We start from the raw sequence: 72,089 nt of genomic DNA on the forward strand, positions 1-72,089 counted from the left end.
GGGGGAGCAGTAAGGGTGGGGGGGGTCTCTGGAGGGGGTGGTCAAGGGACAAGGAGCTGGGGGGTTGGATGAGTCAGGAGTTCGGGGGGGGCTGTCAGGAGGCAGGGGTGTGCAGAGGGGTTGAGACAGGCAGGGAGCAGTGGGGCGTTTATGGGTCCAGAGTTCTGGGGGTCCTGTCAGGGGGTGAGGATCGGTTAGATAGGCATGGGAGTCCAGGGGGTCTGTCTGGGTGTGGGGGTGTGGATAAGGGTTGGGGCAGTCAGGGGACAGGTAGGGGGTAGGATCCTAGGGGGGCAGTCAGGGGACAAGGGGCAGGGAATCTTAGATAGGGGGTGGGGTCCCAGGAGGGAGTAGTCGGGATAAGGAGCGGTGGGAGGTCCTGGGGGGGGGCAGTCACCCAGCCCTCTGCCCTGAGCCCTGACCCCCACCACACACACACACCCAGTCCTCTGCCCTGAGCCCTGCACCCCCACCGGCCCCTGTCCTGAGCCCTGTACCAGCCAGCCCTCTGTTGACTCCTTCAGCCCCCTCCCCATTAACCCAGCCTTGAGTCTGGCACCCCCACACATACCCAGCCCCCCTACCCTGACACCTGCACCGCCTCACATGCCCCCAGCCCTCTGCCCTGACTCTTGCACTCTCCACATCCCCAGCCTCCCCACATCCCATGAACCCCGCACATCCCCACCCCCACCCTGAGCACAAAACGGGAGTCACATTCCCACCTGCACCCCTCACACCAAATGGGAGCTGCCCAGGTAAGTGCCCCCACACCCAAACCTCCTGCCCCAACCCTGAGCCCCCTCCTTCATTCCAGCTCCTAATCAGACCCTTCACCCCTAGACCTGTGCTCAGTGCACTCCCACCTCAGCTCAGTGCAGAGAGAGGAAGAGAATGGGCCAGAACCAGGGGGAAGGTAGGTACCCACTGTATGTGGGCAGGGCCGGGACCCCAGACTGGCAGCAGGCTTAGTGGGTCCGGCAGCCAGGAGTCGGAGGATAGAAACCCTGAGCAGCAGTGGGCTGAGCCGCTCAGCCCACAGACAGTCTGGGGTCCCTGCTGCCAGCCCCGCACAGCCCACTGCCGGTCTGGGGTTCTCGCTGTCAGACCCTTCCCAGCTGGGGTCCCAGACGCAGGCCCCACTCAGACCACTGCCGGCCTAGGTGAACAGAACCCCAGACCAGCAGTAGGCTGAGCAGGCCGGTGGCGTAAGATTAACATTTTAATTTAATTTTAAATTAAGCTTCTTAAACATTTTGAAACCTTCGTTTATTTTACAATACAACAATAGTTTGTTATATTATATATAGACTTGTAGAGAGAGACCTTCTAAAAAACATTAAAATGTATTACCAGCAAGCGAAACCTTAAATTAGAGTGAATAAATGAAGACTCGGCACACGACTAAGGCTGTCGACCTCTGGTCTACGCTGAAGCACTATCGTGGCGCAGCTGTGCCATTGTAGCATCTTAAGTGTAGACAAGTCTCCAGTGTAGAAACTACCTATGCCAACAGGAGAGGTTATCCCATGAGTGTAGGTAATCCACCTCCTCAAAAGATGGTAGCTAGGCTGACAGAAGAATTCTCCAGCCAACCTAGCACTGTCTACACAGGGGGTTTGGTCAGCATAGCTAGGTCTCTTGGGGATATGGATATTTTTTTACATGTTGACCAATGTAGCTATGCCAATACAAATTCCCAATGTATACCCTCCCTCAATAACTTCAGATTTACTCTAATAACCCTGTTAATCAGGGAACAATATCATACTCAGAAGTGATAAAAGAGTGGGACTGAATGCTTGAGAAAGAAATCATGGTGAGGATAAAGGAGAAGCAGCCAAGAACATCCTCATAACTTGGAACAAGGCATCCCCATTCTCTTCCAACCTGGTTTTATCAAGGGCATACCATCTTGACATCGCACAGCCTGGTACCCCCAGAACTCTACTCCTCCAAAGACACCCACCCTGGTACACAAGGCACCCCTCCTCTAGCCTACTAAACCCAGAATGCCTCTCCTCTCAACAACACCCCATCCTGGTACACAAGGCAGCCCCTCCTCCAGCCCGGCACCCCCAGAACGCCCTTCCACCCTCGCCCCCGGACACACAGCCTGGCACACAAGGCAGCCCCTCCTCCAGCCCGGCACCCCCAGAACGCCCTCCCCCCCCCAGGGACACACAGCCCAGCACACAAGGCAGCCCCTCCTCCAGCCCGGCACCCCCAGAACACCCTTCCCCCCCTCAGGGACACACAGCCCGGAACACAAGGCAGCCCCTCCTCCAGCCCGGCACCCCCAGAACGCCCTCCCCCCCCGGGAGACACAGCCTGGCACACAAGGCAGCCCCTCCTCCAGCCCGGCACCCCCAGAACGCCCTTCCCCCCCAGGGACACACAGCCCGGCACACAAGGCAGCCCCCCCTCCAGCCCGGCACCCCCAGAACGCCCTTCCCCCCCCCTCGGACACACAGTCCGGCACACAAGGCAGCCCCCCCTCCAGCCCAGCACCCCCAGAACGCCCTCCCCCCAGGGACACACAGGCCAGCACACAAGGCAGCCCCTCCTCCAGCCCGGCACCCCCAGAACACCCTTCCCCCCCTCAGGGACACACAGCCCGGCACACAAGGCAGCCCCTCCTGCAACCCGGCACCCCCAGAACGCCCTCCCCCCCCAGGGACACACAGCCTGGCACACAAGGCAGCCCCTCCTCCAGCCCAGCACCCCCAGAACGCCCTTCCCCCCCAGGGACACACAGGCCAGCACACAAGGCAGCCCCTCCTCCAGCCCGGCACCCCCAGAACACGCTTCCCCCCGGGACACACAGCCCGGCACGCAAAGGAGCCCCTCCTCCAGCCCGGCACCCCCAGAACGCCCCCCCCCAGGGACACACAGCCTGGCACACCCCGATACCCCTCCACCCGCACAAGCGCCTGCTCCGCCTTAAACCCCTCCCCCCGGAACCTCGCCCGCCAGCGCTGGGGCCCCGGCCTAGCGCCCCCAGCCGCCGCCCCTCCAGCCCGACACGCCCCGCCGGCGAACCCCCGCTCACGGAGCCCGCTGGGCCGAAGCCGGGGAGCCCCGCGACCTCCGGTACAAGCTGCACCACCCCCCCTCCTGCGGCGGCGAGTCCCTCCGCCCCGGCCCGGCCGCCCGAGCCCCGCTTACCCGAGCCCGTGGTGGCCGCCATCTTGCGCCGCTGTCGCTCCGACTAGCCCGGCCCTGCCGTCCACGTCACCTTAACGCGGGAAGTGCGGCGGTAAGCGAGTCCGGGGGCTGCCGAGCGGGACGCGGTGCAGGCGGGCGCAGTAAGAAAGGGCCTGGGAGCGGGGCGGGGCTGACCAGGGGGACCTAGGCAGAGAGATTTCTAGATGCAGATATCTTGTGTGGGAAATTAGACTCGCGGGCGGGCGACCGGGCCGTATGTGGGTTTCTGAACAACGGGCGTTAGACGAGGAAGCGGAGATGAGAGCAATAACAGTAACTAGTACGGAAAAAAACCAAAGGCGGAGTCCTTGTGGCACCTTAGAGACCAACACATTTATCTGGGCATAAGCTTTCGTGGGCTAGAACTCACTTCGTTAGCTGTAGGAAGTAAAAGATCCAGGAGCAGCTGTAAATACATGAAAGGCGGTGGGTTGCTTTACCAAGTGTTGTCAGTTAACGAGATAAATCAATGAACAGCAGGATACCAAGGGAGGAGAAATAACTTCTGAAGTGGTAAGAGAGTGCATAGGGCTACGGTCAGTGCCTTGCATGGTGGCAGGTTTCAGTGGTAGCCACGGAGCCTGGAGGCTAGATAGGGGAGCAAGTATAGAATCTACAGGGGAGATGACAGTACCACAGCAGTATACCTGGGATGAAAATAGTACCCATAGTGGCATCTGTAGGCAGTGGTGCTGGAATTAGGGGTGCTGCTGCACCCCTGGCTTGAAGTAGTAACAAACACCAAATACACTGTTTCCATGGTTTCTGTCATTAGCACCCCCACTATAAAAATTATTATCGCACTCCTGTTTATAGGGTAGAGAAGCTGGCACATACAGAGGAACAAAGCCTGTATCTATAGGGCACACTAAGTTATCACAATGCCAGTATCTCTATCCAGAGAGTTAATGATGGTTATACTATTGTTATGTATTATTTTGCAGCCCACACAATGTGTCCTATATGCCTATACGAGGGATTAAAAACATAAGCTTCCTGTCTAAAAGTGCCTACAACCAAATTTCAGACACGACACAGCACAGGAGGAAGTAACAAAATAATAGGATAGAAAACAGGTGGCAGCGATAAAAGGATTTGGTAGTCAGGTAAGCCATGTGCACATATATGATGCACTTTATATGGGAACAGTGCTGGTATCTGGAAACCAAATATGAGAGATGTGAAGGCCACACATCTGTAGGGTAACAGTGACCATAGATGGCAAGAGAAGGAGAAGTTACAGCACCTCTGGAGGAGGAGCTAAAGCTGATCTATAGGAATAACACAGAGGAAACAATGTTAGTGTCTCTAATAACCATTCAGTATCTATCGGAGCATGTATTTTAGAGTTACACTATAGTCAACATTGCAAAACAATTTCCATTATAATGCCTGTTTCCTTACTTTCATAACTGCTGCAATATTGTGCCTTATGGGCAGATATTGTCCATGCTTGGTCTCTACCCCAAGGAAAATGGCTCTGAAAAATTTCAGCAAAATTGAACTTTAATGTCACACTCATCGACCCATGGCATCTTCAATACACATCTTTTCCAGCAGGGGCCACCACACATCTATGGAAATACACAGCTCCTTGCACATTTCATGATTCACATTCAGGACCAGTTTCCAGGGAAAGGGCAAAACACCTAGAGTGAATGCCAGGAAGATCCTATAAACGTGACAGAGAATTACTCTGCACTGGTGTGGTCCTGTTGCTGCTTTCTTCATGGTCATTCTTGCCTTGTTCAGAGCAGCTTGAAGGCTGCTCTAACATACACTGGGCTGCAAAGGGCACAAGAAACTGAAGACAGCTGAGGGTCAGCATAATGCAGGGCAGTCCAGGCAGTGACCCCTTTTCCCAGTTATGTTATGCTAGTAGCAGGGAAGATGTGTAGTGTTCTCAGATTCGCAGCAGGACAGGGTTTGGGTGGGTGCAGAAAACTCTGACTTTAATTTGTTTATTATTTACATTATAAAAAATGCCTCTGGCTGGCTGGAATTTCCACCAGTGCGTCCTCCAACAGCCTTTCTGAGAGCTTGCAGCCACTGAGCAAGGCCTCCCAGTGATCTTCCAGCCACCAGGGCTTCAGCACGCAGGCCAGGGACACTGCCTTCTCCTCTGCCCTTACTGCTGCCCCCCTTCTGCCTTATCCAGCTTGCCTGGAGCTGCCAGCACCTATCTACATACTCACCTAAATGCCTTGATGGCATGGAGGCGAGGATATGCTTGGACAGGGCACCATAGGGGTTGAGCTGAAGGCTGACCAGGGGCTCATAGTGGAACAGACTGAGGGGGACTGCAGACAGTAATGTGCTGGGCGGGGGTGGGGGGGAGGGAAACGGACAGGGAGCTCAAGGGGTAGAACACTGGGCTGGAAACTTAAGACTGCTCCAGATTGCCCCAAACAAATATTCTCCAAAGCTCCAGTATCCCATGCCCCAGCTGCCCCAAGCTCAGCCCTTTCACTGCCATGTGTCAGGGAAAGGTTACTTATACCCTCACTCTAGCATTTCACTAGTATACATGAATATCGTCTCCAGCACACAGGAAATTGGGACCTGAGCTCGTTTGCCTTGATTATAAAAGTAGAGCATGATGGTAAAATACTTGAGAACCTCTGGCTCTATTCCACTGGGCAGACAAGCTCTGGTCTAACAGCCTGGGGTCAGTTATGCTCTCTCTATAGCTAGATTACACTGCTGGTGTAGCACGGAGCAGCCAACAGCAGTGGATGAGCTTGCCATCACTTACCAAGGGGATTCAGGTGCAAACTGGACTCTGCTGTCTCTGGGGTTCACTAGCCAAAAGCCATCAATAGATTTTACATTAATCAGAAAACACTCTGATTTTAGAAGGGATGTGTGTGTTTTTCCATTCCAGAACATTCACATCTAGGTTTTCCCATCACCACATATCATACTTGTCCAGTCAGAAAAACAGAGTGAAAATGTTTAAAAGTATATATTAGAAACTTGAAGTCTTTAAATCATGATTTGAAGACTTCAGTAACTCAGTCAGAGGTTAGGGGTCTATTACTAAGGCAGGTGAGTGAGGTTCTGTGGCCTGCAATGTGCAAGAAGTCAGACTAGATGCAGGGCCAGCTCCAGGCCACAGCACGCCAAGCGCGTGCGTGGGGCGGCATAATTGCTAGAGCCGGCCCTGACTAGATGATCCCCGTGGTCCCTTCTGACTTTAAAGTCATGAGTCTAAACATACTTTCCCTCCAAGTGGTATACATGGCTGGATTATCTGAATTAATTTAATATCCAACCCACCCTTTCCTGAGGGCAATAATCACAGATGCTATAACAATTGATATTTCTGATTATAAAGTTATGATGCACAAATCCAGAATTTTCATTGAAATCTTAATTTCTAAGACCGTGCAAATACTGTTTAGGTAGATTACATTGATTTGCTTTGTTCTTTCACATTTTGTTGGGTCATTAGAACTCAGAAACAGTGTCCATAATTTTTTGTTTGTTTTAGGCTGAGGACTGTAAGATTTAAGGTAAAACAATACAAGCAAGAGTTAAATTGGGTTAAGTGGGTCTACATTATGGGCTTTCAACCATTTAACAAGGTAATTTTAAATCAATGTAGTTAAACCAGGGCATTTGTCTAAAAATAGGCAAGAGCCGAAGTCTGTATGCTGATATGTAGGCGTGAGTTACATCACTCTTGGGTTCTGGCCCTAGCCCTGCTACTGACACTTTGAGACCTTCTGTAAGCCATTTAACCTTAATACACCTCACAAACTATTTGTAAATGTATGTAACCCTCACGAAGGTATTGTGAGGCTCAGTTCATTGGCTGTAAACTGTTTTGAAATCATCAGATAGAAGTGCTATAGAAGACTGCAGTGTTGATGGAGCTGTAGCCTGTGTTGGTCCTAGGATACTAGAGAGAGTGGATGAGGTAATGTCTTTTATTAGACTAACTTCTGGTAGTGTAAAAGACAAACTTTTGAGCTACCCCAAGCTCTTCTTCAGGTCAGACCTTGTCTCACTGCTAGAGAAGTGAAAGGTACTAATAAATCCAGAGACACCTAGGATTTCATTGTTACCAGCACACTATACATCTTCACCACTTATAACCTCACAGTAACAACAGTAGACATGAAACTTGGATCCAAATTACTCCAGGAGCACAGGCCTATGACACACAGCTGTAATTCCATCCTGTAGAGGGCAGCAGTATACAGGCCTTAGCCAGTTCAGACTACATAACACAACGGCTTGGGATCAAAGTACTTGAAGCAACGTGGAATGGTTTTAGGTTTGTGGCAGTAATTATCATTGATTTTAAAGTCTTGCTCCTATATTGTATAATGCAATTGAGGTGAATAGATGAGGAATTCACTATTGGACATGTCAAGGATAGGGAAGGTAATTATCCATTCTTCTGACCGCTACCCTCTATGCTGCTCATCCACATGGGCACGAATGATACAGCCAGTATGACCCTGAGCAGATCAGCAGTGACTACAGGGCTCTAGGAGCAAGGGTGAAGGAGGCGATGGCACTGGTTGTGTTCCCATCCATCCTCCCAGTCAAGGGTAAAGGCCCAGACAGGGACACACATCCTGGAGATGAATTCAGGGCTACACAGATGATGTAAATGAGAGGCCTTCTGCTTCCTCACCTGAGATGCTGTTCCAGTAAGGACATCTGGGAAGAGGAGTATCTTTATTCACTGACTCCCCAGCCTCGTGAGAAAGGTTTTAAACTAGGCTCCAAGGGGGCAGGTGAAAAAAGCTCACAGGTAAGCATAAAATAAAAGGTGACAGATGACTAGATGTTGGGGGTGGTGAGAGGTACATGGAAAATTACAATAGGATCATAGAAGCAACAAGAGGAAAACCATTAGGCGAATCTGCTCAATATCTTAGATGTCTACACATAAATGCTAGGAATATAGAGAATAAATAGGAGGAATTAGAAGTAAACAATGAGCTAAATTATGATTTAACTGGCATTACAACTTGGAGGGATAAATCTCGTGACTGGAATATTGGTCCAGAGTGGCAAGGAGGAATATGCAAGGTGAAAAAAGGGAGGAGGTGTTGCATTATCTATCAATAGAATGTCTCTGAAAAGATAAAAGGGGGAAAAACAGGGGTGAACTCATTGTAAGGGCCTACTGTAAACAAACAAGAAGAGGAGGGGAATGAGACCTATCTAGAACAAACAGAAATAGCCGAAACACAAGGCCTGGTAGTAATAGGGGACTTCCAATACCCAGACAACTGTTGGAAAAGTAAATATGGCAAAACACAAGATTTCCACAAGTTCTTGGAATGTATTGGGGATAACTTTTTGTTTCAGAAAATGGAGGACATAACCAGGGGGACAACTATTTAGACTTGATTCTGACCAACAGAAGTCTTAAAGTGGAGGGCCATTTGGGTGAAAGATCATCAGATGACAGATTTCATTACTGTAAGGAAAGGAAGGAGTGAGAGCAGCAAAACAAGGACAGTGGAATTCAATAAAGCTGAGAACTGGTAGGTAAGGTCCCTTGGATAAAGGAAAGCTGGCAGTTGCTCAAGGTGAAGGCCCAACTGCAAACTATCCTGATGTGAAGGAAAAATAGGAAAAATTGTCAGAGGTCAATATGGCTCTATGTGGAGCTCTTCAATGACCTGAAAAATCAAGAAGGAATTCTATAGAAAAAGGAAATATGGACAACTTGTTAAGGAGGAGCATAAAAGAATAGCAAAAGCAAAATCAGAAAGGTTTGTCATTTTATGCCTTAGCCTATCAAGGGACATAAGGTAACAAGGTTCTTTATATACATCAGGAGCAAGAGAAGGATAAAAATGCAGGTCCGCTACTAAGCAGAGAAGGTGAGCAAATAATTGGTGCTATCACAAAGGTTGAGGTGTTCAATACCGGTTGTGCTTCAGTCTTCACTAAAAAGGTTAATGGTAACCAGACACTCACTGTAAATATTGACAACAAGGGGGAAAGAAACACAAGCCAAATGTAGAGAAAGAGCAGCTAAAGAATATTTAGATAAGTTAGGTGTATTTAAGTCAGCGGGGCCAGATAAAATTCATCCTAGGGTATTTAGGGGTGTATTAATAGGAGTGTCAAATGTAAGACGCCGGAGGTAACTCTGCCACCCTACTTGGCATTGGTGAGGCCTCAGCTGCAGAACTATGTCCAATTTGGGGCCCTACACTTTAGGATGTGGAAAATTGGAGAATGTCCAGAGGAGAGCAACAAAAATTATGTTTAGAAAACTTGACCTAGGAGGAAAGGTTAAAAACACTGGGCATGTTTAGTCTTGAGACTAAAGGGGACCTGATAACAGCCTTCAAATATGTTTAGTGCTGATCTAAAGAGGATGATCAGTTGTTCTCCACATCCACTGAAGGTAGAACAAGAAGTAATGGGCTGAATCTGCAGCAAGGGAGATTTGGTTAGATATTAAGAAAAGCTAACTAGAAAGGTAGTTAAGTTCTGGAATAGGCTTCCAAGGGATGTTGTGGAATCAGTGTCACTGGAGAGTTTTAAAAATAGGTGAGACAAACACCTGTCTGGGATGGTAGGTTGACTTGGTTCTGCCTCAGCACAAGGGACTGGACTTCTTGAGTCCTACATTTTTAATATGAGCATAAGATGGCACATTTGATTGTGCTTTTTGTGATCTAAAAGTACCAACTAATTTCACAGAGGCAAGCAATTGCTAGCTGATACAGACAGTCATGACTGCTCTGTAAAGGCAGAAAAAATAGTTAGCAAAGCCCTTTAGTAGTTTTAGGGGTAAGATCTCAGCTGGTGTAAACTGTCATAGCTCCACTGAAGTCATTTTTGTATTGGTTTCAATGGAGCTATGACAGTTTACACCAGCTGAGGAACTGCTCCCCGAGGTGCTGCTCCCTAGAAATTTTATCCTATTGTAACAGCAGAAGGATTTTGTTGTTGCCATCCCTATGAGCACATATATCCACAACAGCACATACCAAAATAAAATCCCACAACTGTCTATGGGTTGTTTAATTCCACTGGGACTTGTTCACTTCCATTATTTTATTAGAAAGAGATTGTGTGCGGTTCCCAAGAGAGGGAGGAAATGGTATATTCCAGTCACGTCTAGCCAACAAGCGAAGTTTGTGTCTAAATCTTGAAAGTTATCCGCAACTGTTAGTTTGAACTACTTGGCTTCAAAAAAGGACAACAGGTTTTGTTCGTGTTACCCAGCTACTCAAGCCTATGAACATAAATACACCCCCCACACACACACACTTATGTTAAATTGCCGCAGAACAGAACATTTCTAGTTGGTAAAGATGAGTGAAAAAAGAACCTCAGTCTCACCTTCGAACTGGGATTCGAATCCTTGCCTCATTCAAAGCCCCTTTTAGAAACTTGGTTCCATGTCAGATACAGAACTGGAAGAAGTCTGTTTTGCAGATTCTGTATGGATCCAGCCACTATATCATGAGAACAGATATCTACAGGCAAGATTTCTGCCCTAGGCGGCACACAACTGCCACCATCAGCAGCTGAAATAATGTGAGAAGAGCGAGAGATTTTGGTACCCAGGCCCAAGTTAGTCTGGAACTGTTTCCAGGTTGTTCCCTCTTCAGGACCTCTCTATTAATAGAAAGCTTACTACTAGGACATAGCATGAGACCAAGATAACACTGCTTCCTGTACCAAAATGTCAAAGCAACGCTCACATTCTTAGGGAAAATAATTGCGGAGATGAACCCAAGACATGTTCATACAAGTAATGCTTAGCATAGTGATTTTTATCTTCAAAAGTAGTGTTCAAACATTAACCACATCTGAAGCGGGAAAGCAATGGAGGTGCTCATTCTATTTGTTCTTTCAGATAGCCCATTTGTTCCTTCTATGAAGTGCCTACCACCCACAGCTCGTGATCTAGGGACTGATGATTAGAGTCCTCTTGAGTTTTACCTTTTCCAACTGAAACACTTGGTTTTACGTAACTTCACGTTTAGAGAGATGTTTTTAACTGGAGGAACCTGTAAAAAACTTGTTAGTGAATAAACAGCCAGTATCAACTGGCAATCTGCCTGGCTGCAAACCTTTCATAAACTGTAATGATAAATACCTAGATTTAAAGTATTTCTGCTATAAGGCTAAATAGGTAGCAGAGTAATTATAGAGCTTCAGTTCTAAAGCAGCTAATTAATCTTGCTCTCGCAAGTCTGTTTACAGAGGAACGTGACTACGTCAACCCATTTTTACGATATCCTAATGCGCTAGTGGACAGTACAATCCTACATTTTAACTCACTACACAGGAAAGAGAAGAGAAAAAAAGGCAGGAAAACTTGGAAAAGTTTTAGGGCTCATTTCTGCTCACATGGTCGTGTGTGGGAGCAGGACATGATTGAGATCCTGTCTGTACACACAAGTCTCTCTCAGGTTTAATTCAAATAGCTTTTTAAACTGATGTAATTAAACTGAAATAAGTGCATCTATACAAGGGGTTGTATTGATTTAAAGGGAGTGGCTTCTTCCAATTCAGCGTTATCCTGTCTCTAATCAATTTAAGATAAACGGCTAAGCTATTTATATCGATTTAGGAGCACCTACACAGCCGCATTTTGCACTGGTGAAACTAAATTGATTTTTAAACCCAAGTGTATTTAATCTGATGCAACCGTATGCAGACAGGCCAAAAGCAAAGACTTGAACAGAACCCATTTAGTAACTGACATGTAGGGAATGGCATACCACCAGACATCACTAGTTTACTCTGCACTTATTACTCCTGGGGGCATTCTGCACCAAACAATTAAAAATTCTGCACACATTTTAAAATTCTGCAAATTTTGTGGGTCAGTCATTCCAGTTTCAATTATTTTGGTAATTTCTTTCAAAATATCTATCAGCAAGTATGTCTGTAACAATACAGACACACAAATTTTCCCCCAGGAGTAGAGTTAAAGAAACCCCTATAACAATCCAATATATCCTGTCTGTGTGTTCCATTCTATGCATCCGAAGAAGTGAGCTGTAGCTCACGAAAGCTCATGCTGAAATAAATTTGTTAGTCTCTAAGTACTCCTGTTCTTTTTGCGGATACAGACTAACACGGCTGCTACTCTGAAACCCAATTCCTGTTTCTCTACCCCTTTCCTCTCCACCCCCTACCCAGAGCCAAACCGGGGGGGAGGGGTGGTAGCAGACACCCATAACCCCTCCCTCAGGGCCCATCTGTGGGATTCTCCCAGCCAATACACCCAACCCCCTTCCTCCCCAGACTCTAACCACACCCCTCCCAGCCCACATACCTGCATCCCTTCCCCTCTCAGTTCCTAGAGATCCAAAGGGAGAAACAGCCTGATCCTCGGTCTCAGGCTTGCAGAGAGTTTCCTGCACAATGTGCTCTCCTTCCCTCAGGGTATGCTGGGAACTGCAGCTGCCTGGACCCAGGGCCAGTGCAAGCATATTTTGCGCCCTAGGCAAAACTTCCATCTTGGGCCCCCCCCCAAAATCACATACATTATAGACAATACACAGTCACAGAGTAACATGTTATAATTTAGAATTTGTGTTTCTGCGCTTTAAGTTTAGCAAATTTAGAAACAAGTTCCTCCAAGTCAATGCTGTGAGCAATGTCATGTTTTAGTGACAAGGTAGATAGCCCAACAAGTCTTTGTTGCAACATTGATGTTCGCATGTAAGTTTTTATCAATTTGAGCTTTGAGAAGCTTTGCTCACCACTGGCCACAGAAACTGGGAGAGTCAAGAGGATGCGAAGAGCAATAACTGTGTTAGGGACACTACCTGTCAGCTGGGGGTCAGGGCTGTGGGGAGGATGGGGTCAGGGGGTCTCCAGCTCAGAGAGACTGGGCTAGGAGCTGGGGGTCAAGGCTGTGGGGGGGATGGGGTCAGGGGGCCTGGGGGCCTGGGGGCACTGGGGCAGCTCAGCTCTGCAGTCTGCTGTTCTCTCCAGCCATCCAAGCACAAGGGGAGCAGCAGCAGGGACCAGCTAAGGACCAAGGGGGCAGGAGCACAGGCACCTGAGGCCAAGCTGTGGGTAAGCACTTGCTTACCTTGCCCAACGCATGAGCATCGGGGTCCTCTTTCTTCCTCCACTCCACCAGACCACGGCTGAGGCTCTTTTCTTCTCCATGCCCCTCGCTGGGGCTGACGTGAAGGTTGAGCCAGGGGGCAGCCCTCGCTTTCCTCAAGAAGCCCTGGTGTCGCGCTGCCCTCACAGGGCTCCTGCCACGTGCCCTAAGCAGAGCTGCGCAGCTCTGGCCAGCCGCCGGCGCTCCCGCCGGCGAGAAAAATGGCACAGGCTGGAGCCCCTGCTCTGGGAGGGAGAGGGATTCTGAGCCTCTGCCTGCAGTCTAGGGATTCCCCTGGGTCAGCACGCCGCAGGCAGCCCGAACCTCTGGGCTGCCACGGCGGCACCCTGACCCAGGGGGGCCACTGGGCTGCCGGCTGCCGCAGCGGCGCCCTGACCCAGGGGGGGCGCCCTGGGCTGCCAGCTGCACCCTGACCCGGGGAGGGAATCCCTGGGCTGTCAGCTGCCGCGGCGGCGCCCTAACCCGGGGGGGAATCCCTGGGCTGCCGGCTGCTGCAGCGGCGCCCTGACTCAGGGGACGCCCTGGGCTGCCAGTGGCTGCTGCCGCCGGCAGCTCAGACTCCCTCTCTGTCCCAGCAGCAGCGGCTGCTCAACCATTTAAAAAAAATTTGGGGGCATCGCTTTTTGGCGCCCCCAAATCTTGGCGCCCTAGGCAACCACCTAAATGGTTGCACCAGCCCTGCCTGGACCCCAGTAGCTCAGCGGTTTTCAAACTGCATGTCGTGACGGAATGTAAGGCACTAGGTCGCGGTGGCTCTGGTCAGCACTGCTGACCGGGCTGTTAAAAGTCCCATCAGCGGTGCTACCTAGCTAAGGCAGGCTAGTCCCTACCTGTTCTGACGCTGCGACGGGGAAGCAGCCAGCAGCAGGTTCAGCTCCGGGGGGGGCGCCACAGGTTCCACACACTACCCCTACCCCCAGGGCCGGCTTTTTGACCCACGGGGCTTGATTAGAATACTCGGCAGCAGGGCATCCGCTCCGGGTTTTCCATGGCACTGAAGGACCCCCTGCTGCCGAAGACCCCTGGAGTGGGGCCCAATTCCGGGGAATCGGGTTAAAGCCGGTCCTGCCTGCCCCAAGCACCAGCCAACAGGAGCTGGGGTGGTGGTGGTGCTTACAGGCAAGAGGCGCCGCGTACCTTTGCCTAAGAACTGGACATGCTGCTGGCCGTTCCACGGCACAGCATGGTCTGAGGTGCCAGGACAAGCGGGAAGCCTGCCTCTGCACTCCAGCTGCACCGCTGTCCAGGAGCTGCCGGAGGTAAGACTGTGCCCCAATCCCCAGCACTGAGCCCTCCCTGCACTCCAACCCCTCATCCCCAGCCCCAAAGAACCTGCACCCCAGCCCAGAGCCCTGCCCCCCTCCTGCACCCCAACCCCCTGCCCCAGCCCAGAGCCCTGACCCCCTCCTGCACCCCAACCCCCTGCCCCAGCCCAGAGCCCCCTCCTACACCCTGGGCCCCTCATTCCTGGCCTCACCCCTACACCCCAGCCCTCTGCTCCAGCCTTGAGGGGTTTCAGGTGTGGGAGGGGCTCATCTCCAACTCCACTGGGTCATGGGCAGCAACAATTTTTTTCAACTGGGTCACCGGGGGGGGGGCGGGGGGGGGCGTTGAAAACCACTGCTCTAGCTCCCTCTTCCCAGCAAGATCTTCTATGTGCAAGCCGGACCCTGCTGAGTCCAGTGCCCCCTAATGGTGGCTAGCAGCACTGCAGCCCATTTTGGAGGGGGAAGGAAATTCTGCACACCCATTAATTTCTGCAAAATTCTGCATTGCGCAGTGGTGCAGAATTCCCCCAGGAGTAACTTATGTTGTACTTTTCACCCATTTATCCTGAGAGATTGGTAAGCATCCCCATTAACAAAGAGGCAAAGAGGTTAATAAACTTGTCCAAGATCACACATCAATCAGGGGAGGAACAAGCACTACAATAACAAAAAGCTCAGGGCTTGTTGGCCATGCCTCCCACTTTCCCACACTACCTCTTCCTCTGCAAGTTGAGTTATCATGGGCCTGCAAACATTCAGACATCAGTAACATTCCTCAAACATACTAGAGTGACACTTATCTGTGAGTTGCATCAACAATTGAACACAATTATAACCCAGGAATGTACGGTTTTGGAGTATGTCAAAAGGTGCTGCCTGGATGCTACAGCCAGAGCCTAACCTCGTCCTCTGTTTTTTTACATTCTAAGCAGAAGGAAAGTGGAGGGTAGGTAGTAACAGTAGTCCATGCTGCTCTTCTCTTAAAGACACACCAATTGTTTTTAAGTGGAATGTAAGTTGCTGAAATGTAAGTGGGAGCAGGTGACAAGAGATGTTGCTGCAGTCAATACCAGCAACTTCTGCTCATTTATATAAGTCGGCCCAAATGCTCTTTTCATCTATTTTCAAGGTCCATTCTCAATAAAAGGAGTTTTCTGTTAGAGGCATCTGCTTTAAGAGAGGTTTATTATTTCAGAGGCAAGGAGTGTTATGCAGTGGATAGAGCCTGGGAGTCAGGCTGCTGGGCTCTATAGCCAGCTCTGTCCCACAAGTTAGTGACCCTGGAAAAGTAAACTCATGAGCCACACAGTAGAAGGCAGCATGAGTCATGACGTTTGCAAAAGTTGAGAAATCCAGAAAAAAAGATGCTATCAACGTGCAAAGTATCACACAGTTACTGGCTTCTATTCAGGAAGCAACAGTTGTATTCACATACCCGAGGCGTACACATTTAAACTTCAGGAAACTTCAGAGTGTCCTTTACTTTAACACAAGGACAACTTCAATTCCACTCCAATGTAAGTGTTCCTGTTTCAGTAGCTATTCAGCAGAACAGATGGAAGGAACTGATTTCCTGAAGGGTATTGCCCCCGGTACTATTAGAGTCAATAAAGGTAGAACCAGCAATCTAAGAGTAACACACACTCTGCAGATTAATACTATTGTAGAGAAATCAGCCCTGTAGGCTCCTGGCATAACTTAAAACAGCACTGTGGGGCTGCTAAACTATGGCAGTCTCCCCTGGCTGCCCCGCATCTCTCAGTATTGTGCTTAAGCCATGACCCTCCCATCCCCTTCCCCATTCTTGTTCCCAGAACACCCTACACAGAGTGTGCTCATAATGCTGCCTTCTACAGTGCCTGTACTGGGGGAATCCCTCCCCTAGTCTGGATGCAGGGCCTTTTTACACTGCTCTGGCCCTTCTATTAGGAGTAAAGGCCCCAAAGTGAGGTGTGTTCCCACTCAAGTCTGTTTAAAAAGACCTAAACTTTTGCATGGTTACATTGACTGAAGAATTTGGAGCAAGCAGATAATCACATTATGCAGGGGGAAGAGACAAGTTTGCATTAGCTTGTTAAAATACAGGCCCTGAAATGCCTAAAAACAAGGCACCGACTGCAACATGAATTCCTAGGACCACATTTTCAAAATTCAGTCCTTCCATTCTCAGGGGGAGGTGAACTGCCACATCCTGAGCTATTCTGAAAAGTATAGCTCATTATATTCAAAAATTTAGACTCAAAATCAAAACATGGCCAGAATTCTCACACCAAGGCTATGCATGAGCCTCGATTTACACGTGACCTAATACTTGACTTTTAAAATGTACTTTCCTATTAACAAAGTGACAAACTTTAAAGCCAATGCAACTTATTTACCACCCCAAAATTAAGTGTACCCATATATTGAGTTAGAGAGTTTACCACTGGGAAAGAAGAGAATCAAAACACTCAATCTATTTCACAGTGCTTCATTTCTTGGAAGAAAGGGAAAGAAATAGCTACCCTGCTAATCCTCTTCAATTGAATGAGGGACTGCTAGCAACAGAAATGTAGAAATTTAAGGGCATTTCTCTCAGGCATTCAGCCCAGGGGTAGGGGTCCACCCTACATCAGGGTGAGCAAACTACAGCAGGGGCTGCATCCAGCCCTCGAACTCCTGCCGGAGAGTAGGGTCATGGGCTTGCCCCACTCCACACAGCTCCTGGAAATAGTGGCATGTTCCCACTCTGGCTTCTACGCATAGGGCTCTGCACGCTGCCCCCACCTCAAGTGCTGCCCCTGCAGCTGCCATTGGCCAGGAACCATGGCCACTGGGAGCTGCGGGGATGGCGCTTGCGGATGGGGCAGTGTGCAGAGCTGCCTGGCTGCACCTCCGAATAGGAGCCAGAGGGGGGACATGCTGCTGCTTCTGGGAGCTGCTTGAGGTAAGCACCTCCCGGAACCTGCACCCCTGACCTCCTCCCACGCCCCAACCCTCTGCCCCAGCCCTGATCCCCCTCCCACCCTCCAAACCCCTTGGTCCCAGCCTGGAACACCCTATTGCACCCCCAACCCCTCATCCCCAGCCCCACCCCAACCCCTCATCCCCAGCCCCACCCAAGAACCCACACCCCCTCCCACATCTCAACCCCCAATTACATGAGCATTCATGGTCCATCATACAATTTGCATAGCCAGATGTGGCCCTTAAGCCAAAAAGTTTGCCCACTCCTGCCCTACGCTGAGCTCGCTGTAGGATCTGTGTGTAAAGCTTTTCTGTAGGGTGATAGAAACTGGAATAGTCCTTTGTTATAATGTCAGATGCTTATATACTGAAAGAGTAAAATACACTGTTATAGTATAAGCAAAGGAAATGCAAGGTTTACACACACACACACCCCACCCTACCTGGGGGACTCATGCATTAATCCTGCGAATGCTAGATATTTCAGACTAAAGTGTTGAGGATGAAGTGTGATTTTATACCATCAAATAAATGAAGAACTGCAACAAGACTTAACAAACGTGATTAGTATTATCCAACTGCTGTTATAAATTATATACATTCAGAACATCATGTTAAAATATTATTCCACATTACACCAGAATAGATTAAGGCTTTATATTATTTACAGAAACCAACAAGCACCTTAAAAACACCAACCAGTAACATTTGTGCTAAAGATACAAATTTGATGTCTTTTGCTCTCAAAAGACAACAATTTGCAGATGTGCCCAATGCTACACATACTTTAAACATTGATTATTGGAACAGGAAACACATACTGGCAAGATCCCATCAGTGAGCACTCCGAATCAATTAATGCAAGCATGTGGGATACACATATACAATGTGCCCTCCAGATCCTCAGACATTTATTAATGTAAAGCTGAATGCTTATACAGAAATGGTTGGTTCAAATTCCTCAAAAATTTGAACAGATTTATTTTATTTTAAGAGAAACTGAAAACACGTAAGAATTCTTTGCCCATTGATAGAGTCAAGATTTCAAAGTCTGCTCCATACCACATTAACAAGACTTAATACAATAGCAAAGATGGAACTGACAGATTTATCAACCACTGAATGCACTGAAACGGTGACAATTTTACTGGCTTCGATTACTCTGACATGCTGTTTTCATGCGGCATATCTGGATAGGATTTCTTAAAATGCCGTGACAAGTTATCTTCACTATTCTCCATATTGGTCTTCGACAACAAGCTACTTTTAAAAGTTAAAGAATGTTGATACAACACATGTTTACTGTGCCACCAATGTATTAGAAGTGATGGTGCATCGTCTTCCTCTCTGGCTCACCAGATGGCTTTTATGAGACTCAGTGATGAAATATTTTCTAAGACATCAGCAGACATGGCTAAAGAAAGGTGCTCAATACAAATGGAAAAGTAACCATTCGCATTTCAAGTATCGTTTTAAGAAGAATGAGTTTTTAATTGCAGTCGATGTTAGCACTTTTTAGTTTGTGCTTTAGTCTGTTATTTCTTTGTAAGTCTTGCATTTGGCTGATGGCTTTTTTTTAAAAAAAAAGGTTGGCAACAAAGATAAGAACTGTAGAAGGCTGGTAAGAGTTTTATTTAACTTTCTGAGCCCACTTCATGTCATCTGCTCTAGGCTTTTGCCCAGTCACTCCTTGGATAATATTCTCCAAGCATCTCCAAAATCCAATCTTCTCTAATGGATAGTTCAGCCAACCTGAAAGACCAGAGGTGGGAAGGGGGGGGGGAATTAAGTATTGACATTAGCTTAAACCACAGCAGTAGAAACTCAAGTTTGCATTGCTTTTCTTCCCTCCTTAACAGTGTTATTCACTTTAGCTAGCAAACAAAAATGTGTTAGAGAAAAAGTTCAGTGGTAGTGCGCTATGGGCAAATAATGAAGAATGCTATGGGCAAATAATGAAGAATGGTCACTACTCAAAGTGAAAGGAGACTATTAGGGTAAAAGAAACAAACAAAAGTAATTTGTAAATACAGCACTTGAATTTAGATCTTTCTGTTTTAAAATTTCTAGCTAGTTATTTAGATTACAAATTGCCCTTCATTCAGACCAGTGAGTTTCACTTGTTCGGATGGTTTCCCTTTCTGGTTCCTGTGCACCAGCACACAGATGCAATGCCTCATTTGCAAGCAGTGCAAGAGAATATTCAAATCAAACAAGGTACACTGGTCACTGACATTTAGATAGATTTATTAACTCACCAGATTTTGTAAAATTTCAGACAAACCTAAACTTTGGGTCTACACTACTTATGTGAATTAGATCTACCAGCTATACAATATTTGAGAGAGGATCCTATTTAGAGTAGAGACTGTTTTCTGACAGATGACATGAACAAGTTATAAAGCTTTACATGGAGCACACAGTATTGCATGACTAATACAAATCTATAGATTTTTATTTATTTCATGGTCCATTTGTCAGAGCAGGAAATGGAGTCAAGTATCTACAATTTTATTTCCAGCTGTGCCTTCCCTCACTATGTGAGCAAGTTATTAGCACACTGGTTTAGCTTGCCCATCTGCAAAATGGACATAACCAGAATGACTTCAGTTGAGGTGAATATCATGATTTATAGATCCAAGGAGAATCAGAGGCCAAAAAAACCTTGATAAAGAAGTTACACATGTTCTGAAGGCCGTTGTAAGTAAGTATTTGGAAATCCTCTCATTATGGCCATGAATTTCAGAAGTCTAAGAACTTGTTTTGGAAACTAACATTCAAGGAGAGATGCCAATGTAGATTAAGAAAATGAAATAATTCCCTTTGTATGAGAACAGCAGCTTGCACAGAATTCACTGCACTGAATAAAGATGCACTAATTTGCATGCAAGATCGGACTGCTTGACCTTACTCAAGCCTCAGCATCACTGACCTGAAGTCAGCAATAGAAAGTTACTGATTTTCAGCCAATCACAAGCTTGATTTTTCTTTTTTTGGGATTGGGATTTTTCTTATTTATGTAACAATACCAAGTAAAGCGCCTCAACTGACTTACAGTAAAAGGACACATGTTGCATGCTACAACTTGCAGTATCTTCCACATTTTATAGATTGCATATATGATATTACTGTTTAGCAATCAGACTATATTCTTGCCAAATGTATGCTTTCTGGCTCAGTGAAAAAAGCTCAGTCCACGAACATGAGGTTTACTTTACCTGTGGTAATACAAAAATAAGTCTCATGGGGAGACACATGATGGATTCGATGGTGTTTCCGTGGCAGGATAACATGCCAGTCCTGCAGAAAGATGACCCAGCGAGGAAGACCAAAGTACGTATGAGACCATTTGTGAATCTGGTTTGTCAAGGTTATAAAGATAGCCAGGGCAAAGACATAACATTCCCAAGGACATGTCTGGTATAACGCTTCTGCAAAAGATAAAAAAAAAAAGCATTAAAAACTCAGACCTTTTCTTTCCTCTTTTATTGAAGAAAGAGATTCCTACCAGTTTCTAATAATGCCTGCCCCGTTTAGAAGTTGCCCCTCAATTCTGACACTATTCTAGCAGTTGCTGACACTTCAGATGTTAACAAGGCCCGTGACCAAATTGCTTCGGCAACAGACTGCGACAGCACAGCCGCTGAGTCATGAACTCCTCATCTCATATGAGATTCTGAAATGACATTCTGAAATGCCACAAAGTAATAGGGTTGCAAGACTAGTATGCACCACACCAAATTAGTCAAAATAAATTCAGTCTAATGGATAGTGGGAACCTGAGCTATGGATTTACTGGCTATTGTAATTAAATAGGAGAATGTAATGCTGCAACACTAGTCTTTACGTTTACTGAACTATTTCTGCAAAATAGCAAATTTCACTGGTTTTTAATCTTAAGCTTTCTTCCGTAATTGCCTGAGTTTAAAAGTCCTTTGTGAAAGAATGAGATGCTAGTTCTTCTGCAGAATTTATATTCTAAGGCTTCTTTACTGAACTCTTCAGTAGGACACTTTCCTGGAGATGGAAGATCCTTGGTACGGGAAAGGTTAATCGCCCATTATCAAAACAAACAGTGGAAATTTTTTCCCCCTCTCCTCCAAACATCTGCTTCCAACATAAATTAGACCCGCTGACATGGATTACAGATTCATTTTTTAATCCCTTCCCCACACAAGGACAAGCACTTATTCAATTTATCCAGTGATGAAGATTCTAAATACATATGTCACTGCTAATAGCTTACCTGGGGAAAGAGAAACAAACTTGTAGGCCATGTTTGCCAATGGCACTAGTGTCATCATGCAGTTATCTCCATTGGTCTCTATAAAATCATGTCTAGTAATTGCTGTGGGGTCAATGTGATGTTCTCTAAAAGGTCTGATGAAAGCCTGAAAGAACAAAGCCAAATGGCCATTACTTGTAAGAATGAATGGATCAGAAACAGAATGACAGCATCAAATCAAAGAGTGATAGAAGGGCTTCCATACTATCATGCATCTAGGAATTAAGGTTCAAGCTTTTAGAAATAATGTTTGAAATGATTTCCAAGTGTAAAGCATCAGATGGTTGAATTTTCATACAATGCTTATATTTCAGCCCAGTTTTTGCATTTTTAAGCAATGCATTAATGTTAACACATACGTAGCACTTTTCATCTCAAAGTGCTTTATAAAGGTGGATATGCATTATCACAATTTTGCAGATGGGAGAGAAGCACAGAAGTTAGGTGACTTGTTAAAGGTCACATAGCTAGGCAACAGCAGATCTGGGAACAGATATTTATTCTACTGTTACTTCTGCTTGTTAATACTCCCAGTCGGAACAGGGCATATTAAAAAGTCACCTCAAACCTCCTGGCTTTTATCAGTCTAGAAGAAGTTTAACACTGTATATCATAGCTCTACCGCCAATATACCAGCCCAATTAGCATGGGATAAAGAGAGGGTGAGGAGGCCAAGCAGGCCAAATCAGTAGGAGACACAAGACAAGACAGAAACAAGTTCCTACATAGTGCATAGCACATTTAAGATGGTGGCAGCTTCCCCCAAAGTGATTTTTATTTGAAATTTTAAAAATTAAAAGTCTCAAACCTTTCCAACTATGGGCAGCTCCACAGATCCCCAGGTGTCCGCTCCCCAGTGCGCTAATCCTGACAGAAAGTCAGCAGTAATAACTCCTGCAACTTTAAGAAAACAGAGTTAGGAATCCAGAAGTATTGTTTCAATGTCCACAATCTCTCCCCCTGCACCCAAGAAAAAAAAATGACTACTACTATTTTCTGGACAGATACATGCTCCTAAACACAAGAGCGATCTGGCCACTCTGAATGCACAAAAGTCAACTCTTCAGTGGAAGGTGGGTGATCATGACAGAGGCCATTAAAAGATTATGCCTTCTCTTAGCTAACAATAAGATCTTGGATCTGAACTACAATCCTATTGTTATCAAATAACTTTTATACCAGTAAATCTAGATTTGTCAGAAATTAATTTATACTGGATAGTGAATCAGTGAAACTAATTACTTCTAAAATAGATCGCTACTCTGAATAGGATCCTCTCTCAAATACCTAGATGTATAGCTGGTAGATCTAATTCATATATTTAACAGCCAACGTAAAGGGACAGTTTGGTTTTACCTAGTATGTACGTGGTTTAGACCACTCGTGTCCAGATCTGCACAGATATTCATAGCATTGGTGGGTAGTACTACTCACAATGTGGTGGTTATTCTTTTTGCACTCAGCAGAGACCTCCTACCAGCAGACGCCCCCACTACCACCACACACTCTGGGACCTCGCCAAAGCTTTCTAAGCATGAAACAGAGAACTCTCTCAGCTTACTACTAAATATCAGCTACAGATGCACACTTTAATACCTGGAAGGGGCTTCCCGACATGGTTCTTTACAGCAAGGCTATTTACAAAGTAAGGTTGAAAGCCTAGCAGGCAGCTAGGGGGTGGAGCTATCTACAATAATGCAATGAGGAGCAGAGTCCATATTGATGATTCCCTGCAGAAAGTGTTCTATGCTGAGGAGTTATTACAGTGGCATGGTAGATGTAGAAGAATGTGTCTAAATCTGTAGACAACCATGGACAGTTTGTAAAGAAGAATATATATATTTTTAAACTGCCAGCCAAGTGCACTACGTTTTAAATTTTAAATTTAAGCTGTGTTCTTCTGTTCCTGCAGATAAGTAGATTTATTTAAATTTTAGTTTTATACAAACTCTTCGCCAAAAGCACCTGTTCAAAAGCTCAGGGCAACTTTGGCACATTTAAAGAGAAATAAAAATTGATTGAAGCAACAGCACATCTTCCCGTCAGACATCTGATCAGTTGTGTGACCAATGCATCTTAAGATGACCCTATCATACTTCCTCACTACACTGAAATTCTACCATCAGCTGCCTCAGCTCTTCACCAGACAGGATTTACAGCATGCCCAGAATGTCAACCTATTGGAGAGAGATAATTAGCAGGAAAGTCCTTAGAGAGAAAGCTCTGCCAGCAGCCACTTTATAGGGGCAAGATGGGGAGAGGGGGCAGTCAAGCTCAAAGGCCTCCGCTGATCACAGCTGTGGCACCATGGCACAGAGAGACACAGTCTCTCAAGTAGGCAAGTCCGAAGGCATTTAAGCTCTTATAGGTCAAAACCCAACACCACCTTAATCACATGGCCAGCAATCGGTACTAAAAAAAATTAGTAATAGATTCTACAGATCCAACTTTGCCCTTATTGCTCTGAATGGAGTTTCAGAAGTGTCACCAAGGGCAGGATTTGGTTACAATTTTGTTGATACATAAGCAGGAATAGAATCCAACTCCCTCGTGGAGCTGTGTTTGCTCTGCAGGTATAATAGAATTACAGCCTCTGTGCATTTGAAGTCTTGTCTGCTGAATTCGGCCACGGAGAAGAACTCTACTGACTAAAAAGGTGCGTTAGTTTCTCAGTGTATAACTGCACTTAAACTGTCAAGAACAGCAGTATGCTCCTCCCCCACACCCACTACTTCTGCAGCTCTATTTAAAGCCATTCCGTAGACACTCACCTAAATTTCAACATCTGCGAAGTGTAATGTGCAAATAAAGTATACCTGGAAACTGATTAGGGGTTTTATCCTGGAGGGAGTCACATGGAAGCTATACACAACTCCTGCCAAGCTAAGCATCACACTGATCTTTCAATCCATTGTCAAAGGGCACCTTGGGATCAGAGAAGTAAATAAATGAGGGGTGTGTGTGTTTGTAACACATTTCAATAAAGGGATTGGCTAGCAACCAGTATAAAACCTAAATGAACCACACCATTCACATCTGACCCTTGGAATGCAATTCACAAGGCAGAAGCTCGTAGTCTAGCAATACGTGTACTAAAGGCAGGTGCATGCTTTATTTGAGGAGCTGGTTAACTGCTCATAGGAAGCCACATAATAGAACTAGCTGTATAGCCACGGTCAGAGTTTCTGGAAGTTTTTTTTAGTTCTCCATTTTTTACAGTCACATTAACATTTTAAAACTGGCTTGCTTACAAAAATCACAGATGTCAAACATATTCTGACTTTTTAACTCTAAAAACACCAGCTAGTTTTTAAAAACAAGGTAAGAACAGAGTTGCATTCTATTTTTGCTATATATAACTGGAGGATAATACCCAAACTGCCTCACTGATTCTTTCTGGTACCTTGGTCTGCCACTCCAAGAAAACGGGGCTCCTTGCTTTCTACTCAACAGGCAAGCATCTTCTCTTCCAGATGCCTTAGGGTATGTCTACACTGCAATTAGATACCCACGGCAGGCCCAAGTCAGCTGACTTGGGTTCATAGGCTCAGGCATGGTTAACTGTGGTAACGACATTCCGGCTTGGGCTGCAGCCTGAGCTCTGGGACCCTCCCAACTCGCAGGTCTTAGAGCCTGGGCTTCAGTCTGAGACCAGAAGTCTACACTGCAATCAAACAGTCCCACAGCCCAAGCCAGCTGGCATGTGCCAGTCACGGGTGTCTAGTTGCAGTGTAGACATACCTTTAGACCTCCCCTCCACCTCAGCTCCCCAGAGGAGATGGTGCTTTTGTCATGTGGGTCTGCTAGGGTTTAGGCAAAGACAAGCAGACCCATGTCACTACTTGTGACCCAAACCAGAAGTTAATGGTTATATCGTTAGCTTGCCTGGCTATGCTATCCTGGCATCTCATTGCTGCTCTAAAGAGAGCCTCAAACACCTCCTTCTAGGATGCACCATTTTAATAAATTACCTTTGCATTTTTATCTAGCAGTGAGACAGGCTGGGTTTCTCCTAGTCATGAGTAGATGTTGACATGCTTTTTACTTTGGGGTTATGGAGCCACACACCCTGTTGGAATCAGGATGCTTAGATCATCTGTCCTGGGACTGTTAGCAAGATTTTGTTTGACATTAGCAGGATTTCCAAAGTGCAGACACTTTATGAAACAAGGGAAGACTAGTCTTTCTTGTTAATACAATGAAGTACTGCAGGAATTCTCTTCGCCTGCGTGCAGTGCAGAGACAGTGCAGCTCACTTACTCCCCGCCTCACATAGTATATTCTGAAGGTCCCCCTCACCTCTTTGCCCTTCCCTTTGTCTTTGTTTAGCTAATCCCAGACACGTGTCTCTCTGCCCCCAACAACAATAATGGAACCAACAAGTTTTATTCTTTTTCTCTGTCCTTTGTCTTGCCTTGTCAATTTAGACTGTAAGCTCTTCAGAGAAGGAACTGTCCACTGCTGTTCTTGTATGGTGCCTGTCACAATGAAGCCTGGATTTGGTTAGTCCCTAGGTACTACCATAAAAAATATAAAACAAAAAAAAAATCCACAAACAAGCCATGATTAATGCATTTTTAGAACAAGACTGTCTTGTTCTAAGATAGATGGATATGCTAGACATACAGCTAGCCAGTGTGGGACAGCATTCAGTCTCTGGAATCACCCCACATCATGAATCTGAAAGAATGTGTGGCTTCTACTTAAAGGGGAAAAGGAATAGGTGGAGTTTATTTTAAAAACCTAGGCTACGGCTACACTAGAGAGCTTACAGCTGGCATCAATACAACTGCGGCACTATAAGCTCTCTGTGTAGCTGCTCTAAGCTGACAGGAGTGAGCTCTCTGGTTTGCTTAATTACTCCAGCCCGGCCATGAGTGGCGTAGCTATGTTGATGGGGAAAGCTCTCCCGCGACTTAGTGCTGTTCACACCAGCGCTTAAATCAGTATAAATTATGTTGCTCAAAGGGGTGGCTAATTCACATCCCTGAGTAACGTAACTTCGTCAACTTAATCTGTAGTTTACACATAGCCTCAAATACTACGAATACGGAGACTGTAGCAGCCGTGTACCCAATTCTCTCTCACCTGACTTCACACAAACTGAAGTATGATCTGTGAGGATCATGTGGCCTTGAAACTTTCAAGATAATTGAAAAAGGAAGAGAAGAAAAGCAGAAATAAGTCTCTGTGGAAGGGTCTGAGAGAATATTTTTTTACACAGCGTTTCAGGAGCAGTCACTATCAAACACCAAGATCAGGGGAAGAGTGAAGACTTTGGTAAGACATGTCTTATTCTAAGGCAGTTTGAAATCTCAGCAAGTGCTAGCAGCTTACTTTCTAGCAAACAGCATTGCTAGGTAGGTTTCACTTACAATCTAGCCAATGCGCAGGTGGGTAATTCTGGCAGAAAGGAGTATGGAAAAAGAGGATGTGGGATTATACCTGGCACTTGTGGTGGGGATAATACTTTGCACTTTACAACACTTGGATTCAAGGATCTCCAAGCATCTTACAAACATTAATGAAAGTAGCCTCGTTTTCCTCATGAGGCAGGCATTCTCCCATTTTAAATGAGGAAATGGAAGCATAGATGCTAAGTGACTTGTTTAAAGTCACACAGGAAGCCTATACCAACACATGGGATAGAACTAAGGTCTCTGGACTCCTATGTCTGTATGACTATCAAGAACTTCCTTCCTTTCTGAGTGAGATGTGGTGAGGTCCGGAGAGAAAAATATAGCCCAATTGTGAGTGATAACATTAGGGAGGGCCAGTCAAATATCCAGTAAAGATGAAAGCCCAAAGTTTGTAATTCAGGGATGCACGAGTTTCATGCTGATCAGAAGCAAGGCCACTGTAGAACAGCAGAGAAAGGGACTTTTGCTGAACTTGATCTTATTCAATCCAATCAACAGGAACTCTGAACGTTTATTTTATGATGGATTAGAAAGATCTCAGAAAATATCACAGCCAAGAACAATGGACATTGACTACCATCATTGAATGTAATTAGAAATATATAATTTTGTTCTTAATTTTTTTGATTTTTTTTAATCCCTTCTGAACTAGGTTTCTAATGAAAGCTTTCATTTGCTGTTATTTGATATATAGACCAATGTGGTGTTAAAACACTTCATTTCAACAAACAGAATCTGCTACTAGCCCAATAAAAATATTTGTCTAGTTTTGGGCTACTTTTTAAGCAATTTTAGACTATTAATGCAGAATGTCATTCTGCTGAAAAGAAGAAGTGGAAACAGAGACCTGGAACACACAGAAGGGCGTTTCTTTCAAAAGCAGCCTACTGATCATGAACTGAATAAAACTGACAGGCCTCAACAGGTGAAACCAGATTTCACAGGCAGAGAGTTTAATCAGGCATTTTAACTAGAGCAAAGAACAGCAACAGAGGTGGTTTCAATATCCAGAGGCATAACCCTCACATCATTGGCATGCAAGGGAGGAAGTTTTATTAAAGTAAGAGGCTAGGCCCTGGTTTTTGCCAGAAAGGCTGTGGCTGGTTTTGCCCTCAGATACAAACAGGGTCTTGAAGTACAGAAACAAGAGGCTGCAAGGGACCTTGGCAGAGGCAAAGGCATGATGGCTAGTGGAGCAAGATCTTGAGCTGGCGGTTATTGTCACAAAATGAGCATCATTGTGGAGAACTCAGTAAAGAGTTTCTAGGTATACTGGTGAGATACAGCCAGTGAATGTGACTGACTCTTTAAAGAACTGAGATGTGCTAAGAAGCTTGGAACTTTTATACCATGCATCAAGACAAGCAGAAGCCTAGGAAACAGCAGCTTCTGATGATTTTGGGCTGTTTAGCAACAGATGGCAGGCAGGAGAGGACAGGGAAAACCAAAAACTGCAACAGCCAGAGAACAGAATGTAACCAAGGACGTGGTATTAGAGCAAGTTACACAACACTGACAATTCTCTGGTGACCTGAGCTCCCAAACTCTATAGCGGGGTTAGCAACCTTTCAGCAGTGCTGTGCCGAGCCTTTATTTATTCACTCTAATTTAAGGTTTCGTATGCCAGTAATACATTTTAACGTTTTTAGAAGGTCTCTTTCTATAAGTCTATAATATAGAACTAAACTATTGTTGTATGTAAAGTAAATAAGGTTTTTAAAATGTTTAAGAAGCTTCCTTTAAAAAATTAAATTAAAATGGAGAGCCCTCCAGACTGGTGGCCAGGACTTGGGCAGTGTAAGTGCCGCTGAAAAATCTGCTTGCGTGCCACCTTCAGCATGCATGCCATAGGTTGCCTACCCTATAGAGCGGGGAAGGAGCTAGAGAGCAGTACACCACATATGCCTGGGAGTTCCACAGATAAAGTTCTTTTTGGATTTGTGACCAATCAGATACATTAATGGGGATAACGCCAATGTCATGCTAAATATAACTGTACCTTCCCTTGGTTGTGATTTGCAAGTGAATTCCACCAACAGAGCAGTCTTATACTGGACTGAGTGAAGTTTCACTCTTAGGGTACATCTACACTACCCGCCAGATTGGTGGGTACCAAATCGATCTATCAGGGATCGATTTATCACGTGTAGTATGGACATGATAAAAATCGATCCCCAATCACTCTCCTGTCGACTGCTGAACTCCAGCAGTGCGAGAGGCAGAAGCAAAGTCGATGGGGGAGCCGCTGCCATCAATCCAGCGCCGCAAGGACGTGAAGTAATTTTAATTCGATCTAAGATATCTCGACTTCAGCTATGCTATTCTCATAGCTGAAGTTGCATACCTTAGATAGATTTCCCCACCCCCCGTGAAGACTAGGGCCTACTCACAGAGTTCCTACTCAGGAGATTTTTGGGAATAGGTGTGTTGGACTGAGGAGAGTCACATGTATTGAAGTGTTTTATTTTTCCCTAGGTTGTGTACTTAACCACAACTGCTGTTTAAAGTGAATGAACGAACATTTGCAAGTGGAGGGGGTTAGGAGGCAAAAGTTGGAAGGGAAAACACTCAAGACAAATTCCCCAAACAGATAGAAATATACATATGTTTACTGGTAACACATCTTTACTCCTAGAAGCACTTGTTTTAGGTATTCCCATAACAGTAGCACCCATCTACATTCCATACAAATTTGTCGCCTCCTCACTTTTGTCAAAAATTATTTACATGACACATAAGGACTAATGACACTGATGTTTTAGAAAAAACAATTAACCATAAAAGGAAGGAATCCTGCAATATTAAGTTTCCTGCAATTAAAAAAAAATATTAAGAGCCACTCATTTTAGCTCTGCCACATATGAGCCCTGGCAGGCCATTACAGATAAATACCAAGTAAAGCAATCAAGATTGGAGCTGGATGCATAGCCTACACAAGCAGCTAACTGTATCAACAGGACAGCAGAGTCCCAATGGCTGGTAGGAAGGTGATCCCTAAAGGATTTAGCTAGAAGCTGAAGGTTTTTTCCTTTTGCCACTGCATGTGTCCCACAGGTTGGCAACACATGATCTAATCTGCAGGGAACATTAAAAAACAAACAAACAAACAAAGGTCAAGCAAGCACAAGACAATGAAACTTTGTAGCTACTGGTCACACGCCCAACAGGGTAGTTGGGGCAGCACAGAGGGTGTGGTGACAAGACAATTTGTGACTGTCTCAAGTAGCAACAGCCTGCTGAACACGTTAACCTGGGCTGCATTGCCCCCAAAACGAACAGTGCACAAAGTTTACTCAAAAGTGAATATAGTTTAATAATAAAATCTACTTATATATAGTATTGTCTGAAAATTTAAACAGAAATCCTGAAACAAACATTGGTCAATGCATTTGAATATTAGGGCACTGAATGACTATTCTGCCAAGTGTAATTATTACTAATATTTTGCCATTCCACAGCACCTTTCAGCCAAAGATCTCAAAGCACTTTATAAAATTAAGCCACAAGTATTCCTGAGAGGCAAGAGGAGGAGAGTGAGGAACAGCTGTTAATCACCTCACCCAAGGTCACACGGTGAGTCAATGGAAAGGCTGGATGGAACACAGGTCTCCTAACCACATGCCATCTAGTCACTATTACAATTCTTTCAGAAACGTTTTATTAGAATACAGCAGTATCTCTTGCCTGACCTCCCACTATTGTAGTTCACATCTGAACACAATGTAAGAGTCCACCAAAAAGACAGAAATAGTATGTGATCGAGAGGAGAAAGTGCAGGAGTCTCAGCCTTCTACTTTACATCTGAAGGTTAGATGCTTACTGGAGAAACACTAATAGGTTCTTTTGGTTAAACTACCAAAGTGTGAGGGGAAGAGAGTTAGATGCAAAACAGCAGCAGCAATTCAAAGTGAACATGATAGGCTGTCTGAGAAGAGCCTGACACATTCTCTGTTAAACTAAAGAAACAAATGACTCATCTGGCCTCTTGCAGTTCTGGGACACCTGTGCTGCGTAGCCTTACATATTGGGAGTCTCATTAAGTTCAGTCCAAAAGATTCAAAAAGCAAGTACTGGAAGGATGGAAACATCTCCTGAGATGCTCTCTATTCCCTTAGAGAGGAACTGACAGAAGTTGGCTGCATTAAAGTTTTGTCTCTTAAGGGGTTTCTAAATTCCCCAGTACATAAGAGAGTTACATCTAAGAAGGTACCAAAGGTAAGAAGTGCCCAGAAAGATGGAAAAAAGCCTGTCAGACACTGTAGCTTCAGTTACAGTCAGAAGCTGCCAGCAAAATCAGCCGGGGAGCCAGACACTAAACACAAGGATAGGCCACAGGAATTGGCTTTTAAGCAAACATCTATCAGATAGAAGACTTGAGCAAAACAACCCATCCCCCAATTCAGCAAACTAAGGAACCAAGGGGGGGGGGGGGATGGGAGGACAACAAAACAACCAACAACAAAACTAGCTTGCTTTGGATGCACACAGCTAGCTGGCGAGCCAGACGTTCTTCTATCACACTTACACATGCACTAGTGCAGAATTCTGTTTAGAACTGAAAACTGATGGTTATACAGAGGATACTGACATAGGAACTCTTCTGCTCTACTGTCTCTTCAGAAAAATGATGGCAGCATACAGACCCCAGAGCAGGCTGGTATAGTAGAGGATGCAGCAGAAGAACCAAAAGGGAGGCTTCCTCGTTTGCTAAAAAACCCCCTTCCCCCAGCAGTTCACCTCCTGAGGTGACTTAGGGCTTGTCTACATCAGAAAGTTGCAGCGCTGGTGAGGGAGTTACAGCGCTGCAACTTAGGAGGTGTACACATCTGCAGGGCACCACCAGCGCTGCAACTCCCTGTTTGCAGCGCTGGCCGTACTCCCGTTTTGTCTAGGGTGTAGAGGATCCAGCGCTGGTGATCCAGCGCTGGTAATCAAGTATAGTCACTTACCAGCGCTTTTCTTGACCTCCGTGGAATAAGCAGGTATCCCAGCATACCTGAGGAAGCTCGGTAATCAAGCTGGTCTCCTTCCCCGGCTTGCTCTCGCGTTCCCCGAACCCCGAGCAAGCAGGTCTCCTTCCCTGCGGTTTGCAGGGTGGTTCGCGGAACGCGAGAGCAAACCGGGGAAGGAGACCATCTTCGCCGCGGTTTGCTCTCGCGTTCCGCGAACCACCCTGCAAACCGCAGGGAAGGAGACCTGCTTGCTCGGCGGTTCGGGGAACGCGAGAGCAAACCGCGGCGAAGCTCGTCTCCTTCCCCGGTTTGCTCTCGCGTTCGCCGAACCCCCGAGCAAGCAGGTCTCCTTCCCTGCGGTTTGCAGGGTGGTTCGCGGAACGCGAGAGCAAACCGGGGAAGGAGACCATCTTCGCCGCGGTTTGCTCTCGCGTTCCGCGAACCACCCTGCAAACCGCAGGGAAGGAGACCTGCTTGCTCGGCGGTTCGGGGAACGCGAGAGCAAACCGCGGCGAAGCTCGTCTCCTTCCCCGGTTTGCTCTCGCGTTCGCCGAACCCCCGAGCAAGCAGGTCTCCTTCCCTGCGGTTTGCAGGGTGGTTCGCGGAACGCGAGAGCAAACCGGGGAAGGAGACCATCTTCGCCGCGGTTTGCTCTCGCGTTCCGCGAACCACCCTGCAAACCGCAGGGAAGGAGACCTGCTTGCTCGGCGGTTCGGGGAACGCGAGAGCAAACCGCGGCGAAGCTGGTCTCCTTTCCCGGTTTGCTCTCGCGTTCCCGGAACCACCCAGCAAACCGCAGGGAAGGAGACCTGCTTGCTCGGGGTTCGGGGAACGCGAGAGCAAACCGGGGAAGGAGACCAGCTTCGCCGCGGTTTGCTCTCGCGTTCCCCGAACAAGCAGGTCTCCTTCCCTGCGGTTTGCACGGTGGTTCGCGGAACGCGAGAGCAAACCGCGGCGAAGCTGGTCTCCTTTCCCGGTTTGCTCTCGCGTTCCCCGAAACCCCTTGAAGCCGCCCAACAGCGCTGCAGTGTGGCCACATCTAACACCACTTGCAGCGCTGGTTGCTGTAAGTGTGGCCACTCTGCAGCGCTGGCCCTATACAGCTGTACTAATACAGCTGTAACAACCAGCGCTGCAAAATTTTAGATGTAGACATGGCCTAAGTAAGCAAATCGTCTTGCCACACACTGACACTCTCTGAAGTCTCTGGTTCCAGTCAAGCAGGATCAATGCAGCCCTTTGCAGTACCACACAGTTTACTCTGGAGGTCCCTTTTGGAGGATAACGTAATACTCAAATATACCTCAAGGATCCTATGATGCACTTCGTACAAGGCCTGTGTCTGCCCCTAGTGTGGCTGTTGAACAGTTCCTCCGGCAGCACTAGCTAGCACCTCCACCCCAAAGGTGGCAGCATTTCAATAGTGCAGTATGTGTAGGGCTCAAGGTAAAGAGCCCAGTTTTATAAAATAACGTACATTTCACTTTGAGGGATCCCAAAGCATTCAGCTACATACTTGTAAGAATCATTGCACCCTTCTGCAATGCAGCTGCAGTAGTACTGCATGTGGGATTTTCTAACCAAGACATCTATTCTTTCAGAACAGGCTATGTACATATGTTTACACTGGTGCGATTCCCAGCTTGGGTTAGACACACTTGTGCTAGCTCTAACTGAGTTAGTGGGCTCCTCACATGGATATGTACTCAAGGCAGCGTGGAATTCAATGCATCTACCTCAAAAAGACAAAGGGATAAATTTCCTATCTACCAAGATTTATACTACGCTTGTCACTTGGCTATCCAATACACATCAAAGATAACACCAAATACCACAAGTCAGCCCTAAAGGTACAAAAGACTTTAAGTTTCATCTGCATTTGTTGTTTTTTGTGAGTTTTTTTGGCTGCTTTATGACATTTACTGAAGGCCTGAAAAACAAGGGAGAAAACCCATTTAAAATGTCAAGACCGGCAAGTCTCATCTTGTCTAGTTTTGCAGTAGGGGTTCTACATGGAGAATGGGTGGGGCGAGCAGGGGGTAGAGAGGGGAAGTACTGTCTCACAACGTAGCCCAAGGTCTCACTTTAACTGAGGGCTGGTCTACACTACACAGTTAGGTAGACCTAATGCATCTTACATCGACCTAATAATGTCAGTTTCTACGATCTTCCTCCTGCAGATGTAATTGCCCTGCTACACCAACATAATAACTCCACCTCCATGAGAGGCATAAGGCTTACAAGGACGTAGTTAAGGCAGGTCCCTTTCATTGGCAGTTGGCTGTCTTGTCAATTCCACTGTAGGCCCCGCAACTAGAACTCAGCCCTCTCCTCTCCCTGGTTGACTTACTTTTCTAGTGTAGACATACTTAATACTCTTCCTGCCTGCAGGTATATGGGATCTTGGGGAGCAATTACCACACAGGTGGGGTGCCAATTAATTTCTTTATTAAAGGAAAAAGGAAGTGGTGGGAACAATGAAATACGATGGGATGGGTTGTATAGGGTGTTTACAATAGACCATGATGGAGGGGTTCTTATTGAACAGTGTAGGGAGTTCTAACAGTGGGGTACAGTAAGTGGGGTTCAGCACAATGGGATACAGTACAGTCAATAAGCGTATCAAAAAGAAATGCAAACTAAAATGGTAGCTTCTATATAAAATGGTCAACAATCTTAGATAGAATGTATTAAGTGGTTAGTGGCCTTATACACAATGTAACACAATGGTATCAATGCAAATACAAAGTATATCAGAAAAGTGGAAGCAACCAATGGGGTGTTACAATTACAAGTAAAATGTGAATATCAGTGCAATAATACAATATGGGTGATAAGTGAAATTATGCAATGTAACGGTATAAAAGAAAATTAATGACTTAATTTGTGAGGCTAGAATAGCAGATAATCTGCAAGAGTGTACCTAAAGGCTGGGTCAAGGAACAGGAGGTGGGAGGGAAGTGAATGATTAGTGGCAACTGATGAGAAGAGAGTGCGGCTGGAAGCAGCGAGAGACTCTGAAGCCCTGCAAGGTAAGGACAATGGAGCAGTGTGATGGTGATCTTCGGTAGGGGAGGGGCAGCGGAGAAGTGTAAAGAAGGGCTAGAGAGAGGTTTAAGCAACAAGCGGACACCAAAAACAAAGGAAAAAAAGCGGCAAAGAGTTTGGGAAGTTCAGAGAGAGTGCAGATGCGGGGGAAAAAGCAGCAAAGGGTTATAACGGAGACACAGAAGTACACAGAGGGGGAGACTGGAGCAGGGGAAAAACAGACACGGGAAAGTTCAGGGAGAGATCGGGACAGCGGGAAGACGAATTTAAGCAGCAAAAATCTTATCTATCTTAACCAACGATTAGGCAAAACAACAAATATCACAATTTTAAGCAAAACTATAACAAGCAACTATACGGAGCAACACAACAGTAAACTATAACAAGGCAGGTGAACCTTACAAGCTCTACAATCGTAACAAACTATGACTTATTAAACTAAAAAAACAAAACCTATGGTGCACCTTAAGCTATGGGGAAGTTACAGAGGGCAGAGAGTGGTATGTGCCCAGGATCCAGCTCCCAAGGAAGCCAAGGGATAGTGGCTGCAGCAGTGGATACAGCTGAAAGCAGAGAGCCCCGAGGCAAAGCCCACAGGAGCAGAGCTTAGCAGCGGCACAAACTTACTTTTAGTGGCAAAGCACCGCGGAGTTTAAGAGAAGTTTTAAGACTCAGACCAAGGTTTAGCTTGAGTCTGTGTGCTAGGGAAACAGCCAGCAGCTAAAGTAATAAAATAAAAGTATGGAAAGTTTCACAGAGGGATTCTTACCAGTCCCCAAGGCAGCAGCAAAGGCAGAAGCAGCAGTAACATCAGAAGAAGCAAGGAGGGCTCGGTACAGTCTCAATAATCAGGAGATCTCTCAGGTAGCAATTCGTTCTTCGTGGGGGGGGGGGGGGGGGGGGTTCAAAAACCAGGGGTACGCTCAAAAATAAAACAAGCGCAGAGAAAGGACCCCCCAAAACCCCTGGCTGATCAGACCAGGCAGCAATGCAGGAACCTCTCTGATGTTTGTTTCAAAAAGATCTGTTTTTAAAGGCAAACTTAGGCAGTTTCCCGCCAGTAATCCTGATAGGCTCCCCCTGTCACAGGGGAGGAGGCACAGAGAAAAACTGCAGGTGAGCACAGAAACATGTCTGGGCAGAATCCTGTGGAATAGGTGACTCAAAAGCACATGAGGCCTATGACTCATGCCCAAGATCTTAAAAACACAATAGGTCTTGCAGCTCTGGACATTGCCTGCCCTACACCGAGCCCGGGTTCAACGAGGTGATAACAGGACTAACCCTTTGAACAGGGCAGTGGTCCCATTTAGCACGCAGCACAAGTGGCCATCCCTTTGAGAAGGGCAATGGCTCTTGTTAAACAACTTAAGGGGCCCTCCCTTTGAGCAGGGCAGTGGCCCTGGTAAACAACTTAACAGCCAGGGAAGGGCGGCCACAGGAGGAGAACAAAAACAAAATGGAGTATGGGGACAGCTGTAAGAAACAAAATGGAATAGGGGGATAGCTGTAACAGACAAATACACCTGCCCTCTCTGGGTATTTGGCAAAGACATCCATGCCAGTATGCAATGAAGTGTTAAAAACCACAGAGTTTTAAACAGTCTTACTCAATATCACTTCCCCTACAAACGGCTCAGCTTTGCCTCACAATGAGACTTTCCACAGCTTTCCAGTCACTAGAGAGATCCACAGCAAACAAGACCTGCTTGCTTTTATGTTAGAAGTTCAGAAGCCCACACACACAACCCCCACCCTTTAAAACAAAACAAAAATACAACCCTCTCAGGCCATCTGTGCACATCAGGAAAGGCCAGGATTAGGCACATTTTCAATTCTCCTTTCCTCTCCAGATCACCTTTGAGCAAACAAATACAGAATCTTTAATTCAGAAATCTGAAACCAAAACAAAGTTCTTGGCCAGCCTCTCTCCCTGCATGAGACTCACATAGCATATGATTTGGCACAGCACATTACAACATGCCAAGTCAGATGATATCTAATAAAAGAACCTTCTCACGTCACCCAGGCAAATGACTGCCTTCATGACAGCCTGCACACACAGGATCCAGGCCCCTAAAGTTGGAAGTGTTTCTGGAGTCAGTGAATGTCACTAAATATTTTTTGCTGTTGAATTTACTTAAAATGTAAAGGATTTTTTCCTATCCTATAAGGCACCGACAGAGAGGGAGTGTAATGTGACCATGTCTGCACTGCAGCTGGGAGCATGCCCCCCAGCCTGGGGAGCTAGACACTTTCTAGCTGCACATGAGCTAGAGCGCCAAAGCATGGATGCTGTGTCTCAGTCTCGTCCTGAGCTTGGACCCAGGAGCTGAACAGGCTTGGACTTGAGTAGTCAGCCTGAACCACTGAAAGTGCTGCAACATACGTACTGTGATTTTTAGCATACTTTAAGTGGAGTTAGCACATCTGTCTTATCTCCAGGCACTTTGAACCTCATGCTCAAAACGCACACTTTGCAAAGGAGCCTGAAGAAGGGGCACCAGAAAACTAATGACAAGAAAACCATTAGTTACTACTGCAGCAGCTGTTCTGGATCTTTAATATTTTACAGTTGAACAGATTTTTGGCAGTTCCCCATGTTTTCACCTTCACACGGAGTAACTCCTCCCACTTCTTTTGTTTCTACATTGAAAAATGTAGCACTAGTGAATGGAATCTGCAGCCAGAACTCCAGTTTACCCATAGAACAGATACAGCACAGGCAGCAGCACTACCTGCTTCCCCACAGAGCTAATCAATTCCTCTCACCCTTAAAAGACTCTTCCCCATCTCCAAAACCCATGCAATTTCACTAGCAAGAAAGGAGGCAAATAATTCAGTCAATGGATGTTGTAATGCAATGGCCATCCACTAGAAATGGACTGAAACCCCACAATTCATTTTACAGGCTAGATGGGTGGTAAGGAACAATTCTCTACAGATCAGTGCTGGATTCAAACAAATGACATGTAATATTGAATCTAGCTCAGGATTCTCAATTAAACATTCAAGACCTTCAGTGACACAGCAGTAATAATAATGGAGCTTTCCACTGTTACTAGTTGCTTGGTTACAAAAAAAATTAGAGCTTTAAATTAAAATTTTTAAACACAACAGCAGATTCATAACATTAACACACCAATCCATGCCACCTTTTGCAATAAGAGAATGAGAACTCCTGCTCTTGAGCTCAAAGCCCTTTGGGTTTTGCTAAAATGACCCCGGGGTAACCCTTTAGCAGGGACAGAGATCATCTAAAGCAGGGATTCAGGAACTCAGGGGGGTGTCAGACCAGTCATTTGTGCAGGGACGAATAATTCTCTACATTCCCATACTCAGAATGACATTTTTCAGAAATAGAACTACTATAAAAAAGTCAAAGAATCCTTGACTATGGAACAAAAGCAACCTCAGGATCAGCAGGTTCACTTATTTAAATCAATATAAGATACACCTGCTTACTGCAGGGCTGAATTTGGCCTTAAGTGTTTAATATTTTTTTTTTTTTTTTAAGGCAAGGTTAGGGAAAGCATATGAGGGAAAAGAAGTAACCCTGGATCAAATGAAACAATGGTATAATATTATTCCTCTGGAGAGGGAGATTAGAGCATAGCCTCTTGTTTGTTGCTGTGTGACTTATATTACTTTATTGCACTCATTTTTGAATAGTTTATCAGCTATTTCCACACTACTATATTTACACAGAAACCAAATTCTGCTACTTTAATCATTCACTGCTATTTAAACACTATTATCAGTGAATTGGCTACCTTATCAGTTAAGCTCGTAACTGGGACAACTGAGGGCTCAGTCTTTCATCACTGTTCTCTCTGAGAAGAAATCTGTTCCCAGCTGGCTACTACGGGTTAAACAGAGTGGATTTGATTTAAACCACTAGTCAAGAAGACTCGATTTAATCATGGATTTCTATATAAAAGTGTATTCTTGTTGGTTATTATAACCTTAATACATATTCTGCACAACTCAGAGATAGATATAGGTTTCATTTTTAGAAGGTACACACTATATATTTAAGTGATTTTGAAAAAACTTTTCCGATTAGTTTTACAGCTATATCAGAAAATGAACGATTGTTTGGTTATTTCATTTAGCAAAGGTAATTGAAGCAGATATTTATGAAGTCAGTTCACTCCCAATATCTCCAATTCAACAGGTTAATCATTAATATTTGGAGGATTTTCTTGCCATGCTGTATTAGGAGGACATCACCAGACAGACATTTAAATTGTTTTAGTTAACTAAAACAACAGCATTATGTATTCTGGATTTTTTTCCTTCAACAGCAAACATTTTAACAAAAGAATACAAATTTTTGAATTTAGCTAAATATTCAAGTTTTTTTTAAAGTCGGGTTTGTTTTTATTAAAATTGTTTAACTATTTTAGTTAATGAAATATTAAAAAAAAAATCAAATCAACATTAGCCCTGTCAATATGAGAAACTTAAAATATTGGCTTCTGCATCTAACTCAGTCATCTTCTCTTTCACTTCCTTGTTTGTTCATAATGTGGCAAAGAAAAAACAAGCTTTCCTGCTTTTACAGGTCCCAAAAGATTTCTCAATTTGGAATGAATTAGTCCAAAGACAGAAAATATTCTTTCTACACCAGCAGAATCATAGATTATTAGGGTTGGAAGGGACCTCAGGTGGTCATCTAGTCCAACCCCCTGCTCAAAGCAGGGTCAATCCCCGACTAGATCCCCAAATGGCCCCCTCAAGGATTGAATTCACAACCCTGGTTTTAGAAGCTACTGCTGTTAAAACTGAGATTAACACTTCAACAGTCTCTGAATCCAAGTGCTTAAGTGACTTCTACCAGTTCACTGATGTGACTTTCTTCAAAACATCATCAGCACACGTATTTCTTGAATGGTTCTTATTTCCAGACTGGGTGTCTTTTATGGCCTGCTGCCATTATAGGGTTTCCCTTCTAGTGAGAGAATGGTATGGTAGATCTCAAATCAATGAAAGGTACACTCAGAAAGACCTCAAGACTTCTGGAATATGCCGCTCAAACAGTTTCACTTTTGTTTCTAATGCCTGTCCCTCCCTTTTCACATTTATCTCCAGACTTCTCGTTGTCCAGACCTATTCCGCCCCCAACACTCTTCTATTCATGAAACTTTGCCCTTTTAGAGAGAGGTGAGGGATTGACTCTGTGTACACAAATTTGAGGTCTGTTGTTATTTCTCATCTATTATATACATAAACATTTTTGCTGTTAACAAGCATGTTATGTCTGGAGACACAAATCCACAGTTTGAGAACTGCAAAACTAAGCATCTCTGATGGTATCTTCTAGACTGAGCACTGAGTCCCATTGGGTAGATAGAAAGATTAACCTAAATAATCTACATAGAAGCCCCTGGAGCCCCATAAAATTGGGTCCCTAATCAATGAACTAGTGGAACTCATTTACAAAATGTTTCTTAAACATTACATGAATATATTGTCTCATACTTTAGAATTAGACTTTATAATCCCATTCCATGATGAGATCTCTGAGCTATAACGTATCTATCTTTAGATAGAATTTTTTTGATAAAATGCTTTTGAGGAAAAAACCTACTTAAATAAAAACGTGGTTTTTTTTTAAATCATTGATTTTTAATCCACCCTAATTAAAAATAAGCCGACTTCTTCCCCTATTGTCTCTTGATTATGGGATAATTCCCATGCAAGATGTCATTCTCTCTTCATCACCATCCCATACATGGGAAACAGAAGGGAAGAGGGGACAACATTCTAAAATTCAAGTAAATCAGGTGGAATAATTCATAGTGAAGGGGGGGGGGGGGAGAAAACCACACACACCACACCCCGAAATGAGCAAAACACAAGTTTAAGAGCCACTGAGAACTGGCCAAGCAGTTTTACTGCTCAGGTTCAAGGAGCAAGCTCAGGCAAGCGATATCCAATAGCCGTCACTGTCGTACTTGCTTGGTATCCTGTAATAAGTAAGGCCATGTCTACATCTAAAATTTTGCAGCGCTGGTTGTTACAGCTGTATTAGTACAGCTGTATAGGGCCAGCGCTGCAGAGTGGCCACACTTACAGCAACCAGCGCTGCAAGTGGTGTTAGATGTGGCCACACTGCAGCGCTGTTGGGCGGCTTCAAGGGAGGTTCGGGGAACGCGAGAGCAAACCACGGGGAAGCTGGTCTCCTTTCCCGGTTTGCTCTCTCGTTCCCCGAACCCCCGAGCAAGCAGGTCTCCTTCCCTGCGGTTTGCAGGGTGGTTCGGCGAACGCGAGAGCAAACCGGGAAAGGAGACCAGCTTCGCCGCGGTTTGCTCTCGCGTTCCCCGAACAAGCAGGTCTCCTTCCCTGCGGTTTGCAGGGTGGTTCGGGGAACGCGAGAGCAAACCGCGGCGAAGCTGGTCTCCTTTCCCGGTTTGCTCTCGCGTTCGCCGAACCACCCAGCAAACCGCAGGGAAGGAGACCTGCTTGCTCGGGGGTTCGGGGAACGCGAGAGCAAACCGGGAAAGGAGACCAGCTTCGCCGCGGTTTGCTCTCGCGTTCCCGGAACCCCCCTGCAAACCGCAGGGAAGGAGACCTGCTTGCTCGGGGGTTCGGGGAACGCGAGAGCAAACCGGGGAAGGAGACCAGCTTCGCCGCGGTTTGCTCTCGCGTTCCCGGAACCCCCCTGCAAACCGCAGGGAAGGAGACCTGCTTGCTCGGGGTTCGGGGAACGCGAGAGCAAACCGGGGAAGGAGACCAGCTTGATTACCAGAGGCTTCCTCAGGTATGCTGGGATACCTGCTTATTCCACGGAGGTCAAGAAAAGCGCTGGTAAGTGTCTATACTTGATTACCAGCGCTGGATCACCAGCGCTGGATCCTCTACACCCGAGACAAAACGGGAGTACGGCCAGCGCTGCAAACAGGGAGTTGCAGCGCTGGTGGTGCCCTGCAGATGTGTACACCTCCTAAGTTGCAGCGCTGTAACTCCCTCACCAGCGCTGCAACTTTCTGATGTAGACAAGCCCTAACACTGCTCACACTGAACAGGGATTTAGATTCCTGTCCGCCACCCACAGGAACAATGTGAAACATACAGCTCACATTACATTTATTCAAGGCTCCTTCTCAGAGAACAAGCATAATCAGAAAGCACAGCCGCTGAGAAGAGTTTAGGTCAATGGGTCTCAAACTTTTTTTTTTACTGGCAATCCCTTTCACATAGCAAGCCTCTGAGTGTGAACCCCCTAATAAATTAAACACACTTAATATATTTAACACCATTATAAATGCTGGAGGCAAGCAGGATTTGGCGTGGAGGTTGACAGCTCGTGACTCCTCAATGTAATGACCTCACGACCCCCGAGGGGTCCCAACCCCCAGTTTGAGAACCCCTGGTTTAGGGTATTCATCTGCAAATATACTTTTTACTATTAAATTAATAAAGCACTTACTGTAAAACCCATGTTTGTTTTTCCTTCCCATTCATCCTTACTACATGGTACAAAAGTCACATACACTAGAGGAGGCAGAAAGTTAGCATTTTAGGGACGTTCGTATGTTCCAACTATCTGACAAACTGTAGGTTAAATACTGGTTTCTCAACAAAGCATGATGCTAACAATCTAAGCCAAGCACTATGCCAAGCTAGCATGCTCTCTCTAATCCTCTCTCTGCCAATTCCCATTACAGTCTCCATGCAACACGGAATCACAGTGGCGTTCTTTTGAAGCAATGTCATTCCACTAAAATGCTGACTCTTCAAAGCAGATATATTTGGCACCTGGGGATGCTTTTTGCCCTCTGTACATTGGGAAGCATTTCAAGTTGTTAAGAGTGCAACCTGTTACATGGAACCCAATTCTATTAATATACCAGAACCACTTTCCACTCAGTTTTGTGTTCTATTAAATCCACACAACATACATTCTATCTATGGGGTTAATATGGTATAATTTGGGATTGACTTGGTCCCTATAAATTGAGGGTTGCCATAAACAAGATTATGAGATTGAAATACTTGATTTCTTTTTCTCATTCACAATAGGCAGAATTACTATAGCAGGAGTTCACTACCAACAGCTTCCAACACCTCAGATATTAAAAATAACTGCTATTCAGATTCATAAATCCTGTATGCTACAAACCCCGGAAAGAGATACTGAAGCAGCACAGCATATAACCTGTGTTGATAAGAACACAATTTTACAGCCTTCCATACTGTATTCGCTTTCCCTACCATTCTTAATAACTTATTTGATAGTTCTTTTTTTTCCAATTTGAGGACTCCCACTTAATAGTGGGTTTTTCCATAATTCCCTTTTCCCCTCTGAATCTTGCCACAATTTAATCAGTAAAATTGTATTGATGATTGTAATAGAAAATAAAACAAAGTGTACAAGTTTTGCAAGTAGATCTCAGAGCAGTTTAGTAAGGTGGATACGCATCACTGTCACTGGTGTAACATCATGTGATACAATGTGAATGAAGAAAGTCTAGGAAAAAAGGCAAGTAGTATTTCCAAACACAAATTTTCCCCAGAAATTCCCAAACTAGTCCACAATAGGTACAGAAAGTGATCAGGCCAGATTCTCTGCAGTGCTGCCTGTGGGAGGGGTGCCCCAAAGGAGGAACAAATTTGGCTCCCCGATTCTCAGGCTGGCTCTTCATCAGCTCTTGTACAATTCAGAGCAGCCAAAGAACCCTACATTCCTGCTAATATCAGGATGCAACAATGCTTTCAGCCACAAGCCTCCCCCTCCCAACACTTTCCCTCATTTCACTGCAGGGACAAGGCCACAGAGTAGGAGCCTACTATTCATTCCCTTAAGCAGAAGCACCTCTCTGCTCAAGCAATCCAGTCAGCTTTCAACCCCTTTGTACCACCAGAGTGAGGCAAAAGGACTAGACTGCCTCTGGCAATCTGGACACCCATAAATGCAAATTGGGAAGATAAAGTAAACAGACCAGATTTTGCCAGGCAATCTGATCTGTTTATTTATCTTTCCAATTTGCATTTATGGGTTTCCAGTTCAACAGACTAGTAACTGATCAAAAGTCACTTCTTTATAGATTACTCACAAGGAGATTGCAGGTCTTTTCTGCTACCTCAGTTAAATGATAGAGTTAACATTTTGATGGTGAAGGCCAGGTCTCAGATTCTGATACTCATGACATCTTTATTTCCACATGTGTAATATAATCAGAGACACTAAAGAAGAGCATATATTCTTCAAAAGCCCAAATTTTACAGGTGTCTGACAATTCAGAACCAAGATCTTTCTTTGTACTCACCGTTATGGTGCAATGCTAAAGACTTTCTATAGCAAGCATTTATTTAATGGATAAATATCCATAATAATTTTGTAACTCAGTTATTTATCTCTTGAACAATTATCATGTAATTGTTTCAAAGAAATTAAAAAACAGGGAAAAATATCAGAACAATTAGTGATCCTTCTGACCTTTATAAAATTCTTTGAGGTCCACTGATGAAAAGCAGATACAGAGGTGAGCATTATTCTACAAGGCAAAACCATTTTATCTGAGACAAGGGCACAGAAATGGTTGAAATAGCTAGAGTAGTGATGAACTTCAATTTGAAATGGCGCCCTACACTGAATATTTAGTTGCAGATACTCCATTACCTATCTCCTCAAATTAGGAGGCAAGCATCTGAACAAATGCTTATGATCATGCACATACTTCCAGCTTCACAAAATGCATTTCAGTGACCAGGGAAAGATGAACACTTATGTTATTACAATTCAATTACTATCTTGTGAATAGCTTCTACTTACATATCCCAACAATAACTGAGAGAGTATGGTCCAGGCTCAAGTAGGAAAGAAGACTGTAGAAGTTGAAAGAGATCAGACAGAAGCATAAGATGACACTGATCCATTCTTGCAGTCTTTTCCCTGTTGAACAAAAGAGGGCACATTAATAGTGATATTTGAAACACTTCGTATTAAAAGCCAGGGTACTATAGTAATCTATTGCCTGTATGATTTGCTTAGTTTCTCCTCTTTCACGTTGTTTAGAAAAGATGAGGCAGAAACTTACTTAGTGGTGGGAACAGCATACTTTGTCTCATGTCAGAGACACTCCTCCGCTATGCACCATTATTTAATTAAATAGTATTAGAAAACCCACCAAGGACAGAAAAAAACATCTTTCCTCATAGTATCAGAGGGGCAGCCGTGTTAGTCTGGATCTGTAAAAGCAGCAGAGAGTCCTGTGGCATCTTATAGACTAACAGACGTTTTGGAGTATGAGCTTTCATGAGTGAATACCCACTTCATCAGATGCATGTAGTGGAAATTTCCAGGGGCAGGTATATATATATGCAGGCAAGCTAGAGATAATGAGGTAGTTCAGTCAGGGAGGATGAGGCCCTGTTCTAGCAGTTGAGGTGTGAAAACCAAGGGAGGAAAAACTGGTTCTGTAATTGGCAAGCCATTCACAGTCTTTGTTTAATCCTGAGCTGATGGTGTCAAATTTGCAGATGAACTGAAGCTCAGCAGTTTCTCTTTGAAGTCTGGTCCTGAAGTTGTTTTGCTGCAGGATGGCCACCTTAAGGTCTGCTATAGTGTGGCCAGGGAGGTTGAAGTGTTCTCCTACAGGTTTTTGTATATTGCCATTCCTAATATCTGATTTGTGTCCGTTTATCCTTTTCCGTAGCGACTGTCCAGTTTGGCCGATGTACATAGCAGAGGGGCATTGCTGGCATACGATGGCGTATATTACATTGGTGGACGAGCAGGTGAATGAACCGGTGATGGCGTGGCTGATCTGGTTAGGTCCTGTGATGGTGTCGCTGGTGTAGATATGTGGGCAGAGTTGGCATCGAGGTTTGTTGCATGGATTGGTTCCTGAGCTAGAGTTACTATGGTGCGGTGTGCAGTTACTGGTGAGAATATGTTTCAGGTTGGCAGGTTGCCTGTGGGCGAGGACTGGCCTGCCACCCAAGACCTATGAAAGTGTGGGATCATTGTCCAGGATGGGTTGTAGGTCCCTGATGATGCGTTGGAGAGGTTTTAGCTGGGGACTGTATGTGATGGCCAGTGGAGTCCTGTTGGTTTCTTTCTTGGGTTTGTCTTGCAGTAGGAGGCTTCTGGGTACACGTCTGGCTCTGTTGATCTGTTTCCTTATTTCCTCGTATGGGTATTGTAGTTTTGAGAATGCTTGGTGAAGATTTTGTAGGTGTTGGTCTCTGTCTGAGGGGTTAGAGCAGATGCGGTTGTACCTCAGTGCTTGGCTGTAGACAATGGATCGTGTGATGTGCCCGGGATGGAAGCTGGAGGCATGAAGGTAGGCATAGCGATCGGTAGGTTTTCGGTATAGGGTGGTGGTGATGTGACCATCACTTATTTGCACCGTGGTGTCTAGGAAGTGGACCTCCCGTGTAGATTGGTCCAGGCTGAGGCTGATGGTGGGGTGGAAGCTGTTGAAATCATGGTGGAATTTTTCCAGAGACTCCTTCCCATGGGTCCAGATGATGAAGACGTCATCAATGTAGCGTAGGTAGAGAAGGGGCGTGAGTGGACGAGAGCTGAGGAAGCGTTGTTCCAGGTTGGCCATAAAAATATTGGCATATTGTGGGGCCATGCAGGTGCCCATAGCTGTGCCACTGATCTGGAGGTATATATTGTCATCAAATTTGAAATAGTTGTGTGTGAGGATAAAGGCACAGAGCTCAGCAGCCAGTTGTGCTGTAGCATCATCAGGGATACTGTTCCTGACAGCTTGTATTCCATCTGTGTGTGGGATGTTCGTGCAGAGAGCCTCTACATCCATGGTGGCTAGGATTGTGTTTTCTGGAAGGTCGCCAATGCACTGTAGTTTCCTCAGGAAATCAGTGGGGTCACGGAGATAGCTGGGAGTGCTAGTGGCATAGGGTCTGAGTAGAGAGTCCACATATCCAGACAGCCCTTCAGTGAGAGTGCCAATGCCCGAGATGATGGAGCATCCAGGATTTCCGGGTTTGTGGATCTTGGGTAGTAGATAGAATAACCCTGGTCGGGGCTCTAAGGGTATGTTGATTTGTTCCGGTGTTAGTGTAGGGAGTGTCCTGAGTAGATGTTGCAGTTTCTTAGTGTATTCCTCAGTGGGATCTGAGGGAAGTGGCCTGTAGAATTTGGTATTAGAGAGTTGACTGGCAGCCTCCTTTTGGTAGTCAGACCTGTTCATGATGACAACAGCACCTCCTTTATCAGCCTCTTTGATGATAATGTCTGGGTGGTTTCTGAGGCTGTGGATGGCATTGCGTTCTGCATGACTTAGGTCATGAGGCAAGCGATGTTGTTTTTCCACAATTTCTGCCTGTGCACGTCGGCGGAAGCATTCAATGTAGAGGTGCAGACTGTCATTTCGACCCTCAGGAGGAGTCCATGTGGAGTTCTTCTTCTTGTGCTGTTGGTGGGAGGGTACCTGTGTATCAGTGCGCAGTTCAGTGTTGTCCTGAAAGTATTCTTTGAGTCGGAGACGGCGGAAGTAGGCTTCCAGATCGCCGCAGAACTGTATCATGTTGGTGGGAGTGGCAGGGCAGAAAGAGAGTCCCCGAGATAGGACAGACTTTTCTTCTGGGCTGAGTGTGTAGTTGGATAGATTGACGATATTGCTGGGTGGGTTGGGGGTACCATGGTTGTGGCCCCATGAGGCAGGTAGGAGTTTAGACAGCTTGCAGTCCTTTTTCCTTTGTAGAGAGGTGAAGTGAGTAATGTAGATCTCCTGTCTTATTTTAGTGAAGTCCGTTTGTATGGAAGTTTGGTTATTAATGAGTCTCCAGGTTGGAGCGCTCTTTTTTGATGTTTTGCTGTTTGCTGTATAGGATGCTGATCAGATGGTTCCTCAGTTTCTTTGATAGAGTATGGCATAATCTCTCACTGTGGTCTGTGTAGTATGTAGATAGCAGTGGATTTTTTACCTTTAGTCTATTTGGTATGATGTCCATCCATTTGCATTTGGAAAGGAAGATGATATCTGTCTGTATTTGTGCAAGTTTCTTCATGAGGTTGATGGATGAGGTGGTCAAAAAAGAGGTTGTCAAAAAAAAGAGCTCCCCAACCTGGAGACTCATTAATAACCAAACTTCCATACAAACGGACTTCACTAAAATAAGACAGGAGATCTACATTACTCACTTCACCTCTCTACAAAGGAAAAAGGACTGCAAGCTGTCTAAACTCCTGCCTGCCTCATGGGGCCACAACCATGGTACCCCCAACCCACCCAGCAATATCGTCAATCTATCCAACTACACACTCAGCCCAGAAGAAAAGTCTGTCCTATCTCGGGGACTCTCTTTCTGCCCTGCCACTCCCACCAACATGATACAGTTCTGCGGCGATCTGGAAGCCTACTTCCGCCGTCTCCGACTCAAAGAATACTTTCAGGACAACACTGAACTGCGCACTGATACACAGGTACCCTCCCACCAACAGCACAAGAAGAAGAACTCCACATGGACTCCTCCTGAGGGTCGAAATGACAGTCTGCACCTCTACATTGAATGCTTCCGCCGACGTGCACAGGCAGAAATTGTGGAAAAACAACATCGCTTGCCTCATGACCTAAGTCATGCAGAACGCAATGCCATCCACAGCCTCAGAAACCACCCAGACATTATCATCAAAGAGGCTGATAAAGGAGGTGCTGTTGTCATCATGAACAGGTCTGACTACCAAAAGGAGGCTGCCAGTCAACTCTCTAATACCAAATTCTACAGGCCACTTCCCTCAGATCCCACTGAGGAATACACTAAGAAACTGCAACATCTACTCAGGACACTCCCTACACTAACACCGGAACAAATCAACATACCCTTAGAGCCCCGACCAGGGTTATTCTATCTACTACCCAAGATCCACAAACCCGGAAATCCTGGATGCTCCATCATCTCGGGCATTGGCACTCTCACTGAAGGGCTGTCTGGATATGTGGACTCTCTACTCAGACCCTATGCCACTAGCACTCCCAGCTATCTCCGTGACCCCACTGATTTCCTGAGGAAACTACAGTGCATTGGCGACCTTCCAGAAAACACAATCCTAGCCACCATGGATGTAGAGGCTCTCTGCACGAACATCCCACACACAGATGGAATACAAGCTGTCAGGAACAGTATCCCTGATGATGCTACAGCACAACTGGCTGCTGAGCTCTGTGCCTTTATCCTCACACACAACTATTTCAAATTTGATGACAATATATACCTCCAGATCAGTGGCACAGCTATGGGCACCTGCATGGCCCCACAATATGCCAATATTTTTATGGCCAACCTGGAACAACGCTTCCTCAGCTCTCGTCCACTCACGCCCCTTCTCTACCTACGCTACATTGATGACGTCTTCATCATCTGGACCCATGGGAAGGAGTCTCTGGAAAAATTCCACCATGATTTCAACAGCTTCCACCCCACCATCAGCCTCAGCCTGGACCAATCTACACGGGAGGTCCACTTCCTAGACACCACGGTGCAAATAAGTGATGGTCACATCACCACCACCCTATACCGAAAACCTACCGATCGCTATGCCTACCTTCATGCCTCCAGCTTCCATCCCGGGCACATCACACGATCCATTGTCTACAGCCAAGCACTGAGGTACAACCGCATCTGCTCTAACCCCTCAGACAGAGACCAACACCTACAAAATCTTCACCAAGCATTCTCAAAACTACAATACCCATACGAGGAAATAAGGAAACAGATCAACAGAGCCAGACGTGTACCCAGAAGCCTCCTACTGCAAGACAAACCCAAGAAAGAAACCAACAGGACTCCACTGGCCATCACATACAGTCCCCAGCTAAAACCTCTCCAACGCATCATCAGGGACCTACAACCCATCCTGGACAATGATCCCACACTTTCATAGGTCTTGGGTGGCAGGCCAGTCCTCGCCCACAGGCAACCTGCCAACCTGAAACATATTCTCACCAGTAACTGCACACCGCACCATAGTAACTCTAGCTCAGGAACCAATCCATGCAACAAAACCTCGATGCCAACTCTGCCCACATATCTACACCAGTGACACCATCACAGGACCTAACCAGATCAGCCACGCCATCACCGGTTCATTCACCTGCTCGTCCACCAATGTAATATACGCCATCGTATGCCAGCAATGCCCCTCTGCTATGTACATCGGCCAAACTGGACAGTCGCTACGGAAAAGGATAAACGGACACAAATCAGATATTAGGAATGGCAATATACAAAAACCTGTAGGAGAACACTTCAACCTCTCTGGCCACACTATAGCAGACCTTAAGGTGGCCATCCTGCAGCAAAACAACTTCAGGACCAGACTTCAAAGAGAAACTGCTGAGCTTCAGTTCATCTGCAAATTTGACACCATCAGCTCAGGATTAAACAAAGACTGTGAATGGCTTGCCAATTACAGAACCAGTTTTTCCTCCCTTGGTTTTCACACCTCAACTGCTAGAACAGGGCCTCATCCTCCCTGACTGAACTACCTCATTATCTCTAGCTTGCCTGCATATATATACCTGCCCCTGGAAATTTCCACTACATGCATCTGATGAAGTGGGTATTCACTCATGAAAGCTCATGCTCCAAAACGTCTGTTAGTCTATAAGGTGCCACAGGACTCTGCTGCTTTTCCTCATAGTTTTCAGTTTCCTTCTTGCAGTGTTCACTGTCAAGCCCTTCAGCAGCTTTGATCTTGCTTTTGTAGCTGCCAAACCTTTTCTATGCAGCAACAGGAAGCAGCACACCACTTCATTGCAAATGGCATATTTTCACTATTGTAAGCAGGAGCGAAGTTCAGCCACAAAGTGCTGATTTTCCTTCAGCAGGCTTCTTACCTTTCAGTCTTATGAGTCTCAGACATAGTGACTGAAGTACCCTTTGTCCCCCATATCCATGTACAGAGGCTATTTTAGAACTGGTCATGAAAAGCTTCCATCATATTAGGGAACTTAACAGAAACTGTTTTTTATGTTTCGTTTTCAAACAAGTACCTGAATGAACAGGAAAATGTGTTCTCTGGTATTCCTGTGCCTCATCAGAGCTGCTTTCACAGCATCTTTATATGTGGCTCTCAAAGCTCTTGAGGCATTAACACCCCCACCCCGAAAACCTTCATAGCCTTATCTTTACTAGGAAAAAAACTCTTAACTTGAGTTAGTTAAAACAAGGGTGTTTATTGTTTGCACACAAGTTAGCAAGTAATATTAAAGACTAGCCTCCCTGACAGCCTATAATTGAGCCTGCTAACTTGTGCGAAAATGATAAAATCCTAGGTAAGATTAGGCAGTTTACCTCAAATTAGCCATCTCAAATTAAGAACACCTTTCCCCCTCCACAGGGAATGCCTGTGAGGCATGATAATTCTCAGGGTACATCTATACTACGGGATTATTCCAATTTTACATTAACCGGTTTTATAAATCAGATTCTATAAAGTCAAGTGCACGCGGCCACACTAAGCACATTAATTCGGCGGTGTACGTCCATGGTCTGAGGCTAGCGTCGATTTCCAGAGCGTTGCACTGTGGGTAGCTATTCCCTAGCTATCCCATAGTCCCTGCAGTCTCCCCCGCCCCTTAGAATTCTGGGTTGAGAGCCCAGTGGCTGATGGGCCAAAAATCATTGTAGCAGGTGGTTCTGGGTAAATGTTGTCTGTTATTCCTTTCTCCAGGAAAGCAACAGCAGACAATCATTTCGCGCCCTTTTTCCCTGGATTGCCCTGGCAGACGCCACAGCACAGCAACCATGGAGCCCGTTCAGCTTTTTTTTGTTTGTTTGTTTTGTTTACAGTCAGTCACCATATGTGTACTGGATGCCGCGGACAGAGGCGATACTCCAGAGCTACACAGCAGCATTCATTTGCTTTTGCACGATAGCAGAGATGGTTACTGGTCGTTCTGTACCGTCTGCTGCCAGGGTAATTTGGCAATGAGATGACGGTTATCTGTCCTTCTGTGCTGTCTGCTGCTATCATGGGTGCCCCTGGCTGAGATTGGCCGGGGGCACAAAAGCAAAACTGGGAACGACTCTCCAAGTCAATCCCTCCTTTATGGTTTCTAAAAATACAGTCAGTCCTGCCTAGAATACGGGGCAAATGTACTAGAGAATCAGTGTATCAGAGAGCACAGCTGCTCTGTGTCAGATCCCGCAGAAATGATGAGCTACATGCCATTCACGGGGGGTGCCCCTGCAACAACCCCAGCCGTTGCTTCCCTCCTCCCCCAACCTTCCTGGGCTACCGTGGCAGTGTCCCCCCCATTTGTGTCATAAAGTTATAAAGAAAGCAGGAATAAGGAACAGTGACTTGTTAGTGAGATAAAATGAGGGGGAGGCAGCCTCCCGGTGCTATGACAGTCCAGGCAGGACATTAAGCGGTGCGAAGGAGAGGAGCCCAGCATCCCACTGCTATGATAGTCCAGGCAGTGCACAATCTTTTCTTTTCACATGAAAGGGAGGGGGCTGATTGAAGCTCAGCCCCCAGTTGCTATGATGAAGACGGTTACCAGCCGTTCTGTACCATCTACTGGGAGTCTTTCCTATTTTCACCCAGGCGCCCCCAGCCAGCCTCACCTGAAGCCAGCCAGGAGCACTCACGGGTTCATACGAAGGACGGTTACCAGTCCTACTGCACCGTCTGCCACCACGGAGGGGAGAGGAGCAGATACTGCTCTGCACTGCTGCAGCATCACATCTACCAGCAGCATTCAGTAGACACAGGGTGACATTGAAAGAAGTCAAGAAACGATTTCTTTCCCTTTTCTTTCATGTGGGGGGGCGGGGGGGAGTAAATTGACAATCTATTCCCTGAACCACGCCGGACAATGTGTTTGAACATACAGGCATTGGGAGCTCAGCCAAGAATGCAAATACTTTTTGGAGACTGCTGTGGACTGTGGGATAGCTGGAGTCCTCAGTACCCCCTCCCTCCCTCCATGAGCATCCATTTGAGTCTCTGGCTTCCCATTACGCTTGTCACACAGCACTGTGTAGCCTGTAGATTTTTTTTTTTCAAAGGCTTTGGCATTTTGTTTTCTGTAACGGAGCTCTGATAGAACAGATTTGTCTCCCCATATGGTGGTCAGATCCAGTATCTCCTGTACGGTCCATGCTGGAGCTCTTTTTGGATTTGGGACTGCATCGCCACCCGTGCTGATCAGAGCTCCACACTGGGCAAACAGGAAATGAAAATCAAAATTTCACGAGGCTTTTCCTGTTTACCTGGCCACTGCATCCGAGCTGAGATTGCTGTCCAGAGTGGTCACAGCGGTGCACTGTGGGATACCGCCCGGAGGCCAATACCGTCGATTTGCGGCCACACTAACCCTAATCCGATATGGTAATACCAATTTTAGCGCTACTCCTCTCGTTGGGGAGGAGTACAGAAACCGATTTAAAGAGCCCTTTATATCGATATAAAGGGCCTCGTAGTGTGGACAGGTACAGCGTTAAATCGGTTTAACGCTGCTAAAATTGGTTTAAACGCGTAGTGTAGACCAGGCCTCAGAGTGTTAACCAGAGGCACAGACAGGTTAAATTGCTTAACCAGGGCAGGTTTGTGACAGACCTGGGAATAGAGCCCAGGAGTCTTGACTCCCAGTCACATGCAGAACTTCATATACAGTAGAACCTCAGAGTTACAAACACTCGTCAACAACACACCTCATTTGGAGCTGGAAGTACGCAATCAAGCAGCAGCAGAGACAGAAAAAACAGTACAAACTACTAAAAAAAATAAAGGGAAAGCAATATTTTTCTTATACATAGTAAAGTTTCAAAGTTGTATTAAGTCAATGTTCAGTTGTAAACTTTTGACAGAACAACCATATTATTTTGTTCAGAGTACAAACATGTCAGTTATGAACAACCTCCATTCAAGTTTTTCATAACTCTGAGGTTCTACTGTACTGTGAAATAACAGAGCATATAGCTATGACAAGATACTCTGAGATACTTGAGAAGACACAAGAAGGTACAGTGTTAAGAATCGGTCATTTCAGCTGAATCTTGCTACAGTTCTTCACATTTCAACTAATGCGCTCACTCCTTACTTTTACATAGAGGAAGCATGTGTTTCAGGATAGAATTACACTCTAGGAAGGTTCTGATTTGCAGGCAGAGATGGATAGCATCCACTACTGTCTAATCAAGAGATAGGACAGTGAGACACTATCTGACATGCCTTTGCTTCCTTAGACAAAATTAAAAAATGAATTTACAATCTTTTAAAGTGGCCAGTAGAGTAACAGTTGATGTAGTTACTGGTCATGAATATTCTATCAGATGTGAGAAGTCCCAATCACTCCCCCTTCTTAGATCTCATCTGTTCTAGCAACTCTCATTGCTGACAACAGATAGCAGCAGCAACAGAGCTGATCTGGTGCTGAACACAGTTTAACTGTAAGCATTGTCAAGTACAAGTTATCAGAAGTTAACTCTTTCCTGAAAAGGTGCTGAACATAGTTAGCCACTACTTTTACAGGTAAATCATGTTCGACACCAGTTCAAATGTTCCTGTTGCAGAAATCAACCATCAGTATGGGATACTTTTTGTAGTGTAGAAAACAATCATTGGCAACTTATGTTGAATACCTATTTCCAAGCGTTAGTGAAAAACTTGCTGAGCTGTATAGGGAGGAACAAAAGAAAATCATGGTGATCAAGAGTCTGGTGTGATGAGCAGGGCATTCTGTTATTCTCCAGTATGCTGAGTAATATGGCATGCCCAGAAAGCATTGCTTTAATAAGTCAGAAATAGAATTGGACAGGAATAAGAATCTTAAAAGGTAAACATGTCCTAATCTCTCCACTGCAGAATTTTGTTCTCAGAAGGATGGACGTATCTAAATTTTATAGATAGATCCTGGGATAGCAGATGACTTTGTAAGAAGAGCAAAAGTGATTAAAGGAACACCAAAAAGAACAGGTTTTCAAAGAGGCAGAGAGTAACAATATGAAAGACTGCTCTAAAAAGGCCTCCAAGGTACCCAAAATTAAAGTTAATTAACACCCACATTCCGCAAGGAGAAGCAGCACCCTGATTAGAAGAGTTAACTTGAGAGGTCCACAAGGAGCAATTAGTTGACAATGTGGGAAAGACCAAGGCACTTCTTCACATGTCCCAAGGTGTGTGACTAGAGCCCTGGAACTCTGCGTATTAGGGATACTAAGACCACTTTCTTCATACTGACATCTGAAACCAGGAATATGGCCCCCAATCTTGGCCAGAATTGCAACTGATTGACCAGAGAGCAAGTCAGCACTAATTATCTGATATTTATGGAACATTTGAACTTTAACAGTTGCCAAACAGAGAGGATCAACAAAATACAAAATATCATTTTAAAAAAGGATAATGGAAATAAGCCAAAGTGGCATGAGCTGAAATGGAAAAAGGCACGCTTATTCCACAATGAAAATGTCTACTTGTGAAGTTATAGCAGTATAGTTACGCCAGTACGTTTCTCCATGTAGACATTCTCGATGTACCTAGGAACTATCTGTCATTTCCCCACAAATTCATTACTCTAGCTTCATTTTTGGACCTCCAAAGTATCAGAATATGTTTACTTACGGAACTTGCAGTGTGTTCCCATCAGTGCATAAAGGGTTTGCACATTTAATTCCTACTAGCATTAGTGAGTTACTGGTATAAAACTCCCTACAAAATCCACAATATGCACTGCTCCCTAATTTTTATCTGTAGCTGAAGGTAAAGGTAGTAGTCTAATACTTCAGAGAGTAAACAGACCACTAGAGAGAGCAAGGAAGAAGTTCTTCTGCTATAAACCATGACAAAGTCAGCAAGGCAAATTATTGGCCACCTTCCTTTGAAGTCTAGGCAGTCACTGCTGGGGTTAGGTTAGCATACTTGGATTAATGGTCTGACAAATATTACATACCTGATATTTCAGCACAGCTGTGGTGTGACCAACATAGAGAAACAAGTTCAAGTGGGTATGTCACTTGAAATAAACAATCCAGAAAACTGAAAAGCTAAGAAACTTAAATGCATTCACTGATATTCATGTTCTGCCCGTATGCTGTTTATTTTTCCTAATCACCTCAAATCTATGAGCTAAGCTGTTTTAGCTGAACTGCTGTTTATGGCTGTTTTGCTGGAAACAGCAATAGTAGACACAGTTTCACTGAGTGCTGAAATATGTATTTTTCCTCTTTCTGAAGATTTAAGCTCTCAGCTTAGGAGGAATCTGTTGGAAATGACAAAGGCATCAAAAATTACTCTCTACCCTTCATTCCAAAGAAAGAATACATTTTTCCACTCATAGAAAGGGATATTAGGATGAGTTTCTGCAGCTATTTCCACTGCATGATTGCACATTAACGGTTAGAGCTAAAAAAATGACACGCAGCAGTTTGATAATGCGTATGAAAAAAATTAACGACCCTGCCCCAATCTCAGAGCACGGTATCACTAGTACATGCCAATGCCATGAATATTTCTGTTAATATTGCCTTGCCTGGACACAAAACTTGAACTGCAAGACTGGGGTGCGGGAAGGGAAACAGTTTATCGTACTAAGCAACAGGGAAGGCTGCATGCTCTAGGGGCTGGAACACTGGGTTGGAGTCAGGGGACCTGGATTCCAGTCTGTCTGACTCAACTACTTGGCCTAGAGAGCAAGTCATTTAGCTTCTCCACACCTCACTTTCCCCATCTGTAAAATAGGGATACAGCCAAGTATCTTTTCTAAGCGCTTTGCAATCTCTTTTTGAAAACTGATATGCAAGTGCTGGGTATTACTGATAAAAATAATAAATTCAAACAATTAAAATTCATCCAAAGAGTACAGAAAAACCATGGAGTGCTTCGTATTAAGTGTATATTATTGCAGTCCTGCTTCAGATGGAGTTCATTCCAGATATCTTCACAAGATACACATCACACTGTACACAGACACCAAGTGTGGGACATTGCTGTTTGTGTTCCCAAGAAGGATGACACTGATATGGGAAGTTCACAGTAACTTCCATGTCCAGATCTCGAAGGGTAGAGGTGGGGGTTGTGTTTGTAGTCTGAAGAATAAAAAGCTCTCTCCTGTCAGCCTTTTCCCTCTGCAGGCCTGAGAGAGACAACTAAGCTAGGTAGCTGATTTGCCGCATGCTGCAGCCTTATGCCTCTCTTGGCATGCACAGGCCTTGCTGTCTAGAGGCAAGGAAGGCGGCATTTTGCCTTTCCAGGCAGTCAGGAAATTGCTTAAAGCTCACTTAGCTTTGAAAGGTGGATCTCTCAGGTTCCCAGCTTCACCCTGACTCTGCAGTCTTCTGTTGCCTCCCTTCCACTCGCTTTTTCTTCCCAAACCCTGTTCATTACTGAGCTTCCTAATAACTTCCCTTCTTGCCCATCTCCCTCTTGGTCTCCTCCAAGGGCCTTGTTGCTGTCACTGCACCTTTCTCAGACCGCCTCTCTACCCAAGCATCTGTTCTTCTCCCATCATGGGTCCCAGGCTACTGCACTTACTGCCCCACACACCCAACTGTCCATTCCACAACCATTACAGACCTCCATCACTGGACTTTTCCTGGTCCAAATGCCCTAGCCTATGGTTTGACTTGACCAGTTGTGCCCCACATGGCCATGCCCCCTATGGAGCATACTTCCCTGCCTGTGGTGTGAATTACAAGAAAACTGACAGGTAGCAGCTTGGTTTCAGCACCACCATCCACTCAGACACACTCCTCAGCCCTGACATGTTAAGTTCAGCTCAAATCATCAACTGCTTCACAAGAGACCATGAGGGTCCAGGCCAGGCCCAGCACTCCTCCCACAGCCCATCCCCATGGGATTCACTTCAAGCAAAATTCCCTCTCTGGCTACACAGGCATCAAGGCCATGGGGCTCTCTCTTCAGGTCTCAAATTGAGAAGTTAGACCCGTTGGACAAGTCCCTTCAAACGAAAGCTACCAGCCTGAGAGCTTATGCCCTAGCCCAAGGAAGGAAGGGTTCATACCTAGTTACCTGCTTGATCCAAGGGGGAAAAGAAACCCCACTCAACTCTGGGGGTGCAGGAACAACTCAGGCTGCTCCCTCCAACATCTGCCTGGCCTAGGGGAGGGGGCTTGAAGTTGTATCTTAGTCACGGGGGGAGGGGAGAAAAGAGGAGGAGAGGAAAGAGCGTGTTTCCCTGCCTGGGCATCACTTAGAGAAAAACAGGACTGTCTCCCCCCCCATGTAGAGCCCCCCCCTCCACTTCTATAACCCCCAGAGCAGAGCCCCCCCATTCTCCACTTCCCGCACCCCCCCAGTTCCCCTTATGCCCCCAGAGCAGAGCCCCCCATTCTCCACTCCCCGCACCCCCAGTTCCCCTTATGCCCCCAGAGCAGAGCCCCCCCATTCTCCACTTCCCGCACCCCCCCAGTTCCCCTTATGCCCCCAGAGCAGAGCCCCCCCATTCTCCACTCCCCGCACCCCCAGTTCCCCTTTGCCCCCAGAGCAGAGCCCCCCATTCTCCACTCCCCGCACCCCCAGTTCCCCTTATGCCCCCGGAGCAGAGCCCCCCATTCCCCCACCCACTCCCGGAGCAGAGCCCCCCGCTCCCCCACCCCACCGCGCCCCCCGCTCAGCGGGGCAGAGCCCCCGCCCGGTCCCCCGGCGCACCTGGGGAGTAGAGCTCCGCCAGCTCCCGGGCCCCGACGTGCTGGGCTCCCCAGCGCCGGCTGCTGCACTCGGACTCCTCCTGCGCGTAGACGGCCTCGGCCTCCAGCTCCGTGCCGGCCCCGTTCGCCTGGAGCCGGGCGCACTCGGCCCCGCCGCTCGCCATGGCCCGGTCTGTCCCCTCCGCCGCCGCCTGCTCCCGGGGCCCGGCCTGAGGCAGCGTGTCGGCTTCGGGCTGCGGCCTGGGCAGCGGGGCTCCAAGGCCGCGGGAACCGCCCAGTGCGAGCGCTCGCGCCCCGGGCATCCACACTAGCTAGGGCCAGGCGCACGCACTCGCCTGCTTCAAGGCGCCGGCCAGACAGGCGGGGGGAGCGGGCGGGTACGCCCGGCACGGCTTGTCCAATCACCTCCGCTCCCGCACCGGCTTTCGGCCAATGGAAACCAGCGGTTGCTATGTCTCAGCCAATGGCAAGACAGCAGAGGCCTTCGCACCTGGAGCACATCCTCTGCTCGCTGCGTTTAACAGGGGGCGGGGTATCACATCTGGAAAAGCGCCATTGCACGGATGGCCTTAATGGGGAGGCGTTCCAACATCTGCAGCAGCAGTAGCTCTGCCAGCTGTATTAACGCTGTGAAAGAAGCACATCTGGAAAAGAACCATTGCATAGATGCATTAATGGGGAGCGGTTTCATATATGGAGCAGCATCTCTGCCACCTATATTAATGGGGGAGGAGCACCACAGCTGGAGCAGAACTTCTGCCAGCTGTATTAGCAGGAGAGGGGCAGCACAGGGCCATAACTGGGGCCAGAGGGGCAGCTGCCCACGGTGCAGAGTGGGCGAGGATGCAAAAATGGGGCAGCACAGGATAGGGCCCAATGGCATCACCGCACCCTCCCACCCTCCCACAGGATTGGGCCCAGCAGCATAAGCTGGAGTCCATGGATGGGCATAGTTTGGGGCAGGGGATGGCATTGTCCCCGCCCATAAAAAGGCCGGTGCTGGGAGTGGAGGGGGTAGTATAGAGTTACTTGTTCTCCTGCCAATACCTTTGCAGCTGGACACTGTCTCCTGGTGCCGAATGTCTTCCCCTTCTCTGTTTGCTGGGTACCCTATATGGCAGGGCTGGCCAAACTTACTGATCCTGCAAGCCACGTATGACAATCTTCAGAAGTTCGAGACCCAGGGCGCACCTGACAGGGCTTGGGCCTTCAACCCTGCTCTTGCTGAAACCCTGAGCCGGGGCAGGTGCACCCCGCAGGGCTGAATTCCCGAGACCTCCCCTCCCCGCTGGGCAGAAGCCCTTACCCTGCTGCAAGGCAGAGGTCCCAAGCTCCCCCCACCCCAGTCTGGTAGGTGGGGAGGACGTGGGGGGCTCTGCAAGGCACACTTTAATGGTAAAGGAGCCGCATGTGGCTCACGAGCCACAGTTTAGCAACCCCTGCTATATGGCCAGCATCCTGTTTCCTATACCAATGTGAGTGCCCACGGGGGTAGGAGCTATAGGGGAAGGGGAGTGAGGTGGGGGAAAGAAGAAGTGGGGCTCCCCTGGTAAGCCAGCCCATCCTCCCCAGCACTGGCATCCCACCTCCAGTCAGTTCCCCTGCCGCAGGTATCCCCTCCAGTACCCTCCAAATATCCTCTCCAGCACTCCCTAAGTAACCCCCACAGTACACAGACACTCCTCTGACACCGCCAAAGTGCTCCCCTGGCTCCTCCTCCCCCTCTTCCCAGCAGTCCTCCTCTGTCTGGGAACTTGAAATATGACAACCCTAGGGGTTGCTCCGTTCTCACAACCTTTGTTTCCAGAGCTGACAGGAGCAAGTCCACCCTGCCAGCAGCCACCTGTCCCCAATGCCTGGTCTGGGCACTGGGCTAGCATGGTCAAGCTCAGAGCTCAGGGCTGTGTGACCACGAGCCCAGAAACCATGGAGCTGGGGAAGGGCAGCCAAGGGGAGCAAGGGATGGTTCCGCTCTGTGCACAGGGAGTGTGGGGAGAGCGACCCAGCTGCAATGGCAGGTCCCTGGGCAGTGACCAGGTGACCAGGCAGCTGAAAGGCAGGTGCCCAAGGGGAATGAGTACTGCAGGGCACACCTTGGGAAGCATCTCATGCCAGCCAGGCTCCATGATCAGGGGCTGGCTCCAGGGGGGTGTCACTGGCTGGCACCAGGCACCTCCTGGGCAGAGGCAAGAACATGTCAGGGGCTCAGCTCAAAGCTGTACTGCCCACCCTGCCTCAGGAGCACCCGGCTGTGCAAAAGCAGCCAGCTTGGGGAGCAGGGCAGGGAGGGCTGCCAGGCAGCCAGCCTGTGCCCTGGCTCCCATAGCACAGAGAACCACAGGGCCGAGCAGCTCCCACCAGCTTCCAATCTGCCAGTTCCTGGCAGGTGGCGTGCCCCACAGTTTGAAAACCTCTTGTGATAAATAGGCAGAAATCTGGAGGTGGGCACATGACACCTCACATCACGTCTAAGGGGCGCAGATACGATTGCTTGCCCCAGGTGCTAAAATGCTTACGTACGGCTCTGGGGCCAGATCTTCTAAGGAAGACAACCTCACAGCTAAAGACAAAAATCTCTTAAACTCAAAACCAGAGCTTCTTGCACACCTGTACCACCCTCATATTGCCAGGGACACTATCCACCACAGCTCCATCTTGTGGCGCATTTGGTCTATGACAGTCCAAAGAGTGATTCACACGTATTTCGTGGTTGCCTAGCACATGAATATGAGTTCTCAGTGGACCTATCTGATGCTCTGTAAAGCTCATTCTAACCAGGAAAAGTGTCATATGTGTTAAAAATAAAACCAGATTCTCAAGTGTGTTTTGTTTCGGCTCAGTATCAGAGGGGTAGCTGTGTTAGTCTGGATCTGTAAAAGCAGCAAAAAGTCCTGTGGCACCTTATAGACTAACGGACGTTTTGGAGCACGAGCTCACATACATCTGACGAAGTGGGTATTCACCCGTGAAAGCTCATGCTCCAAAACATCTGTTATTCTATAAGGTGCCACAGGACTCTTTGCTGCTTTTGTTTAGGTTGCATCTTATACAGAGTCTCACACAGGTTGTGGTGGCTGTAATAATTTTAAGGCCCAATCCTGCAACATAGTGAATCAGCAGCAGCTAAGGACACTCAGCATTTCCCCATGGGTATTTAGCACCTTGCACGATTGGGCCCCACTACAAGACTTACTTCAGTTTTTCATTGCTAGATCCCAGATCCCAGTGTTGAGAATTACATTATTTTAAGTTGAAGACACTTTTAACTTCTTAATGATACAAGGCCCCCTGCCTAAAAGACTTCTTTGTTTGTTTGTATGTTTCAGGATGGTATCTGATGAATTGATGCTTAGGGACAGAGTTCTGACTTGTTTTTTGTTTGAGACTGATCCCAGAGGTTCCAACTAGAGCCAAGGAGTGTGTTGCTATTAACTTAAATGATAGCAGGATTAGGCCTTTGTTTGGTTTATAACAGAAAAACCTCCATTTCAGTGCTGGAGAAAGGTGGTGATTGACAGCCTGGAGATTAAAGTCCTCTATTTAGCCACAAGATGGGTACAGAACAGGGGCTAACAGTGCCCACTTCCTACACACACTGCCCAGCAAGTCAGCTCAAACCTGACCCAAGGAACAGCCCAGTGGGTCTCAAACTGGGGGTCATGACCCCTCAGGGGGTCACAGGGTTATAACGTGAGGGCTCACCATCTGTCAGCCTTCACCCCAAGCCCCGCTTTGCCTCCAGCAGTTATAATAGAGTTAAATATTTTAAAAGTGTTTTTAACTTATAAGGAGGGGGTCACATTCAGGGGCTTGCTCTGTGAAAGGTGTCACCAGTACAAAAGTTTGAGAACCACTGGAATAGCCTTTAGTGATGAAAAGGGAGTTTAGTCTCCATGGCCTTTTCAGTACCTGGCCCGATGGCGTCTCTGCTGAGACTGATGACAAGTACCAGTTGTAATGTTGGGTTTTGTGATGTGATTTGCACTGGGAAATGGACAAAGAGCCACCAAATACAATTAATAGATAGATATTTTGGTAATCATTATCTCTGGTTTTGGAATTAATTAGGGCTCTTGAAGTCTCTATGTTTACTATATCAAACCTTGTGACAAATGGGGAATTTTGGTAAAGGTTTTACAATGCGTATACATGCCTCAGTTTCCCTCTGTGTATTGCATTGCTATGCACAGAGTGTAAAGGGTTAAAAAGCTGCTCTTGGGGCAGATCAGTTGACATGAGGTGTTTATGTCACAAAACTGTCTGTTATGGTATGAATGAGTCGTTAAAGCAGCAAATAATCCTGTGGCACCTTATAGACTAACAGATGTTTTGGAGCATGAGCTTTCATGGGTGAATACCCACTTCGTCAGATGCATGTCATTAAAGATTTGTCTGAAACCAGCCCAGATCAATGGAGGTTCCAGAACTGACTGAACAATTGACACTTACCATGAGAAATTCGAGTGAGAAGAACATGTGAACTCAGCATGGGTCTGCAGAACAATGGACCAAGAGGTGACAGGAGGCTGGGATAAGATCTGGCCCTTGGGCAGACATGTGGGCTCACCTGGGACTGGAAGACAAAAGGACAGGGACTCAGAGAGGAAACCAAGATGTTTTCTTGATGGCACCATGGCTCAAGGAAGTTCTGGCTTGTCCAAAATGGACTATGTTTTAACCTTTGCTTCTTGATGCAAGGACTTTCTGATGCTGCATTCCAGTTGACTAATTAAACCTACTGTGTTTAAAAACAGCTGCCAGGTGTCACTGCAAAAACTTGCTGAGGTGCACTGATCCCTGAAAAGCGTAAATGTCTCTGACCAGGCATCCATCTGAGTTGGACTTGCCAGGAAGAGCTCATGGTGTGGGAAACAGGAGTGCTAGAGCCCAGAGACTCAGTTTCAGAGGCATTGTAGGACTCGAGGCAGAAGCCTGACTCTTTTGGTCAGGGGATACTTTGACAGGAAGTACACAGACTTCAGCCACAATTGCAAGGGCCTCAGAAGAAGACTGGCAAGCAACATCATGCATGTGCCTGCTGACAAGTGGCTCAGCAGCCGCAGACATGTGCACTCCATCACTGTCAGGTTTGAACTTTGGTGCTTTGCCAGCAACTGAATCCTACAATGAGAGCTGACAGTCCTTTCAGTGATGTTTATCCAAATCTCAGAGGGCAGGTGTCTGAGTGTAAATTACCTACCAGCACTCCCCACACTCTTGTGGCTGGTGCCACATAGCAGGCTCTCCTCCTTTTGCACCCCTTGGTGATAGATGCGCCAGCCCTATGGTGGCTTGCTTCTTTTGCAACCTGGCCCTCCGTCTGGGTCATATATAGTCCCCACACCTTTCAAAGTAAACCACAAGTCTCATAAACAGTACTCTGTCAACCTCACATAGTCCTTATCCCTGGTATCAGGGAATTTTAATAGTCTGTACCCCTTGTTAGGGAGTTTCCATTCCACCTTCCTTGGTGGGTCAGCACTTCAGAATCACTTGCCTGCTAGATGGCATACTGCAGAGGTTCTCAAACTGGGGGTCGGGACCCCTCAGGGGATCACGAGGTTATTACATGGCGGTTAGCAAGCTGTCAGCCTCCACCCCAAACCCCACTTTGCCTCCAGTAGTTATAATAGTGTTAAATATATTTTAAAGTGTTTTTAATTTATAAGAGGGGGTCGCACTCAGGGGCTTGCTATGTGAAAGGGGTCATCAGTAAGTTTGAGAACCACTGGCGTACTGGGTGAAGCTGGATTGTCTGCTGTCTGGACCTTGGAGTTCATTGCCTCAGGGATCTGAGGAGCCTTTCAAAGATTGCTCCAGGAGATAAAGCTTCAGCTGCATATCCCACAACATACGCATTCTTGTGGAGAATGAAAGGCACCCAGAGCATCTGCTCAGTACGTGGGACTTTCCTAAACAGAAGAGGGTCCTGCTGCGTCCATCTTTCAATGCAACCAGCTCATCACAGGATCACTTGCAGGTTTCAAATCCACACATGTTGAGAAGCCCTGTACAGGGATGTCTGTACAGGGGGCCTGGCTATAAATAGTCCTGATGGGTTGACAGAGATCGTATGTCAGAGAATCAGAAAAGTTCTTGTGATTTTATGAAGAGTCTGAAGAAAATTAGTTAAATCTAAGGACTAGTAAGTTAAGCCAGGCAGTCTCCAGGTTCCATCTTCCTGCCATGAGCAGTAAGAGGGACCTGAGGAAACGCTGCAGCCGCTCTGCAATTTATGTCCTTGAGGAGGCACAGAATGCATGTGTGGCCCCAACGGACACTGGTCTTCCAAGGAATCCAATATTGCGTGCATGAGGTGCATGCAAACCTGCAACAGGATCCACATTGATACATACATGAAGAAGAACTCTTAGAATTTCGGGCACAAATACTCATGATGATAAGTTTGAAATCCATTTCCCAAAAATATTCTATAATGGTCACTTCAAATTCACTCTTCCCGCAAACATTTCCACCAGTGAGCGGATTTGCTAGAGCAGTCATGTAAAACAAATACCAACAGGGAGTCAAACTGAGAAAATATTTGTTATGGATATCCCTTTGAGATATTCTCCTCGCTTTGGTTATATATATCCTCCTGTAATCATTGCCTCATCCTAGCTGCTAAGTTTGCAATAGCTTCCCACTACCCAGGCCCCAAATGACCTCTCACTCTGCCTTCACATCCCTCTTTAAAACTCGCTTCTTTTGTGAAGCCCTTCCATGTAGATTTCCCTCTACGGACACAGGCCTGATTCTCCGTTGTCCTGCACTGTGTGTCATTTACCACTGGGCAAAATGCTTGAAACTTCTGCTGTTCTGATCTGGCAGATTTAACACCACTTTGCATTCACGTGACACAAATATATATGATGATCTCAGGGGCCACACTGTGGAGAGTCAGGCCTCATGCCTCCAAAGGCTTGAATCGGAATGGACGTTCTCCAGGGCAATGATTTTGGGTGAAGTTCTGATTCTATTGACAATAATGGCAAAAATGATTTCAATGGGGCCAGGATTTCACTCTTTGGCTTTTTCATAAGTTTGCCAAGAGGCATGCTCACTTTATGAATGTGGTAGACTGTGCAGCTGGTGGTCAGGGCAGTGCCTTGCATCCATCTTCCACCTGCATAATCTCAGCCTTCCATTTGGTTCAAGGCGAAGAACCAAATGCTGGTATCTGTAGTCTATGTAGGACACACATCCATTTTAAAGAGGAGACATGGCCCTTGGACTCCTGACAAGCTGCTATCATTTGGACAAAATTTGGGTACCCTTGCTCAAAACATGAATGTTGCTCTGAAGAGTAATGGCACACAGGCTAAAATATAGAAGGTCCTTCAACTCATGCCTGTGGAGTTTCTTCTTTTGAACAGATTCCTCTCCTCAAAATGTCCCGTTTTAATAAAGCAACCCACACAGCATGTGATATTCGGATTTAATTTGCCTTAAGGTGCATGTCAGGCAAAGTAGCTGTTGGGTTTATTTACCATCCACAAGATTTCTAGGAAAACTAGCTATATAAAGTCAATGAGTTAATGTGTGTACTGCACTTTGACGTGCTAAATAAGGACTGCATTTTCAGAAAATCCAGCCGCCCTTTTTTGAAAGCACATTTTGTGTCTGAATCCGTGATTCATTTTGCTAGCACAAATTCACACACCTATTTCATGAGTCCAAATGGGGGCCGGGCCTTAGCCCTTTAGAAAAATTTAGTCATAAATGTTCTTTCTGCAGCTAGTCACTAGGTGTCAGTATGAGCTCATCCACTGCACTTTGAAAGCACATGCACTCAGTGAGAAAAAAAAACAACAGTCGCTGAACCCTGCAGTTCACTAAGGGCTTGTTTACACAGGGACAGTGAGGAATGTTAAGGCGAATCAGCTAAAGGTGTGGAGTCAATTCAGTGACTTTGCTTGTGCTTAATGTGATTCTACTCCAAGAAGATTGTTCAGATTCCACCCAATCACAGCAGGAATATTAACTGGAAACCAATTTCTTCATTATAGGTATGCAAAGGTATAAAGTGTATATATTTCAGTAAAAAGGACATACCTTGCTAGACCTATGGGGACCAAAATCAGTCTTGGACTAAGTAAGAGGCAACTTCTCTGGGCTTCCACTGAAGTTGCACCCACTTACACGAGGGAATGAATTTCAGCAGCAAATTATAATTTTTTAGCCCAAATCTTACTTTTTCTTTCAGTTGTCAAACTCTGTATAATTCTTTATATGTATTTCAGATCTATACATGGCTCTTTGAAAATGACAGCTCCATTCTGTCAGTCCTGATCAATGCCAAACCAGTTTGCACATAAAGTGGAGAGTAAAAAATTCAGTTAAAAAAAACCAGATTTCAGCTTCTAGCCTCTCTGTGGGTGTGAATTATTTATTATAAACATTGCCAAAATAACAGGATTTTAAACACTTTGTAGAATGCCTTGACAGAATCCTTTTAAAATACTTTATCTAGCCCTCTGCAGCTGTCTATTAACAACTGTGAAAGCACCGACAATGTGCTCACCTCTGCGTAAGGAACACCACCAAGAATGTTCCTACCCCAAAGACAATTTAAAAAGGATTATCTGATCTACCTATCTTCATAAAGCACCCAGTCATTATGGTATCATATCATTCAGCAGAGTGGCACCAGCTATAATACTGTCACTTTTCTCGTCCTTATGCGCCTGTGCTGAGAGGTGAGCACTGGAAGGGTAAGAGAATTTCATCAGACTCCAGTCAGAATGAGCTTCATTGCTGACTTTTCATGATTATTGTGATGCGAAGGTGAACATGATGGCAGACATAGCTGTTTGCTGGTCAAGATGTGGAAGTGCTAGAGCTTGGAGGCCACTTTCTCTGGCTCATTCCACTCATTTGTACCATCTCTGTGGGCCTCTCAATCTGTGTGGCACAAAGAGAGCCAAGACAGCCCCCAACTCCCTAGCTGGGGATATCCCAAGCCTGGGGGAGGCTCCAGAAGGTGTAGAAACAGTATAGGCAGCTCTTACACTTCCCTCCTCAAAGCAGGGCTGCTCAGAGGATTCAGGGGGCCTGGGGCAAAGCAATTTCAGGGGCCCCTTCCATAAAAAAAAGTTGCAATACTATAGAATTAAAATTTTTTATTAAAGGAAATGTTTGAAATGAAATATACACAGGTTGAGAGGGAAGGTACTGTACATCTGGGGTCAGGCTTGGGTTATGGGGGGTTACAGATACCATTTGCAAGGATGAAGAGATACATACATATCTCATAACCAGCATAGACCCAGACTGGGGTGCAAGGGTTTTTTAAAGTGTCAGTGAATAAGTAGGCTCATATTCTCATGGGAGCCCCTGTGGGGCCCCAGTCCTGCCTCAAAGCCCAGTGCAGGGGGTGTATTGGGGATGGAGAAGGTCATGTCCAGGAAAGGGTTGGCTGGAGCACAATATGCTCTGGCTATCTCCAGATGGTGTATAGTCCATAAGGAACATTTGCCAGCTGATACCAGTTAGAACAGTCTGAAGGCTACCCTAACCTGCTGGGACAGACAATCGAATAGTTATAACTAGCTCCCTGACAGCCCACCCTCTCTGCTGCATTCAGCAGAAGCCAACAGCTGTTGAGAACCCAGCTTTAGATTTTCAGGTGAAAAAAAAAATGAATTGCAAAGGCAAGAGGATAGCACACCAGCTTTACCCGCAGCTCAGCTATTTGTCTGTAATGGGAAAACTGGGGAAAATCTCCAACTATTAATCTTCTGTGACTTTCTGGCCAAGGAATGGATTCCCCTCCCTTTTCCTCTCCCTCTGCCATCCTCGATATAGTTTTCCATGCTTTGTGCTATCACTTCCAGCGTCTATAGTGATGTACTATCTACCTGAGTCAGGAACTTCAAGGCCTTTGTGTGGCTTTCCTGTGTTAGGAATTTCCCAAACAAATCACTCCCAGAGTCCATTGATACCAGGAAGTGATACTTGCAGTGGTTTCCCACTGATATCAGCTTCCCATTCATCTGATTGGATCATTTCAGAACCGGCATAAAAGAGAGAGGAGTGTCAATATCGCACTGTCTGCATTTTCCAGGATCTAGGAGAAATTCACCAGTTTAGGAGACCAAAGGAAAGATGACAATTCCCTGAGCAGGAGTGACATCAGATGGGTATAACTGTCAAGATCATAACCTCTAATGTAATACTGAGCTGGGACTTCTCAAGGATTGTCTTTGGCAAGCAATTAAATCTCTTTCAGTAATAAAACATAAACATAAACAACCAGGCCAAATCCTGCAGTCTTCTTTGAGGGAAAATTGCCATTGGGCTACATCCTGAGAGGTGCTGAGCACCCGACACGCCCATTGACATCAACAGGAACTTTGCCTGTGATATAGGAGTGAAGACCGAATGGGTTGACTCATCATTGTTAGCTGGCCCCTTCCCTCTGTGCCTTTGTGCTCTCTCTCTTTTTCTACCAGAGAGGCCAGAGAGCAGCTGATTTGACCCTGGAGTTTCACTGGAAATTTTTCAGAGCCATCTGTGAGAAGAAGGTATTTTGGTCATGTTGTCCCACAGGCTATAGAGTCCAGGTATCATTTCTTCAGCACACTGTAGGGCAAAGAGCAACATGCAGACAGATAACGCAGTGATTGAGCAATCTAACACTGCAGAGGCTGGGTGTGCCAGGTCAGACGTTAGCAGAAAACAAGCGGGGGAGGGGGAAGGCCTAAAGAATACTTAAGCATCACCAGTTCACAAGGGAGAGAAAGGGTTGGCAACCAATCACTGGTACATGCTCTATAATGAGAGAGTTGAATGAGGCCAGCTTCAGTGTGCAGTCAGCCTGTGAAACTCACTGCTGCAGAAGACTACAAAGTTAAATATTGTAGCTGGGTTTTGAAAGGGGAAGGAAATTTTATGCCCAACAACAAGATTTTTAGCTTTGTATATGAAGATTATGGTAAGGATTGGGGGAGGGTAAGTTGGAATGGGATCCAACTCCCTCAAACTTCAGGTATTGACCACCCCCTGAAGCAGGAAGTTAGACACGTGCTGTTTGTAATGTGGCAGGTTATGAGTGCAAAACATTCCACTGCAGGTGTGTGATTTAAAGCAATGTTAGTGGAGAGGTATGTGTACATAACTAAGGACCAGTATGCATGGTGAGGGAGCAAGGGCTACAGTAGGGGACAAAACAGAGTGAACATGCTGCACTGTATCCAAATATGATGAAGATACACTTACATATTAGTTCAGTGTGTGGCAGCCTTTGTTACAATGATCCTCCAGCTAGCCTTACCAGAAAAGCTTACCTACCTCCCATCCACCAGACGTTTTCAGAAGCATTTTTGCAGTTTCTCCCATGCTGCACAATATACATAGAAAAAACTCCCCTATAGACTCTATATAGCCATTACCTTCTCTTCCTTCAGATGCCCCCTTAACTCACCTCTGTCATGCTGCTTACAAAACCCACCCTGCTGATAATGTTTAGGGAGGTGGCGAGCTAATGTTACAGCTACTGATCGGCTTAGTACATCTCCAAATTGTGGTAACAACTTGTTCCTGGCTCCTCCTCCTCCCCTCTCTCCTCCTGTTTGTTTGAAATTATGACTTGTCTTTGATACTGCAACTTTTTGCGACTGAACCTGTCCCTTACTATATGTCTGTACAGTGCCCAGCACAATGGAGATCATGCTGAGATCTCTAGTGACTAAGTGCAATACAAATAATAAATAACAAGTTAACAATTTGCAGTGGGAAGTATTTTCAGTTTTTATCCAAATGCAGTCTGACTAGAGAGCAGCTAACAGTGTAATTTCAGTAGGCAGATCTCATAGACTCATAGACTCTAGGACTGGAAGGGACCTCGAGAGGTCATCGAGTCCAGTCCCCTGCCCTCATGGCAGGACCAAATACTGTCTAGACCATCCCTGATAGACATTTATCTAACCTACTCTTAAATATCTCCAGAGATGGAGATTCCACAACTTCCCTAGGCAATCTATTCCAGTGTTTAACTACCCTGACAGTTAGGAACTTTTTCCTAATGTCCAACCTAAATCTCCCTTGCTGCAGTTTAAGCCCATTGCTTCTTGTTCTATCATTGGAGGCTAAGGTGAACAAGTTTTCTCCCTCCTCCTGATGACACCCTTTTAGATACCTGAAAACTGCTATCATGTCCCCTCTCAGTCTTCTCTTTTTCAAACTAAACAAACCCAATTCCTTCAGCCTTCCTTCATAGGTCATGTTCTCAAGACCTTTAATCATTCTTGTTGCTCTTCTCTGGACCCTCTCCAATTTCTCCACATCTTTCTTGAAATGCGGTGCCCAGAACTGGACACAATACTCCAGTTGAGGCCTAACCAGCGCAGAGTAAAGCGGAAGAATGACTTCTCGTGTCTTGTTTACAACACACCTGTTAATGCATCCCAGAATCACGTTTGCTTTTTTTGCAACAGTATCACACTGTTGACTCATATTAAGCTTGTGGTCCACTATGACCCCTAGATCTCTTTCTGCCATACTCTTATGAACACTTAACTCTTTGATCTGTTGGCATTTTACAGATGTCCTCTGCCCAAAGCTAACACCAGCTCTTTCTGGACTGTAGAAAGAGGTGGGTGCAGAACTGGAGATCCTGGAACCACTGAAAAAGAGGGAGAGCTTCTGCAATGCTTTGGTATAGGTCTGAGCCCGGGAAAAGAGCACATTGGGAAACAAGGTGCTACTGGGATGCTACCGGGGAGTTGGGAATCTGGGAGCAGAATCCAAGACATGATGGGAAAGCTGCAAGAGTGATCTCTGTAAAACAGATCTGAATAGGCTGTTCTCTTTGCCTTTTTCCTTTTACATTAATTTTGTTTCACTCTTTCCCTGTTCGCATCTTTCTTCTTGTTCAAGCAAAGCAGTAAGAATTTGTGTTTTATTGCATTAGAAATAGAGCTGGTTGGAAATTGGGGAATTTTTCCAAGGAAAAAAAATTTTTTTTTTGAGAAAACGAAATGCTTTGAACAAAAACAAAACATAACAAAATTCAGGCCTCCCTCAACAACAAAAATATTCTAGAAAAGCAGAACCTTTGTGCAAAAAATGTCATGTTGTCAATAACCCAATTGTCAAAATGTTTTGACAGAAAATTTTGGATCAGCATTAATAAAAAGTGCTGCTACTCTCAATTGCTTCTTGGAGAAAGAACCAGAGCTCAGCTCCCTTTAATAGGAATGTCTTACATCTCAATACCTACATAGAGCAACTTTCCAGAGCAAAAACTATTTAGGAGGATGAAGACACAGAAAGGGA

General features: G+C 45.9%; 2 protein-coding genes across 2 annotated transcripts in view; both read right to left on the reverse strand.

The window, feature by feature from the left end:
* Positions 1–3,276, reverse strand: part of UBE2V1 (ubiquitin conjugating enzyme E2 V1) — a 21,346-nt gene extending 18,070 nt beyond the window's left edge. The window contains exon 1 of the mRNA XM_050918157.1: positions 3,169–3,276. Coding sequence (XP_050774114.1) covers positions 3,169–3,190 — 22 coding nt within the window. The 5' untranslated portion in view covers positions 3,191–3,276. The remainder of the gene's footprint in view (positions 1–3,168) is intronic.
* A 14,780-nt stretch (positions 3,277–18,056) lies between these two features.
* On the reverse strand, positions 18,057–59,113 carry PEDS1 (plasmanylethanolamine desaturase 1). Its single transcript, XM_050918145.1, has 6 exons — positions 58,813–59,113; positions 44,992–45,111; positions 22,599–22,690; positions 21,752–21,896; positions 20,724–20,936; positions 18,057–19,257 (listed from the first exon to the last, which is right to left on the reverse strand). Exons 1-6 carry the CDS (start codon positions 59,111–59,113, stop codon positions 19,136–19,138), a joined length of 993 nt encoding a protein of 330 aa, XP_050774102.1. The 3' UTR covers positions 18,057–19,135.
* Between the last annotated feature and the right edge of the window lie 12,976 nt (positions 59,114–72,089).

This window comes from Gopherus flavomarginatus, chromosome 11, assembly GCF_025201925.1.
Source record: "Gopherus flavomarginatus isolate rGopFla2 chromosome 11, rGopFla2.mat.asm, whole genome shotgun sequence".
NCBI lineage: Eukaryota > Metazoa > Chordata > Testudines > Testudinidae > Gopherus > Gopherus flavomarginatus.

What these genes read in the sequence shown, in the direction of transcription:
- PEDS1 (XM_050918145.1), bottom strand. Translation starts at nt 59,113, where the DNA reads ATGCCCGGGGCGCGAGCGCTCGCACTGGGCGGTTCCCGCGGCCTTGGA. An exon ending in GGCGGAGCTCTACTCCCCAG is followed by an intron (nt 45,112 to 58,812) that starts GTGCGCCGGGGG and finishes TTTGTTCAACAG; the next exon opens with GGAAAAGACTGCAAGAATGG. An exon ending in GTTTGTTTCTCTTTCCCCAG is followed by an intron (nt 20,937 to 21,751) that starts GTAAGCTATTAG and finishes TATCTTTTGCAG; the next exon opens with AAGCGTTATACCAGACATGT.